Here is a 72,089-nt window from a genome sequence, read left to right as displayed (position 1 = left end):
GAGAGTCGTCTCGGTCATGTCTGCATGTCTTCCGAACCCGTAGGGTCTACAGACTTCAGGTTCGGTGACCCTAGGGTTGTAGAGATATTAGTATGCGGTAACCCGAAAGTTGTTCGGAGTCCCGGATGAGATCCTGGACGTCACGAGGAGTTCCGGAGTGGTCCCGAGGTGAAGAATTATATATAGGAAGTCCAGTTTCGGCCACCGGGAAAGTTTTGGGGGTCACCGGTATTGTACCGGGACCACCGGAAGGGTCCCGGGGGTCCACCGGGTGGGGCCACCTATCCCGGAGGGCCCCATGGGCTGAAGTGGGAGGGGAACCAGCCCCTGGTGGGCTGGTGCACCCCCCTTGGACCTCCCCTGCGCCTCGGGTTGGAAACCCTATGGGTGGGGGCGCCCCCCACTTGGCTTGGGGGGGAGGGAAGCCACCCCTTGGCCGCCGCCCCCCTTGGAGATTGCATCTCCCAGGGCCGGCGCCCCCCCCCCCAGGGTCCCTATATATAGTGGGGGGGAGGGAGGGCAGCCGCACCACAGCCCCTGGCGCCTCCCTCTCCCTCCCGTGACACCTCTCCCTCCCGCTTGCGCTTGGCGAAGCCCTGCCGAGATCCCGCTACTTCCACCACCACGCCGTCGTGCTGCTGGATCTCCATCAACCTCTCCTTTCCCCTTGCTGGATCAAGAAGGAGGAGACATCGCTGCTCCGTACGTGTGTTGAACGCGGAGGTGCCGTCCGTTCGGCACTCGGTCATCGGTGATTTGGATCACGACGAGTACAACTCCATCAACCCCGTTCACTTGAACGCTTCCGCTCGCGATCTACAAGGGTATGTAGATGCACTCCTCTCTCTCGTTGCTAGATAACTCCATAGATTGATCTTGGTGATGCGTAGAAAATTTTAAAATTCTGCTACGATCCCCAACACTCCTAAGTCGGGGATGGCTCTGATACCAACTTGTAACGCCCACGATGCGGCTATATCTCCCACGTGTCGAGGCCCGACTTAGAGGCATAATCGCATTGTGGTTTTGTCGCAAGAAGGGTCATATTCACACAATCCCATGTAATGAACAAGAATGGGATAAAGAGTTGGCTTACAATCGCCACTTCACACAATACATCAATAAGAGAACACACATAGGTCCGACTACGGAACCAAAAGAAAAGAAGACAACCCAACTGCTCGATCCCCGATCGTCCCAACTGGGCACCACTACTGATCAATAAGAAAAGAAACAACACAACGAACAAGATCTTCCTCGTGATCCCACTTGAGCTCAGTTGCGTCACCTACACTGGCCTCGTCGGCACCTGCAACTGTTTTGGTAGAATCTGTGAGTCACGAGGACTCAGCAATCTAACACCCGCGAGATCAAGACTATTTAAGCTTATAGGAAAGAATGGGGTAATGAGGTGGAGCTGCAGCAAGCACTAAGCATATATGGTGGCTAACTTACGCAAATAAGAGCGAGAAGAGAAGCAACGGAACGGTCGTGAACTAGCAATGATCAAGAAGTGATCCTGAACTCCTACTTACGTCAAACATAACCCAGAAACCGTGTTCACTTCCCGGACTCCGCCAAAAAGAGACCATCACGGCTACACACGCGGTTGATGCGTTTTAATTAAGTCGAGTGTCAAGTTCTCTACAACCGGACATTAACAAATTCCCATCTGCCACATAACCGCGGGCATGGCTTTCGAAAGATAAAACCCTGCAGGGGTGTCCCAAGTTAGCCCATTATAAGCTCTCACGGTCAACGAAGGATATTCCTTCTCCCGGGAAGACCCGACCAGTCTCGGAATCCCGTTACAAGACATTTCGACGATGGTAAAACAAAACCAGCAAAGCCGCCCGATGTGCCGACAAATCCCGATAGGAGCTGCACATATCTCGTTCTCAGGGCAACACCGAATGAGACTAGCTACGAGTAAAACCAGACCTCAAGTTTCCCCAAGGTGGCCCCGCAGGCAGCTCAGTTCGGACCAAAACGCCAGGGCAACCGCGTAAGGAACGCAAAATCAAGGAGATAGAGGTACTGGCAGTTTTGTGTAGTAGATCTTGTCGGTCTTGACGATCCAAAACGAAACAACACCAGGGCCTCGGGTGGCAACAACAAGGAGGCAATGGAACAGCGGGCTGAGGAAGATGCGGCGCTGGGCTGGGCCTTGGCGCAAGGCTTCGGTCGCCTGTCTCCCTTGCAGACGAGGGCGAGGCAGAGGTCGGGCAAGGAGGAGCTCGGGCGGCTCCGCGGCGCGGCTGACTTCGAGCGCAGGGAAGGAGCACCTGGCGCAGGCTGCGGGGACCAGCACGCACGGGCGCTCGTGCAGAGAAGGCAGGGGACTCCGGGCTCCTGGTGGAGCTCGTCGTCAGCGGCGAACGCAGGCCGGTGCGACAGGATCGAGAGGCACGGGAGGAGGCCTCCACACGTTGGGGACGAGGCAGGGAGACGGTGCGGCGCCGGGGGAGGAGCACGGCCGACGCGCTTGAGGGCCGGCACGGTGGCCTCCATGGCCGGCGGCCGTGCAGTTCGCGCAAGGTGAAGGGGCGCCATGAGATTGGGCCTGCAGAGGGGAGGAGGCACGGCGGAGCGGAGAGCTCGGGACGTCGGCGGTGGCCTCGGGAAGGAGAAGAGGGGCTTAGCGCGGTGGTGCGAGGAGGAGGCAGAGGGGATCATGGACGAGGAGCGGCGCTACTCTCTCCCTGTCTCTCTCTGACGGCGCACGCACAGGAGGGAGGAAGGGATCGATGGGGGAGATGGAGATCGATGCAGGGAGGCTAGGGTTAAGAGCAGGTGTGGGAGGCTGGGCCTAGCAGATGGGCCTTAGGGAAAAATAGGATGGGCCGGCCTGGAGCAGCTCCATCTCTCTCTCTACCTCTTTTAAACATTCTAGCAGGAAAGAAATAGAGAGAAGAAAAGAAAGAGAGGGTTAGGGAAAGATGTTGGACCCGCGGATAATTTCTTCGGACTCACAAAAATGTGCTTCTTCCGAGAAAGTAGAAAAGGCCATGATTGAAAGATTTGAATTCAAACTCATTTGATTTAAATACAAATAATTTGAATAGGAAGTGAGGGTTGGGAAGGTCAAAAAATGTTCGGATTTTTTGGTGGAGCTCCGGAAAGTGAAGAAAGAATTTAGGGCAGAGTTGGAGACCCAATTTGAAGCAGAAAAGGCACGGAATTATTATGCACGTGTGTTATGGTTAATTCCAAAGTTAATGGAATATTTTAATATAGCTCCCTAATAATATTGGGAGATTTTATATGTTGTGAAGAGAAATCACCATGTGCATTTCCCTCGATTTAAATGGATCGAAGATCCATGCAATTTACTTAGTTGAGTTTTAAAAATTAAATGACATGATGGCATGCTGACATGATGCAATGCAAAATAAATAGAACAAGCAAAAGAAACACACGGCGATGACGAAAATATATGGATCGGCGTCTGGAGCGTCGGTCTCAGGGCGTTACACAAGATGTGTCTATCGAACTCGATCGGATGTACTTAGCACACCTTCTTCAGAGACCGAATACAACGGTTACCATTTCACCATACAATAACTAAAATAGTTAGCCTATTTATGTGCGGAAAAAAGTAACTAAAATGGTTGTTATGACAAAAAAAGTAACTAAAATAGTTCACCTGACTTCCGGTTGTATGCGCGAGGGATCACTCTGCTGATACGTTGCTTCCTATCAGACCCATTGTTGGCCGTAGGATTAAAGCAATGCTATTCGGTGCGGACTGCGCGAGCGGTACCAATCGAGGCCCGATAAAATAGGAAGGATATGCCTGAATTGTTTATTTCCTTCTTAACTGTGTGCTGGGATATCGAGAAATCATGTCCCGGGAGCAGCGGCGGCTGTATGCCGCGATGAGGACGGCAACTTCATTGTAAGCCCGGCCTTGGTGATTGCAGGAATAGTGAACGTCGCGACACTCGAGGCCATAGCGTGTCGGGAAGGTTTAACGCTCGCCGAGGACTTCCTTCTGAACAACTTCATCATAGCCTCTGACTCAAAGCAAGTGATCAATGACATTGCCAAGCATACCCGGGGAGAGTATGGAGCGATTATCTCGGAGATTAACCAATGAGCTACATCTTTTAATTGTATCTCTAATAATCTCATACGTTTTAATTATATAATCATCAGAATATGTATTAAGAACTTATATATGCACATATTAATCAACTTTCTTAAATCAGTAGTGTGGGCATTGTTCTTAGAGATCTTTGTATAACTTAAGATGTGTTTCAGTGCTGCATCGGGACCACATAGAGATCTTGTTTTCAAGAGACTCATCGCCTCTTTTCTCCACACGGCAATCGATCGGTTCATATTCGCTCGCTGCAGGTACGTGTTTCAAGGAAAGGCGCTTCTGGCTTAGGACTCACATTACCTAGGTTGTATTACTACCTAGAAACTTTTTTTAAGAATACGCACAAGTATGTGTATCTTATATTTAATAAAAGAGGGATAGAACCTTGTTCACAAAAATATAACTTGTGCACAAGCGCACGTGACTCATAAACACCTCGACGAATAAACTCTTGAGATCCCCTCGGAGTAGCCCGGCCTCCATCCAGGATTGCCCCTCTCTACCTATCTTTCCGATTACCCGTGCATCGATGGAGTAGCTCCATCAAAAATCACTGCAATTTGGAGCTTCCATAATTGCCAGACGACGAGAAATAATAGCAAGGTCTGCAGGTCCTTCATACCGCGATCTTGTAGCATGAGGGATGCACTCCACGGCAGTAGCGAATCATTTCGGTGCTTCCACAATTTCTGGACAACGAGAAGTAACAAAGTGTGCAGGTCCTTCATACCGCAATCTTGTACTATCTAGAACTTAGCCGGCATAATTGGTAAAAGTTTAAACACAATTTGCCGAGCCAAATAGCAACAATTGCTATAGTATTACTTGATCTTATTGCACAACCGTATTTCCACACATATGTGGCATGCAGCCCACCCCTGATGACGTCTGCGTGGCGAACTCCGGCGAGATCGCGGACAGGGATACATCCTCCTCCTCATCATCTCCGCCCCCCTCTGCAAGAACCCAAAACGGCCACCAAACCGCCGGTGACCGTCGGGGTCCGGACAGTGTGCAGCCGCCCGAGTGGCCTCTCCCATCAATGTCGCAGCCCTTGGCGTCGTGGTGAGATCAACAACCTCAGCTGGAGAAATGGCTCACCGGTCCCGTTGCGGAGGCGAGATCGGGCTGCCAACCAATATCCGGAAAATGTCAATCGCCATCTGATCACCGTCCATCACCGAGCATCATGAGAGTGTCAACCATGATGTTTGGAGTGGTGGTGATGATGAAGGCTTTGGAGACGGTGGTGTAGAGCCACGATACGGTGCATTGATTGATCTGGATCCACTCAATGTCACCGAGCAGCATGAGAGTGTCAACCGAGCTGTCAACATGATCAAGAAGACCAAGATTACGGAAGGTGTGGCTGAAGAAAAAAATTTGCCAGATGGAGATGGTGGGCTCGACGAAGTCGAGGACAACAAGAGATGTTGATGAGTTGGACGGAGGTGGCGCTTGGAGCAGCCGTGCGAGGCGAGTCTTGAATGAACGGATTGGAGCTATGGGTTGCAGTGGATGAGCCAAGGGAGGAGTTGAAGTTGATGATGTCCATGGCGGCAGCTGGAGCGAGCGGCCGTAGGAACTTGAGCTATGGGCGTGAGCAACGGAAGGAAGTCACGGGAAAAAGAAACCTGCTACCATGTAAGATTAATGGATTTGGAAATATGCAACACATTTTATTCATTGTATCACAAGTACGTATATACATAGACCTATTACTCTCCTCCAAGACTATATCTCATAATAAAAGGAAGGGATCAATCTGAGGATTAGTTAGGAAGGTAACGAGATCGCATTTGATACTCTGCCTATATTCCTATAGCAAAATCAACAATTTATGACTGCATTTAAATAGACTTCTAAAAATGAGGCAATTTCCAATTTAAGACAATGGAAGCGAAGTATGAAAACAGTGAAAATAATGGATGATTGGCATCGAGTTTGATGTACAACAGGAAAACCCACTAGTTACACTAAACTTTAGTATAACCTATGAGACAAAAAACCTGATGCACTAATCGGCTGTTCTGCCCAAAGGTCACAAAGTTCAAACAGTAAATATTATTACAACCAAATGCTCAAGGTAAAACAAAACGACTACATAACAGTCCATTTGGTGAAGTTATTGAATTCGTCACATAGCCATAATCAATCCTTGATCATGACATAATCAGCCATCCACTTAGGTTCCAATCGACGTCGTTTGGGCCGTACATCTGTGTCCTCATTTGTGTCATCATTCGTATTGTCACTCATATCATCATCCATCTGTTCACTCATGTCGACAATTGCAATTCCTCTGGGACATGCGATTACAAGGCTACAAACATATGATAACGTAGTTAGAAGTTGGAAATTGCAGTAATAGAACATGATAACAGTAAAACTGTAACATAACAGAGCACAAGACCAAACATGTCATGAACAATATATTGCCCTATATTTGTTAAATTCCACCTCATCGTTGTTGTAAGGAATATTTGTTAAATGTAAATAACCACTCCCTTCAACCTCGTCACTTTCTATTTTTTTTTTGTTCTCCCCATTTTGTTTGTCTGTTATTCCTTCTTACATCTCTGAATCATTACAACCAACATTGTATTCGGTGTGCTGATAATAGACATACTAGCTCCCAGAACACGGAACGGTGACAAGAAAAGAGGTCGTGATTCTATGCAATAACACATCTATCTAATTAATCGTTTGATCTTCACCAAATATATCCTGGTATTTCACAAGATTATAGAGATTTGGGGGAAAATTTCCCGAACTTTTGGCCAAATACAAATTTAGCATTTAAAAGTTCAAGCAAAAATGGATCGGATTAATATACAAGAGTAGAGAGGAAATCAAATACCTTCGTGTGCTCTCAATGTACGCAAAATCTTGAGGTGGTCCACGAGAAAGATCATTAAGCTCTTCAAACCTGCAAAATTGTGTATGCTTATGTTATTGCCTGAAGAACACTCTTTAGCCTATCATTGAACTATCACAGAACAGGAGCAATGTCGTTGATGATGTCCACCATGCAGCCCCACGGCCTCCACCGACTAACAACGTGACTTTCAGAAACTATTCACGACCGTCATTTCAGTGTGGAGTTCTATCTTAGTTAGATGAAGAGACAACAGAATCCAGTATTGTGTAATACTTAGGCCTTCCACGACCGTCATTTTTCAGTCTAGGATTTGCAAACACCGGAAATACCGCATTCTTACCTCAAAGGTAACATAGTGGAAGGGCCTCTGCATCAATCCTACTCATTCAGGTGGCATGTTGGACCCATGCCGGACTTGTTTTTGCATTGTTGTGAACTTATGCATCCACTAATCTCATAGGCGGTATAAATTTTATCCGCTTGTATTTTTTCGCCGGTTCATGTAGCCGTTGTGGCCAATTTTAGACCGGCACGGTGCGTGCTAGCAGAGGGGGTGGAGCATGTATGAAAAGTATGAATTGGGTGCAAACAACTAAACGATGAGAATGAGGGGGAGAAATACCGAGGTAATTTTGCTTTATTATGTGAATCAATAATAATCCCAATGGTACAATATGCAGAAAGGATCGTAGTTACAAACTGCTTTAGAAGCAATAAGTGTAGTGTAGAAAAATAAAAAGGACACAACCCTAAACCCTCCACGACGCAAGTGAAGTGGTGCAGAAAGGAAGCCTTAACAAAAAATATATTAATAATAATAATAATAATTGTTACCTGGGAGCGTAGCTAGTCTGGTCGAGGAAAGATATAGACATGTCTTTGGAAACAGTAATCAGAACTGGATTAGTATTGTCTTGGTCCAAATTGATCACACCAATGTTACAACCGTGAACCTCATAATCGAGTCCTTCGAGATCTTTATTTTCTGGAGTGGTTCCTGGGAGAATTTTTGTCTTTTTATTTGTCTGCAAATTCCAGACCTGGAAACAAAAGGAAATATTATTACAGATTGACGGCGTGCAAGAATGGGCATATATCATATATCATTGTTAAATAGTAAGAATAACAAAGATGCCACATATACCCGTGCAGATCCTCTCAAAGATCCAGTAATTACATACTGACTATCACCCCTGGAAAAATAAGCAACATGCTGTTGTGCGTCCTGACCGCAGGCCAGTGTCGCAATAGCCTTGGGTTTACGAATGTTCCAGATCTGTGAATGTTGACCATTAATTAAGGAACAAACCATTAAGAAAGAACGAGTTACGTATAAAATAGCGAGCACAATGTTGAATCAACCTTCACTGTGCAGTCATCAGAAGCACTGGCGAAATGATTGCCATCCGGGCTAAACATTACATGTTTCACGAAGCTATCGTGTCCGCTGAAGGACCAGATGCAATCCCAGTTGGAATCATGATTCCAAAGCTTGATCAGGTTGTCCATAGACGCTGACAGCACATATGGCTGAGTTGGGTGAACCGCCAGCGATTCCACCCATTTTCCGCGGTCTTTCTCCCCCATGAAAAAACGAATACCTCCGTGGGCTTTGAATTTCTTGACCTGTTGCGTTGTCATATTTAGCTCCCTCATCTTATATGAAACCACATAGATGTACCCATCGCCACCACCAGCCACAATCCAATCCTTAGGCGCAATGAATTTTGCAGAACAAATCCAGTGGGTATTATGCCACGTATCGGTACCCTCCACGTCTGAGACTCTGAACTCTGACACTTTTGCCTGCATATGCCCGCAAATGAAAGTCGTTTGTCACTTCCGTATATATGCATATACTATTCCCTCTCTTTATTTTATTTTAATAACGTCACAGATATACATAGTTACGTTACCTCTGTCTGATAGTCCCAAATGGACACATTCCCATCCGCATGACTTGCCATTATCCTGTGTAACGCAAGATGACATACTTAGTAAGCGTAAGGGGAAAAAAAACTCATTTTCCCCAACTCTAATGATGTTTTTTTCTTTTGCATGGACAACTCCCACGATCTGTCATTTCCTATAGGAAATTAGAGTTAGGTCAGAGCTTGGCGTCAGTCGGCTGTAGGAGGAAAATATCAGTCGCCTCCCCCACCGTCTGATCCTCTCGAACTGAACGTGCCTAGGCAGGATAAGTCAACACATCAGGCACACTTCTCTTGTTCTTCCATCATAGCGTGCGGCCGCCTCCTCCTCCATAACTCCCTAACGCAGCCGACGCCTCCTCCTGGCTCCTCTCCAAAAAAAAAAATTAGGGTTCATCCGCATACAGCTGGTAGTGCCGCCAGTCCGCCTCGTCTCTGGTGGCCTTAGGTCCATGGGGGCGCGCTGAATACGGGCCCTTGCCAGCGAGAGGGCTCTGTTTTTAGATACTTTAATTTTTGTTAGGGTTTGTCCTGCTCGGGAAGGCTAGACGGCGGCGGCTTCCTGAGGATGAAATAAAGTTCTCCCTGCCTAACCCCCGTTCCGGTGGTGCATCTAGCATCATCGGTGGGCGTGTAGAGTTGTGTGTCTGGTGGATTTGCTCAGATCTGGTCATCGTTCGTCTACGTTCGTGTGCTCAGGTTAAATCCTTTCAATTTACACTACTCTTCATCGGCGGCGATTGCTGTTTTGATGCATTGGTCCTATGGGGCATTAGCACGACGAATTTCAGACTGTCTACTACAACAAGTTTTGCCCGGCTTCGGCAAGTGAGGGGCGATAACGGCGACGCGCCTTCGACGCGCTTCAGTGCTTGTAATCGTCGCTAGGTGGTCTACTGGTCTGGATGTATTTTTTTTTTATTTCTGGTGTTCGTTGTACTGCCATGATTGAGGATGAATAGATTGAAAAAGTTTCTCGTAAAAAATATAACATGTGGCGCAAGCAGCATGTGGTTAGCGCGCTACGCACGCACCAACAAGAAAAATCATCGGTGCCTCCTCGTAGTGGCCGGTAACCGATGTCGCAGCATCACCAACGAATGGCCGGCAACATCGCAACATCACCAGTTGTTGTGTTCACAGGGAAGTAGCAACACTGGTGGTGAGCTAGCAGCATCACTACCGCTCGCCGCATCGTCACCTCCGCCTCATAGCTCCATGTCCTAGCCACATCCCCATGTTGCGCGTACCATGTCAGGTGATGCAACACCGGCTTGCAGCATGGCGGTGAGCTGGCGCCCCTTCCAGCACACCCCATAGCATGACGACAACCCCGTGCGACGTCGGCTTGTAGCATGGCGACACCCTGGGGACATTGGCATGTAGTGGCACCACCGCTAGTCCACAACATCGATGGCCACCATCGGAGCACTGCTCGCAGCCAATTTCGGCTCCCCGGTAGTAGCGTTGCAGCCCTCGCAATAGTTGTCGTTGACCCTTCCTGTGACACTGGACCGCCTCGCTGCATAGTCAAGCAGCTCGCAACAACGCGCATGGCGAAGTCGCCGACCATCGCCGTCAAGCCAATCACAACGACCCTCTCGTATCGAAGGAGAGAGAGAGAGAGAGAGCTGATGAAAGGGTCGTGGTCGAAGGAACGATTGGACGATAGAAGTTGTGTTGGAGATAAGGTTGGGAAGGGAAGTGGTTGGCAGGCCACACACAACGCATGTCGCATGTACAACGCCGCTCCCTTAGGGCACCTCCAACGCTGACCTGCAAATTCCTCCGGTATATGTCCGTTTTTGTGTCCGGACGTGATCCGTGGACATAATACGGAAGAGAGCCATCCAACGCCTAATTACAAAGTATCCGACTGGGAGGAGAAAACGTAGGTGGGGATCATGCATGTGGTGGGATATTGTGGTCTTGTGTCCGGTTGGGAGGAGAGAGAGGAGAAGGGGACCATGCATGTGTGGAGAGAGAGAAGAGAGGAGGACCACGGGGAGGCTTTTGGTTGGTCAAGTGGGTGTGTGGACTCCGGTATAGATCCCCATGTTTGTCTCCACATTGCCAAAACGCGGACGTCCAGACCACTTCGCAGACCGATGTAGGACCGTATTGGATTGCAAAAGTGAACGAAATTGTCCGGTCAAACATATACCGAAGTTTTGTGGGTCTTCCTCCCTTGAAGATGCCCTTAAAGTTAGCCAAAAACTAGTCGGTTGCATTAAACTGTTTCCCTTAGAGTTATCCAGAAACTTCAGCGAAGGGCCAAATTCATTTCCTCCCTCAAAAAACAAACGACGTTGTCCTACTTATGTTAGGGTTGCATCTTAAATTGTGGCATCGACCTCCAAACGGCGTCCATGCAAGGATGGAACATGCTCGATGGGGTTTTCATGTTGCATGAAAACCGTACGTGAGCTTCACGGCAAAAAGATAAATGAAGTCATCCTTAAATTTTACTTTGAAAATGTCTATGATAAAGTCAAGTTGCCCCTTCTCCTTCAGACTCACCGTACAAAGGTTATTTCGCCTAAATGATATAGATGGGTTGAGAGTTTCATTTGTGGGGGAGTGTGGCCATCAAAGTTAATATGGATGTCGGAAGTTACTTCCAGACTCGATAGGGTCTTCACCAAACGGACCCTCTATTCCCGATCTTTTTTCAACATTGTGGCATACATGCCGAAAATTGCTTTTGGAGGCCGAACTCCATGGGGGCCTCCTTTTGCAAAATTCAAACTTCATCATAATTCATGTTTTTACATTTTAAAAAAATCTAAAAAAATACAGATATACATGGAGGCATAATATACACGTGTGTAAATTTTCAGAACAAAGTACTTTGAAATGAGGGCTATGCAAAACAAAAACAAAAAAGCCGGGGCTTTTTAACACGCGATACGATTCATTCTCAAAGTCCAAAATTTGGTCTTTTTTGTACTGATCGCATTCAAGTTATTTCATCCTGAATTTTTGCACGCGAATACATTTTATCCTTGTATACTTGCATTTTTTCAGATTTTTTGAAACGGGAAGTTTGAATATTGTTTTTTTAATGAAGGGCTCCATGGAGTTCAGTCACCATAAGGCCCTACTCCATACATGCTTGCTATTTTTGTTAGTGGGCTAATGTGGCTTGACAGATTAGTGCGGTGGTTTTGTTAGTGGGCTAATGTGGGCTAATCTGGTAGAAGATAGGACTTCCATTCTCTAGTATGCGAATAACACCATACTCTTGGTGGACCTTGAATTGGACAACGCAAGAAACATCAAGCTATTGCTATGTGCTTTTGAGGATCTTTTCGGTCTTAAGATTAATTTTCATAAGAGAGAAATTTCTAGTTCCGAGCGGCCACAGAGTTGACATTCGAATATACTAAGATCTTCGGCTACCAGCTCTGCTAGTTCCTGATTTGGTACCTTGGAATTCTAATCCACTACCTAGGACATACCATTGCGGAGTAGAAATGTGTGGAAGGAATACTGGAGAAACTTGTGACCAACTAGACGGAAAAACTCTTGTCGTATGGGGGACTCTTGTTTTTAATTAATTCTGTTCTCAACGCATGGTCTTGTCCAACCAACTTTTGCCGATTTTGGTATTTGTTCGATCTAGTTTTGCGCCTATTTCTTCATAACGGATTATAATACAATAGTTTTGCTAAAACACATCTAGATGTGCCCTAAATATTTCACATATAAGTCATATGTCATTAATTTTACGCGAAGATTCGTGCGGGTATTTTCTTTTCTTTTCTTTTCTTTTTTCCTTTCTAATTTGATTGAGTCACTTAGATGTACAATAACGAAGCACAGCTCATGAACGTCAAACGTAGTCGAATGAAAACTGACCAAGGGACGAACTTACCAGGGCTTCAGCGGGTCCGAGTGCACATCCATCGACAATATGACATGACCTTCCCGGCGCTTTGCTATGATCTGCACTAATCGTGGTGGGTAAAACCGCTCATCACAAATTAAGAAGTTAAGTAAAAATGTAAGCAAGAGCGAAGTGTATTACCTGTAGTTTCGGTCTCTGCCAAATAAACACCATACAACGAGCCGAAAACAAGGAGCAGAAAATCAGATGATTGGTTCAGGAAAAACCAGCCACGGGTAAAAGATTTTGTAACGCACCTGTGCCATCGATGATATTCGGACTTACACGTACGTACAGATCTGTGTGATGAACGATCAGAGCATGCATCTTAATTACACTTAACACAAGTACTACTAGCTAGCAGAAGTAGATTCAAAGGAGCTAGAGCAGTGGCCGGCGAAGTTACCTGGAAGGACGCTGTTCTTCAGCTAGCACCCGGGCATGCAGCAGTGAGAACGACCAGCTCGAGATGGAGCGCGGAGGCTCACTTATTGAGATGCAATTGTACTTGTTTACACAAAGTTGTGTACGTTTTTATTTTATTTTTAAAAAGGAGTACTGTACTACGGTTTTTTCAATGCATCTCTTGCTTGTTTAGCAGCAGCATTCTCGACACCAACCCCAGAACGAAGTAACGAACAACCACCTCGTGGTTCGTGCAAACCACGTGCCGGCGCCTTGCTTCGTGGGTAGGGGTGGCGGGCAGCGGGGGGTGTGCTTTCGGCCTGGTCTAACGTGCTCGACGGAATCTAATGCAGCCAAGGTCTTTGATTATCTCCTGATGCCGTGTAAAGTGCAGGGCTTTGTACTCTCCCCGTCCCACGTTAGATGGCCTACACAACTTTTTTGCAACGAAACTACTACACGTACGAACATGACTTGTCCGATTTGGTACGATGCAACATCCAGCCGTTGCTGGACTTAGAGTCCAACTGATATACGGGTTGATTTGCTCCATCGGATATAATTCGTACGTGAATTGTCGTACGTTTTTGCAAGGGCAAACGTGAATGGTGAATGGACAATTATCTTCTCACGTTGGACGCGCTGGCTGCTCGATCCTCTTGCGCCCATGTCTTGCATTGGTCCGTGTGTATGCATGCACGCGCTACAGCAATTGGTTTGATAAATGACACTTTTTTCAACTTAAAATGTACTAGAATCAGGGAAATGCAATGCATCAGGTCATAGTGGTGACAAACTTAGACTAGTAAAGTACATGTGTTACTATTCTATCTTACTTGGACTAGTAACGTGTTGTGCAAATGTTAGAGTTTTTAGCCTTTGGATGTAACCGTTGAGAGACTATAACACGGGCTACATACAATCGGTCTGAATAATGGTTTAATAATAGAATATGCGTTTAGGGATCGTGTCATATTTTTGCCGGTAATGACATTTTTTTATGATTTGCTTTTAATTACGATAACTGAGATGAGTCTCGTACTTTGTTGCTATGTTATTTAAAGAAAATGGTTGTGTACAACGATTAAGGCAGGCTGGGTTTCTTTTTGGAAAAAAAAGTAAAGGATTTTGTAACGCACCTCCATCGATGATATTAGGACTTGCGCGTACGTACATATCTGTGCTGAACGATCAGACCATCTTAATTACGCTTAACACAAGTAGCTAGCAGAAGTAGATTGAAAGGAGCTAGCAGTGGCCGGCGAAGTTACAAGGACGCTGCTCTTCAGCTAGCACCCGTGCATGCAGCAATGACAACCACCAGCTCGCGATGGAGCCCCCGAGACTCACTTACTGGGATGCAACTGTGTTTAATTACACAAAGCTGTAGTACATACTTGTCCAAGGTGCCGTACGTGCTAAAATACACAGAGCTCGATGGAGGGAGTATGAACTTTTGAAATCACGTGGGTCGTTATCATGGCACCAAAAATCTTAGATTCCTTAAGGAAGTGTTTGGTGAAGTTCAGAGGCATGGGCAGTCACTCAAGCTTCGGTGTAAGAATGACCTTGCATAAGTTGGTTGGTCCTGCCTCTCATCCGCTTACCACTGGGGACCTCCACCATGTGTGCCCTTTCTTCGGCCGATACCAGTTCTTTGCCTTTGTCTTTGGCCGGCACCACCTCCTTGCCCTTTGGAGTTCTCTGAGGTAGCCTTCTCGATCTGCATTATGAATGGCACAGAGTTCAAAGGATGATCATCATTCATTCATCCCACCCACCTAGTCCAAAGCCTCTATTTATCCACCAAGGCACTCCACTACCTCTCTCTGTCTTTCACTGTCACTCTATTTTATATCCTCTTCCACAGATTTGTTATTTGAAATACGCCCTAGAGGCAATAAATATTGTATTATTATCTTTCCATTTTCATAATTAAAATTTTATATTTCATGCTATAACTACTGTAATACTGGAATATGCGATTCAGTGAAAAACTCATATGCACGTGCGAAATGATAAACGTTAAAGTATAGGTTCCCAGTCTTGCCTCTAAGACTGGCTCAAGTGTTGTCGGTGATCATGTTTTTCGGATCTTAGGACATCGTTCAGTGTAACGACAGTCCTAAAACAACATTGATAATATGATGTTAGAAGAACGATCATATTGAATCAACCCAATCTTGTCTGTTATCCTTTGAGATAATATGGTCTGAAATCAATTGTTATAACACAGAATGTTAACATGTGTTTTAGTTCCTCGGACCATGAGAGTATGGTAGTCACTTCCTACCGTACGGTGGACTTTGGGGTTGCTCAAACGTCATACGTAACAAGGTCATCATAACGACAACTTACAGGTTCATCAGAAAGTTTCATAAGGGGCTAGATAGCTCGACAGTGAGATATGCTCCTTCGACGATGGAGAGATATTCTTGGGGACCTCTCGGTGTGACGACATCCATCATCATCTGGCCAGACACAGGTGACTACGTCATGGTGATGTGAAAGTGCAACTAATCCCTGGGTGGTTTTTGTAATTCTTAACAACATATAGCTCATTGAACTAATACTTTTCAAGATGATCATTTTAGAAAGTTCAATGATTGGCATGGCATGGACTAGAGACGTGGACCCCTCAAAATGCTAAGGACATATATTGGCAAAAACTCAAGACTCTACATTTTCCTTTTAGTGATCCAAGATCACACTAAATCCATAGGAAAAGACAATACTATTAAAAGGGGATGAGGTGTTGCTTAATGGCTTGCTTGCTCAAAATGCTTAGTGATATGCTCCAAAAGCCCTCAACCACTTTCTCAATTCCACATATGGCCTAAACCTAAAGTCAAACTCGGCCCCACCGATTTGATCTATCCGGCGCCATCGAGTTCATTTGACATAGCCATAGCCAGAAACCCTAATCAGTTCGGTCTCACCGATAGGGATCTCGGTCTCACCGAGATGGGATTGCAAACTCTCTGTTTCCCTTCATAACGTTTCGGTCTCACCGAAATGAGCGATCGGTCCCACCGAGTTCGCAATGCAAACTCTCTGTTTCCTTTTCGTAACGTTTCGGTCTCACCGAAATGAGAAATTGGTCCCACCGAGTTTGCCTGACCAACTCTCTGTTTGCCTATTACTGGAATTGGTCTCACCGAGTTCATGTGATCGGTCTCACCGAGATCAAGTTATGCCCTAACCCTAGCACATCGGTCCCACCGAGTTGCTCATGTCGGTCCCACCGAAAAGCCTAACATTTACATTTTGAACTGAATCGGTCTGACCGAGTTTCACTATTCGGTCCCACCGAGTTTGGTAAATTGTGTGTAATGGTTAGATTTTGTGTGGAGGCTATATATACCCCTCCACCCTTCCTCAATTCGTGGAGAGAGCTATCAGAACGTGCCTACACTTCCAGTACTCATTTTCTGAGAGAGAACCACCTACTCATGTGTTGAGACCAAGACATTCCAATCCAACCACAAGAATTTTGATCTCTAGCCCTCCCCAAGTTGCTTTTCACTCAAATCTTCTTTCCACCAAATCCAAATCTGTGAGAGAGAGTTGAGGGTTGGGGAGACTATCATTTGAAACACAAGAGCAAGGAGTTCATCATCAACACACCATCTATTAGAGCATCTCCAGCCGTTCGGCCCCCCAGGGCGCCAAAAAAGAGCCCCTTGGGGGCGAGCCGGCACTAGATTGGCGCGTGGGGGCGACCTAGCTCCCAGTCGTTGGCCCACCGGTCGCCCCGGGTTCGGCGATGTTGCGTACAAAATATATACAAACTCGGCGAAACTTCATTGAAATTTGTACATAAAACATGAAAACATGCAAACTATGCATGAACTACGCCTTAACTATGCCAAACTACTCCTAGCCGCGACCGCCGCCGCCGCCGCCATCGTCTACATGCCGAGAAGCCTGTAGAAGCGGGTGTAGTCGCCGCCATCGTCGTCATCGTCTTCATCGTCATCGTCGCGCGGCTGGCTTGGGCCGGCGACGTCCCTGCTGCAGCCCTGGCCAGGGTCGCCGAGGCGCGGTGGCGCGCTGGACGGCCCGACCTTGTCCGCCTCGTCGCTGTCGAGGACGATGACGCCGCCCTCCTCGCGCCCGCGGCGCCGGGCCTGGAGCTCCGCGTACGCTCGGCGCTGGCGGTGGACCTGCTCCTGGACGTAGTCCTCCTTCGCCCACTTGAGGGCGGACTCGTCGTCGGGGGCTGCCATCTCGACGTGCTCCGGCTTCACCGGGAGCAGCCCCGTCTCGGGCTTCGGCCGGACCAGGCGGAGGGAGCGTCTCCCCGGAGCCGGACCAGGTGGGAAGGGCCGAGCACCCTCTGAAAGAACATGCGGTGCCCCCATGTTTGGTTTTGGTAATTGATGACAATCTCTATGGACTAATGGTTGCCTTGAGTTATATTTGAAGGATTTGTCCATAGGCATTTCTTGAAGTTCAAGTGAAGCATCATGAAGAGATCAAGTGCTTGAAGCTTGCCGTCCATTGTGGTGACAATGGACTTGTGAAGATGTTGCGGTGTGCAAGTTCAAGTGAAGCATCATGAAGAGATCAAATGCTTGAAGCTTGCCGTCCATTGTGGTGACAATGGACTTGTGAAGATGTGCGGAAGAGTGGCTCACCCATAGTGGAGCATGGGGGAGCAATCAACTAGTCTTCATCGAGCCAACGCAACCAAGAAAGGTGGTCCAACTTGAGGGAGTCAAGATCGTCATCATCTAGCTCAAGTGGACCATGTGCAAGGCAAAGGTTTGCTCTTGATAGGTTTTCTATTTTACCGGTCTCATGATGGTAGGTGGGAGACCGGGTTATAGGATCGATTGCCGTACTATCAAGGGGGGCTCTCGATGAGTAGCTTGATCATATCGTTCATAGAGAGCTCAAACCATTGCATCCTTGCATCATCTTTATTGGTTGTTGTTTGGTTCTTCTCTTTGTGAGTTTTGGAGCTTATGGTCATCTTGATGACAAGCTCGAGTTCATCGAAAACGGAGTTCACTCGCATCTTCTATGATGTTTTCGATGTTGGAGGTTATGCCGGTTCTTCTCGGTTGGAGGTTTCGCTGTTTGATGCTACTCATCTTCCTCTATCCAACAAGCTTGAGTTTGCTCAATTCGGAGCTCATATGCAGAAGTTATGGCAGTTTTGGTTTCCTAGCGGTAGTACCGCGGGCCGGAGCGGTAGTACCGCTTGGGTGCTACAAGCGGTAGTACCGCGCTAGAGCGGTAGTATTGCTCCTGAGCGGTAGTACCGCTGGTAGCCCCCAGCCGTAGTACCGCTGCGGTCTCGTGCTAGTACCGCCTCGATTCGAGGGGTCTTTTTTCGTGTCGGATTTTACGGTACTGGCCACGGCAGTGGGGGCCGTTGTACCGCTCGTATGCGGTAGTACAGCCCTGCCACCGCGGTAGTACCGCTCTGGGCCCTGCGGTAGTACCGCGAGGGGGAGCGGTAGTACCGCTTATAGGGGCAAGCGGTAGTACCGCTGGCCAAGCGGTAGTACCGCTCTCTGCGGGGCTGAAGTGGAGGTAACGGTTGGATTGTTCCCCCCACTATATAAGGGGGTCTTCTTCCCCATTGTACTTCATCTCTTGAGCTCGTGTTCTTCCCCCATTTTTGACCTTCTTCGAGCTTGCTAACTCTCAATCCTTCCATGGATTCTTGCTAGTTTTTGAGGGAAAAGAGAGAGGAGATTTAGATCCATATTTCCACCAATCACTTTCTCCTCTATGTGAGGGGAACCCATTGGATCTAGATCTTGGAGTTCTTGGTGTTCTAGTTCTTGTTCTTCCTCTCAGTTTCCTCCCTAGCATTAGTTGCTTCGGTGGGATTTGAGAGAGAAGGACTTGGGCACTCCGTGTGCCCTTGCCATTGCATTTGGTGCATCGGTTTGAGTTCTCCACGGTGATACGTGGAAGTTACAAGTTGAGAAGCTTATTACTCTTGGGTGCTTGGTGTCCTTGAGCTTGTTCCTCTTGGGTGCTTGGGCGTGTAGGAGATATGCCCTAGAGGCAATAATAAATGATATTATTTATCTCCGAGTTCATAATTATGTTTATGTTCCATGCTATAACTGCAATGATTCTTGAGTCTGCAATATCCACGAGGCTCGGAGGAAGACTCATATGCACGTGTGGAATAATAAACGGTAAGAAGTATTCCTAGTCTGGCCTCTAAGACTAGCTCAAGTGTTGCATGATGATTCTGTTTTCCTGGTCATGGGCATGTCTATGCCAGCAACTTTGAGGGCACAATTTTAAGAGAACATTTGTGTTGAATCGACCCGGATTGATGTTATGCTATGAGATTCATTCGTCACAAGTTTATTGGTACATAACACAGAGATGGTTAACGTTTGCATGATTCCTTAGACCATGAGAGTATCGAGTTTCTTCATGCTTGCTTCATGAACTTTGGGGTTTGTTAAACGTCATCCGTAAATGGGTGGCTATTACGACGGCTTACGGGTTCATGGAAAAGTGTGTCAAGTAACTTGATAGCTCAAGATTGGGATTTGCTCCTCCGACGATGGAGAGATATCTCTGGGCCCTCTCGGTGTTACGGTATCCATCATCATCTGGCCAGACGCTTTGTGATTTGATCACGGGGATGCCGGAACACGATAACGAGAAAAGAGAACAATACCGGTAACGAGGTAACTAGCATAGTGGACAAGTTGTTGATCCACGGGAATGCCAACATGTCTCACCTCGGGTATTTGTAACATATTGTGAAGCAACAGGAATAGCACACGACAACTGGAGGTTCACTCGAATATTTATTCGTGTGGGTATAGGGGTCAATATGGGTGTCCACGGCTCCGATGTTGATCATTGATCGGAAGGGGTTCCGGGTCATGTCTATACTTCACCGAACCTATAGGGTCACACGCTTAAGGGTCATCTATCTGCTGAATACTAGACAGGGAGTCTGAGAGAAAATCACCGAAAAAGTTTCGGACAGCAGAATCGTACCGCAGAGAGAGGTCATCGGATAAGTTTTGATGATACCGAAAAGTTGTTTCGGGATACACCATTAAGTCAAATTGGTTTCGGCACATGCCTGATAATTCTTGGAGGATGCCAGAATCATTCTGGAAGCTTTTTGGAATTTTCTGAGATAAAAACCGGAAATGTTCCGGAGCTGCCGGAGCCACTTCAGATGCGTTTCGCAGATGAAAATCACTAAAACCGGAATTGTTTCGGAACGCGTTGAAAATCATTTTAGTGGGTATTGGAAATGTTCTTAGCCCACATAAATATTTTCAGTTCGATCAGACGCTGAAAAATGTCGTCGTGAATAGTGAAAATCAGCTTTATGGTTACTTTATGGAAAGCCACCTTTTGGGGCTTTGCTCCAAAAGATCTTGGGGATGACATGGATGGATAGGAGCCATTTTTTGGGCCCCTCATGGGGGTGTGGCCGGCCACATGGGGTATCCCCCCTTGGGGACCCTCTTGTTCCTTGGTTTCACTCCTAGGTCCTTGTGGAAGGACTTCATTCATGTGCATTTTGGGTTTTTTGTGAAACTACCCTACCCCCTTGGGATTTCCTATAAATAGAGGTGGAGGGGCAGCCCTCCACACTCATCCCTTGCTCTCATACACATGCCATGCATTATCTGGCTTCTTCTCTCCCTCCCACGAAAAGAGTTTCGTAGAGCCGTAAGGCTGTCTGGGTTCCGGCAGGAACTAGTTCTGGACGGCCAAGCCCTGCCGGATAGATGACACCGTATGTGTGCAACTCTGTAGAGAGACCGTAGTTTCGGTCTTAGTTCGTGAGTGCCTCCCGAAGGGCTGTCCATGTGACCGTCCGAGTTTCGAAGGTCCTCCCGAAGGGCTATCCGAGTGACCGTTCGAGTTTTGGAGGTCCTCCCGAAGGGCTGTCCGCGACACCGTCCGGGGGGGCTGTTCGACCGCCTCCCGGAGGGCTGTCTGAGGAGCAGATGAGGGTATACATCCTCGCGGTTGGGAGGTTGTAAATCCTAGCTGCGGGGATCTGCACCGCTTATCGTCATCGACTCTACTTCCCGCTGCGCTACGAGTCGGTAACGAAAAAGATCAAACCATGTATGCAGTCTCCATAGTGGTCCTGGGCTGGTGCGTAGGTCGGAAATTTTTTGTTTTCTGCTGCGTTCCCCTATAGTGGCATCAAGAGCCGTGCTATGCATAGATGCAGGTTTCGATCTAGAATACATGGAGATGTATGTGTATTGCATAATATAATTAGGTAGTAGATGAGATCTATTGCTGAAAATTATTTATGCGGGTGACAGATGAAATCTGTTACCCGAGGTTCTTGTTGCTTCCCTAGAATTTGCGTTTGCTCAATCTCGAGACAGCATGGTGGAATTTGACAAAGTTCTGGCAATCCGTGATCCTGATTGATCATGGAAGTGCTATCAGTTCTTTGGGTTCTGCCGTAGTCAAAAGAAAGATGAAATTCGCAGATGAAAGGGCATTGCAGATATGATCTGCACGGGGGTCATGCGTATGACGAAGTTTAGTATGGGGCTCGAGATTTAATTATCCCGTGTTTCATACACCCCGAGATGTTAATCTAGCAACCTGAATAATCATACTTGATGATAAAATGTTGGTAGCTGCGGTTTAAGTCAAAACCTTAGAAGCCACGTAAAATAAATTTTGCATAAACCGATTAGAGGCGTCTAACTTGGTTTTGCAGGATGTGCATGTGATGTGGTATAGCAGTGCTCATACTAATTCGATTATGTATGAGATGACTATATGATGTAATTTGATTAACATGACCTGCGTGTCATGATTCGGCATGATGGCTGGAGCCATATGATTGCACTTTAATGACCTGTGTGTCAACCTTATTGTAATGCATTATTTTGTTAGCTATAGAGATAGCAATATTATCTGGTGCATCGACAAGGTGGTGGCAATCTTCGCGAAGGTGAACACCGACGCGAATGCCGAAGACGAAGAAATGAAATACTTCTCCGTCAGAAAGGGCTATACCATATCATGCTATTATGAATTGCCTGAGATGTTTATCCCTTATGATGCACCCTTCTTGATTGCGCGGTAGTTGCTTTTTATTAGGGTGATCTCTCACTTAAAATATCAAAATAGTTAGTGTTCACCCAAGTGTAGCACCGTCTGAAATTCGTATCTTTTCAGGGTGCGCCATGTACACATGAGCACGAACGAATCGAGAGGAATGAGGCGGGTGAGGTCAGACCTCGCAGCAAGATCACTTGGTTGTCTTTGACGTTCAGGCAGGAGAGTCCTGAGCTCGGAACATGCCCATCGAAAGATGAACAAGAATCACATAGAGATGTGATCGGCAAGTTGGCCTACCGATTGAAATTCGTGTCATCAGTGATAAACCCGTCAATGGCATCGAATAGAAATATGGATCTTGAATCACTCTACATCAATTATGAGAGATATTGATTTGAGTGGGAGCGCACTGTTGAATTAACATGTTTAATTCTCAGTGCAATTAATTATGAACACTGTCTAAGTGTTTCTTGCATAATAGTTGTAGAATAATGGCTCGCGATTCCACTTTCCCTGTTAAAATTGAATAGCTGTTAAATATCTGGTTAAAACTTTACGATTGGTAACGTAATATGAGGATTGTCCTCAAAAGTGCCGAGAAGGACTTTGTCCTATCGCATGCTTTCCGTATCCTCCCGCTAATGCTATGGATCATGTGACTCTCGTCCTTTGATCCAAAAGCTAGAATTCTGTTACGGTCAAGTGGAATATGTTTGCTTCCATGAAACCCAAACTTCGAAAGTTGGGATAGTTATATGATATTCATGGAACTGAAAATTATTTTCAGATACAAACAAAGCAATGTTTATTTGCAAGTATTAGTAAAAGTGTTTACTATGCATTTGACTGTTGGGAAAGGGATCCAGAAGAACGCCTGTCATATAATGAAAGGTGAATAAAACAACAACTTAAAGAGAAAGGAAGTGTCCAAAGGGTGTTAGTATGACTTACACGCCTAGGAAGTCCGGGTCTAATGCCACTCTTAAGTTGGGTGCTTCTTCTGAGAGTAGGAGAAATACTAAAAGTTAAACTGCTAGAAGTATAAACGCAAAAGGAAAGAAGACTGGAATATCCAGCTCATGTATGAATGTCATACAAGTTTTTGATGTATAGAAGGCTGGTCAAAGATATAGTTCTTGCGAATTATGGTTAAACATGTTAATCACTAATTCTTGGGTATTGTGAGTTCATCACAAAAATGCCCGCTCGATTGCATTCTGTTGCAACTCGATGTAAGAACTACTATGGCCTGAAAGACTAGCTAGAAATGAGGTTAAGGTATACACAGGGAACATAATAAATGTTACTATACCTTCCATCGGTGTATTGCCGTCTGTATTTATTTTCATAATTCATTTAGAGTTTTACAAACTCTATCCCATTGCGTAAGGCATCTTGCAAGAAGGTTGTTCATAAGAGAACTTTTTATGTTCGATGTTATGAATAACATAAGGGCCATACTTTCATTATGAATGAAATGTATGTTATGAATATTTATAATAATACAATACCTCTGGGTTTACTTTTCATAATTCATTTTAGAGTTTCATACACTCTAGCCCATTGCACAATGTTTGTTGCAAAAGAGTTGTTCATAAAAACAACAATTGTTGTTAAGTATTATGAATAACATAAGGGCCATACTTCCATCATCGATGGGACGTATGTTATGAATATTGAGGGTAATATGATACATCCATAACACTGACGCTAAATGTCGCAAGACTAAAAGAATACCACACAAGTGTGGCACTACATTTGGTCACATTGGAGAAACCCGCATGGAAAATTCCATTATGATGGATTTTGAAGTCTTTTTGATTTTGAATCATCTGACACTTGCAACTTTCCTCCGAAAAGTGAAGTGACTAAAATACCGTTCACAGGCCATAAGGAACGAACAACAAACTTATTAGTGATCATACATTTGATGTGTGTAGTCCGATAAGTGTTGTTAGTGGTGGATTTATTTATCTTCAGAAATGACTCAAGTAGATATAACTACTAGAAATCTAGATTTTACCTAGAGCCATATACCCTAGGTGAAATAGGAAAAACCATAGGGAAAGACTTTACCTTGGGCTTGCCCTAGGTAAAGAACTCTAGGTATAGTATAGTCGGGAAAGAGCTCTTTCCCTAGGGTGCACCCAACAAGCTGTAGGGAAATTTTCTTTACCTAGGGGCACAAGCCCTAGGGAAAGATTTACATATGGATTTTGCATCCCACATGGGTAGGTTGTTTACCTACAGCCAAGCTCTAGGGAAAGATTGTGGGGCCCTTTTGCATCACATCACCACACTTCCCCTAGAGGTACATACTGTAGGGAAACACCAGCCCCATATATGGCATAATCCAAACGTGTAATTTGAATTTGAATTCATAACAGCAATAATTAAAGTACTTCAAAATGGATCAATAATTATGAAATGAAAATAACGTCAAATAATTAATATATACATCTAGATATCACTTGTCACATGCATACAGTAGATGCCAAGACATCCACCAGCCATCATGAGCCATCACAGTTTGATAAAAAATAGGCTTGCTAGCTAGAGTTTGCTACATCTAATTGATTAAGCATCTCAATTAGCACGTACAGACTGATGTAGGTCAACTACAGTTTCCTACATCACAGAACATGTACCAGCATGTTAACTATACATGCACCAAAATGCACTCCACGCACTATACATCCAAGAACATCAAGGAACCAACTGGCTGCTCAATAGTGATAAGCTGAGTGCACCAGCTCCAGATTGACTGAAAAATCCCCCAAACATCCCTTCATCGTCTACATCAGGAACACTTGCAGCAGGAACACTTGAGGCAACACCATGTTCCTAAAAAGTAAGATTCACAAATCTTTAAAGGTAGGAACATGACAATAAGAACTTACTACAGGAAATTAAATAGGAATTATAAGTTAAGGATCAAGTTGCCATAGTCACTCATTTCTAATGCAGTAATTTGAATAGTGTGAAACTATTCTAGGGTATGTGCACAAAGAACGGGAGCATTTTGAAACTTTTCCAGGAAATAAAAAGGGTAATGTTAAGTACTTCTCACACCTCTAGTAACCCAGAATATAACTTAGGTTGTGAGATATTACTTTTACTCTACACATAATCACAAAAGAAGTCATGATTTTCGTTTCCAAATAAAGTATGAACTACACTCAAGTCTGTTGCAATGAAAATTAGTGAATTACATCAAGTCACCAAAGTTCTAAACAAAATTTCCTATTTACAGTATTGAGAACCAAGACATGCAAAGGCTGATATAAATTTTGGCAGCATACCAACTGTAAATTGGACAACTGGACATAAGAAAATATACTATGATCCCTCCAACATCCTCACACAGCCCCATTAATCAACACTAATCTCAAATGATCCAGCACCACACAGGCTACCATCATACATCACAGAAGCACGCATATTGTCACAAGTATGTGAACATCACAGCGAACAGACCATCACTAATTGTATCATTTGAGATCAGTTGGAGAAATACATACATGAAAAGAGCTGGGATTTGTTTCTTGTTGGGCACACAAAGCTGGCGGTTCTTCGCTATTTTCTAGAATCTGCAAAAGAAGAGCCAGGTTTTAGAAGCAATCCTTATCATGCTTTAAATGTATTGTGTGTTTTTGCTTGAGATGATTGATTACATACTTGGATAGTAGATTGTTATGGAGATCCAGGAGGAGAAAGTGAATGAGAAGGAGGTGGAACCGGCGGCGGTGGTATTTCTCCAATAGGCACACCTTGGTTAGTTGCCAAAGTCTGCAAAACAAGAAAATTCAAATAGTGGTTACTTTCAAATGCTAGCAAATTAATTGATAAACCTCAAGTGTATAACCAGCACCTGAAGAAACTTATGTATCCCGCAGTGCTCGTACATGCCAACACCCCATGACAAGATATTGTTGGCATAAGCCTCTGCTTTTTTAGTCTTCTCAGACTCCTTTCTACGCACATCTTCAATTTCTTCAGCTCAACGACACTTCAAGGCTGCTGAAGATGCACCAGTAGCTCTCACCTCAGAAATGACCTCGATGTCATTGACAATGCCATTAAAGAGAGACCATGTACCATGTGGCTTCCCATTAGAGCAATCATATAGTGCTTTAGAACTAACATCATTTTTCAGAATATCATAGTCCTGTCCATTTAACTCTTTAGCCTTTTCTGTGTAAAGCGCCTACTCAAAAAGAAAACAAAGGTAGACAAATGTTCAGGTATTGCTGAAAAACTACGAACATTGACTAAGTTACAAAATAATTTTGGATGTTTCTAGCTAGAACTAGACTTAGATGCAAGTAGGAAGAATCATCGCAATTGTATAGTGAATGAGTATTACATGTATGAAAACTAACATAAATCTCTCCCAACACATGCCATCCGCATAGTAATAGTTATCTATGTTTTTTGTCTAGGAATGGGAACAAACACATACCAAACATTTAGTTGCTTCTGCTGTGTTGAGAATTAAAGGTGTGCTCTTGTCCACTCCTCTGTGTGTATGCACCCAAGCCTGAATCTGGTTAACTTCTTCCCGGTTTCCTCGGCCTACATTGCACAAGATTCAGGACTTGTAAGATATTTATAATTGTGCATATGCTAAGTGATGATAAAGAAAACTATTAAGTTTAGTTGATAACCATTTTTTGACTTATAGTAGTCATGGAGTTGGAACCACCTTTGTGAGGCTTGAACTTTGAGCTGAAACGATTGGCACGGTATTTCTTGGATTTTGCAATCCACTCTTCACTGCACCACTCATCAACTACAACAATCCAAGCTTCTTTATACCCAAAAAGTGACTTGCATAGTAAAATATACTTGGCAAAAGTGACTTGCAACATCTTCGAACATGTTGTTTTGCCTTCTCCGAGTATGCATCTTCATACTTGTACCTTAGCTGCAATGAGAATTGACAGATGGTTTAATAAAAAGGAGAGCAAATTACCTTGGTCAACCAAAAAAAGCAATTTAAATAATTTATACCCAAAAAGCATCTTCAATTTTTCTGCAACAGAATGACCATTTGTGTCCTTCACCGCATTTTAATGCTCCCACTCCGTTGCAATCACCTTCACACCATCATAATCCAGAATACCTGGATGGTTACTTTTCAAAAGGCATGTTAATACACTTGCTGGTCGCCTGCCCTTTCGAACAACGAGAATGTCCTTCCAATGCCTACAAAGAAGGTAGTAAATGCAAAAAACAATTATTAGAAAAGGAAAACATATTACTGAGCAAGAAACTACTTATACTAATTAATAAGACATACGTCTTGCCAAAGGGTCGAATGATTGGACGGTCTTCATTATTTGGAATAGCAGGAGGAAGATCTGAAACTCCTCTTACATACCCATCGTAAGTGCCATCAGCAGCAGTAGTGTTCCGAGCAACAGGCGCTAGTTTGATGGCTACAGCAAGTCGAGATGCTTTTCTTCCAATTGTCATCTTGTAACGTGTGATTCTTGAAAAAAATAAGATAAAGATAGCAAAGAACAGTTTATAATCAACTAGACAATCATGATAAAACATAACAATAGCATATACATAAGTGTTTGTATCCTTCCACCCACTATACATCCAGCTACGCTGAGCATCCAAAGACATGGTCTGGTTTTCTACTGAAATCTGAAATAAAAATAAATTGCTACAATCACCAGCCGCATCCCCACACAAAATGCATCATACACACTAAAATAGAAAACCACTCATCAGCCAACAAAAAATAACCCCAGTTTATCATAGAGATGAACAATGCATTAATCGACATTTATTCCTGGAAAGAACAGATCATAATACCTACTTGATTCCAGTTGAGCAATGTCTTTGTTCTCTGTTGCTTTGACACAACTGTTGTTTCGACACCACGAACAGGGAAATTTTCTTCAAGCAAACAACACCCGACACTAGTCAGTTTCTGAAAAAATGTAGAAAACCAATGAACGATGTTGGGGGACTTCCATTTATTCATAACATAAAACAGAGGCTACTAGCTTTGGCCAGAGAAAACAAACTCACACGAAGAACAAACATGTACAAATAATATAAAGCATGTAAATGGATTTATAACACATACACAGAGACACATGCACGCACGCAGAACGTATGAGCTTGCCAACAATGGGACATAACAGATAATTGATTACTATTATACAAGAAAAAAGAAATAAATCAATAACAGCAATGGAAGTAGTACTTCTATTGATATTATACGAAGGTCACATGGAAAGTGGACAAGAAAATCATACGATGCTCAACATGGATAACTATATAATAATCATGTGGATAACTATACATCAATGGTAAACACACAGACAATTTCATGTACATAACTACAGCAATTGTAAAATGCAGTAGCCCTGCCACTTTTACCTAAATTCAATGATGGCATCATTCAAGATGGATCACTGAAGCTACTATTTCTGCCATTCATGCACTTGCAGTAGCTGTGAACAAACTCAACAGATAGACTATATGAAATATTTCCTACTCGTTGTGTTGAAATATCTTGTCTACATTCTGACCACAATTTACATAGTTGAATGGCTCATTCATGTGTTCACTTCATGCATCTTCATATCAATCAGTTCTTCTATTTCCTTTTTTGCTATAAATTTCTTTTATTCCTTTGACCTTCCATACACCTTTTATACGCAAGATATTGAAACTGACAACCCCAAGTGCTGACGATGCTATTGAACAACGTCAAGATGTACTGCATAGTGGACAACATACTGCTTGCTTTCAATGCTAAAACCAAATCAAAATTTCAGAATTTTGCTAGTCATATACAAGTACAACTATCTAAACCAGCAATTGAAAAACTATCTAAACCAGAAAGTGAGAGAGATGGAGAGAGAACCTTTTCGACAGGAGCAGCGGCGTACAACAGCAGGCAGATCCGGTCGTCGTCCAATCAGCGAGGACGGCACCGCCACCACGGTCAAGGGCGGCGCAGTTAGCATGAGTTGAGGGCGTCGCAGATGGAGTCACCAGCAGCGGCACCAAGCCGTCACCCAGCCGGCGTGGCCAGGGTCACCGCGCCCGTCGCGACCATGGTGTGACTAGGTCACGGATGCAGTACAGAAGGAGAAACAGAAGGGGAGTGGCGGAGCGGGGCGGGCAGGGGAGCGGCGGAGCGAGGCGGGCAGGGGAGCGGCGGAGCGAGGCGAGCAGGGGAGCGGCGGAGCGAGGCAAGCAGGGAGCGGTGGAGCGAGCGATCCAGGGCGAGGCGCGGCAGATCGGGACGGGAGGAAGGGTTTGAGAGAGGGGAATTTTGGTTTGGCGGCGGCATCGTTTGGGACAGGGGCGTGCTTGGAGGAGACACATACGATTTTTTTCCTCTACGCGCCCTTTCTTCCTTTCCTCTTCTCACTGTGCAATGGGCCCAACCTTCGCGGGAGGAAAAAATGGCGCGAGCGTAGCGCGGGAGCCAATCTACATGACCACACCGGCGCATCTCTTTGTGTTTTTTGGGTTTTGATGTTTGTACGTGGCACCACCCTAGGGAAATCTTAAGTTACAATTTTTTTTGATAGATATTCACCTTTCCCTAGAGGGCACTGTTCATTGCTTTTCTATCCCTTGAGTAGGCTAATGAGCTCTAGGTAAAGACATTGGCTCTAGGTAAAATGTAGATTTCTAGTAGTGTATATATGGATATTTACTTGATGAGACGTAAGTCTGGATCTTTTAAAATCATTCGAAAGGTTCTCAAAAATGAAGTAGAAGTTATTGTAACAAGAAAATTATGTTTCTGCAATTTGATTGCACAAAGGAATATTTGAGTTACATGTTTAGCGAATGTCTGATGAGTTGTGAAAGGGGTTTCGTAAACTTGCACCTCCCGGAACACCACTGCAAGTGGAAAGTCCGTGGAGATGTAATCAAACCATTTATGACATGGTAAGGTCAAAGATGACATAAATAAATTTGACATGATCCCTTTTAAAGTGATGCTTTAGAGACTGCGGCTTTTACACTGAAAAGAGCTACATCGGGTCTGTTGAAATGAAGCCATGGTATGGTACGCCCAACCATGTTATATCTTTTCTTAACATTTGGAATATGGGGCTTGTGTAAAAGGTTACAAACCTATTCCAAATCAGACAAGTGCTACTTTGTAGGTTATACCAAAATGTTGGGTATTCCTCCCTCACTATACCGAGGCAAATAGTTTTGCCGCGAAATGGTGTGCTTTTAAAGAGAATGGTTCTTTCTAAAAGGTGAGTGGGAGAATAGTGCAACTCGATGAGATAAATAGTATCTTCATCAGATCAAAGGAAAGAGACCTTGGAAGAAATTCCAGAGTTTCCTACTGCGACTGATACAGAAGTCTCTACAATAAAATGTATGAACTTCGGTCGAACTTGCAGCTGAACCACGTAGGCAAGGCTCATGCAAACCTCTCAGGTGCGCAAACGAGATATTGTTGTTAGACAACATTATACCTACGATACACAAGGAAGCGTTGATGGGCCCTGACTCCGGAATTGGCTAAATGCCAATACAACCCGAGTTAGTTTCCATATAAGTGATTCAAGATTAAAACCTTGATACACCTTTCGGAAGACTTAGAGTCTAACGAATATTTATGGAACTTAAAACTGATACGGATAAAATGTTTTATCCATAAAGCTCGACTTGTTGAAATAACAAGTTCAAGAGTTGACTACGATGAGGTTGTTTTCATCGTAGCGATGCTTAAAGTCGGTTCGGGTTGAACTAGCAATTAATACATATTTCAATCATGAGATATGAAACATGGATGATAAAAGGATTTGCATCTGATGGAAAGGAAAGCTAGGACTTGTATATGATACAGTCCAAAGTAATTTGTTGATCCAGAGGATGCTAGTAGGTATGCAAACTTCAGAGTTCCAGCAATGGACAGAAGAGAGCAAAATGGAGTTGGAATCTTCGTGTTTTGATGAAATGGTCAAAGGGGTTTTGACTTCATCAATGGGTAACGAAGATGCTTGTAATTCAAGAAAGTAAGTGGGAGCGTAATAATATTTCTAAAAACCTTATGTGCTTGGCACATTGGTAATTGGAAATAAATTTCTTGACACAAATTAGGACTTCATTTGAAAATAGTTTTTCGATGAAGTGCTTAGGCTAAATAGCCTCAATATTAGGCATGATGATCTATGGAGATAGATTTACCTAATGGGGCTAAGCAATGAATACATATTGACAAGATGCTAAAACCTTTTAGCATTTAAAACGCCAAGGAGTGATTCTTGCCAAAGTCACATGGAAAGAGTTTTTGCAAGACTCGGTGTCCCAAAACACTGATGAGTAAAATACATGATTCCACACACTTTTGTGTTTGGATTAATCATGTATTCCATGGTATGTAAAACAACCAGATATGTCCGATACTCCCAAGGTGTTGCGAGTATGGATACCAAAGTGATCAAATTACTAATCATGGGACAACAGTGAAAGATGTCACAGAGTACTAGAGTAAGTACTGATGACATGGTTTTCTCGCAAGCAGAGATCATGAAGAGTCCGTTGTAAAATGTTACATCGATAGAGTCTTCATCTTTTCTCCATGCGATTTTCGATTTAAATTAAGGGTTTTGTGTAACGCACAATGTGGTGGCACAGTTAGTTGGAATTTGTTCAAACTAGTTACTGTGGCGAATTCTATAACAAGGGCTAAGTATATTGACGCTTTAGAAGCGACAAAGAAGATGTTGAATCATATAGTTCATTCATGAACTTAGTATAGTTCCAAGAAGGCTTTTGACAATGGGACACTACTGCAGGTAGTTGCTCCATAACTCAGTCTGAGGAATCCAGGTTCGACCTGTGATTCACATACATACAAAGCCAAGTCCACACAAAATATGAATTTTGTGAAAACGTGAAAACGCGAGGACATGCAAAGATACACACGGAACTAAAGTCGTCAGATCCGTTGGACATCAGGCTATACCACAAGCGAAGCATATTTACACCGGTGTGCCACAGGTGTGAAGTGCATTAGCATAAGCTATATTATTGACTCTAGTGCAAGTGGGAGTCTGTAGGAGATATGCCCTAGAGGCAATAATAAATGATATTATTTATCTCCGAGTTCATAATTATGTTTATGTTCCATGCTATAACTGCAATGATTCTCGAGTCTGCAATATCCACGAGGCTCGGAGGAAGACTCATATGCACGTGTGGAATAATAAACGGTAAGAAGTATTCCTAGTCTGGCCTCTAAGACTAGCTCAAGTGTTGCATGATGATTCTGTTTTCCTGGTCATGGGCATGTCTATGCCAGCAACTTTGAGGGCACAATGTTAAGAGAACATTTGTGTTGAATCGACCCGGATTGATGTTATGCTATGAGATTCATTCGTCACAAGTTTATTGGTACATAACACAGAGATGGTTAACGTTTGCATGATTCCTTAGACCATGAGAGTATCGAGTTTCTTCATGCTTGCTTCATGAACTTTGGGGTTTGTTAAACGTCATCCGTAAATGGGTGGCTATTACGACGGCTTACGGGTTCATGGAAAAGTGTGTTAAGTAACTTGATAGCTCAAGATTGGGATTTGCTCCTCCGATGATGGAGAGATATCTCTGGGCCCTCTCGGTGTTACGGTATCCATCATCGTCTGGCCAGACACTTTGTGATTTGATCACGGGGATGCCGGAACACAATAACGAGAAAAGAGAACAATACCGGTAACGAGGTAACTAGCATAGTGGACAAGTTGTTGATCCACGGGAATGCCAACATGTCTCACCTCGGGTATTTGTAACATATCGCGAAGCAACAGGAATAGCACACGGCAACTGGAGGTTCACTCGAATATTTATTCGTGTGGGTATAGGGGTCAATATGGGTGTCCACGGCTCCGATGTTGATCATTGATCGGAAGGGGTTCCGGGTCATGTCTATACTTCACCGAACCTATAGGGTCACACGCTTAAGGGTCATCTATCTGCTGAATACTAGACAGGGAGTCTGAGAGAAAATCACCGAAAAAGTTTCGGACAGCAGAATCGTACCGCAGAGAGAGGTCATCGGATAAGTTTCGATGATACCGAAAAGTTGTTTCGGGATACACCATTAAGTCAAATTGGTTTCGGCACATGCCTGATAATTCTTGGAGGATGCCAGAATCATTCTGGAAGCTTTTTGGAATTTTCTGAGATAAAAACCGGAAATGTTCCGGAGCTGCCGGAGCCACTTCAGATGCGTTTCGCAGATGAAAATCACTAAAACCGGAATTGTTTCGGAACGCATTGAAAATCATTTTAGTGGGTACTGGAAATGTTCTTAGCCCACATAAATATTTTCAGTTCGATCAGATGCTGAAAAATGTCGTCGTGAATAGTGAAAATCAGCTTTATGGTTACTTTATGGAAAGCCACCTTTTGGGGCTTTGCTCCAAAAGATCTTGGGGATGACATGGACGGATAGGAGCCATTTTTTGGGCCCGCATGGGGGTGTGGCCGGCCACATGGGGTATCCCCCCATGGGGACCCTCTTGTTCCTTGGTTTCACTCCTAGGTCCTTGTGGAAGGACTTCATTCATGTGCATTTTGGGTTTTTTGTGAAACTAGCCTACCCCCTTGGGATTTCCTATAAATAGAGGTGGAGGGGCAGCCCTCCACACTCATCCCTTTCTCTCATACACATGCCATGCATTATCTGGCTTCTTCTCTCCCTCCCACGAAAAGAGTTTCGTAGAGCCGTAAGGCTGTCTGGGTTCCGGCAGGAACTAGTTCTGGACGGCGAAGCCCTGCCGGATAGATGACACCGTATGTGTGCAACTCTGTAGAGAGATCGTAATTTCGGTCTTAGTTCGTGAGTGCCTCCCGAAGGGCTGTCCGTGTGACCGTCCGAGTTTCGAAGGTCCTGCCGAAGGGCTGTCCGAGTGACCGTTCGAGTTTCGAAGGTCCTCCCGAAGGGCTGTCCGCGACACCATCCGGGGGGCTGTTCGACCGCCTCCCGGAGGGCTGTCTGAGGAGCAGATGAGGGTATACATCCTCGTGGTTGGGAGGTTGTAAATCCTAGCTGCGGGGATCTGCACCGCCGATCGTCATCGACTCTACTTCCCGCTGCGCTACGAGTCGGTAACGAAAAAGATCAAACCATGTATGCAGTCTCCATAGTGGTCCTGGGCTGGTGCGTAGGTCAGAAATTTTTTGTTTTCTGCTGCGTTCCCTTACAGGGCGCCCTAGACGGTTGGTGGTGTTCGGAGCTCAATCATTATGGTGTAAAGCTCCGGGCAAGCGTCGGGGTCTCCAATTAGGTTGTGGAGATCGCCCCGAGCAATTTGACGGGTTCCGGTGACCGCCCCCAAGGGTTGCCAAAGTGTACGGGTTCGGTGACCGCCTCCAAGGGTTGCCATTTGTACGGGTTCGGTGACCGCCCTCAACGGTCCCTTAGTGGAATCACGGCATCTTGCATTGTGCGAGGGCGTGAGGAGATTACGGTGGCCCTAGTGGCTTCTTGGGGAGCACTGTGCCTCCACACCGCTCCAAACGGAGATTAGCATCCGCAAGGGTGTGAACTTCGGGATACATCGTCGTCTCTGCGTGTCTCGGTTATCTCTTACCCGAACCCTTTACTTATGCACTTTACTTTGTGATAGCCATATTGTTTCTTGTCATATATCTTGCTATCACTTAGTTGTTTATCTTGCTTAGCATAAGTTGTTGGTGCACATAGGTGAGCTTAGTTGTTGTAGGTTTTGTGCTTGTCAAATTAACCGCTAGGTTTATTCCGCATTTGTTCAAGCCTAAACCGTAATTATTTTAAAGCGCCTATTCACTCCCCCTCTAGGCGACATCCACGATCTTTCACCCTCGTTGATGACGAGGGCACCGCTGCTGGTGCAGCGCCCGAGCGGCGTCTCCTCCGGCTCGGGCTTGACGGGGCGGAGCGCGGCCGGCAGGCCGGAACCCGACGACGAGGACGACCCCGGCTCCATCCGCCACGGCGTCCAAGAGCTACCACGGCGGCGAGAGAAGGACGACCGTTGCGGGTACTCGAGGCACGGCACGTTGCCGGTCTCGATGTGGTCGAGGACAGCCTCGAGGGTGTGGCCTGGCACGCCCCACCACTCGTGCTGCCCGTCGGCGTTGAAGCAGCTGCGGGGGATGACGTCGTTGGTGGCGGCGATCTGCTCCTCGCGGCGGCGCTGGAAGTACATGGTCCAGATGGTGTGGTTGTCGGTGCCGTAGCACGGCTCGTCCCTCTGCTCCTGCGTCAGGGACGAGCGGATGCGGGCGATCTCGGTCCGCCGCGCCGCCTCCTTCGGGCACCGGTGGCACCGGGACGCCGCCGGCGCTCAGCATCCACGTCCCCAGCACCTGCATGTCCGGGGGCGCCGGGTACTCGGCCACGTAGAGCAGGCGCGCCTCCTACTCTAGGAGGTGGCGGCGGTCGAAACCGTTCGCCGCAGCGCCGTCGCCTGGGTACCTCTCGGCCATCTCTCTCGTCGACGAGAAGTGGGGAGTGTTGCTATCTACGCCGGAGAGGGGGGAATGAGAGTTGTGGCGTCCACCGGCGAGGAGGTCGCCTTTATAGCCATCGCGTGGCGGCGACGAGCTGCATGCCGGACGACGCGTGGCTGGACGCGCGTCGCGGCGCGTTCACTGCGCCGCCCGTGAGGCATCAATGGAGGCTAACCGACGCGGCAGCGCGGCAGCCTTCGCATTGATTCCCGCAGGAACGAAAGCCATGAGCGCGACGAAGCGGCGTCTCGCTGACTCGGCGGGCCCATCCGCTTTCACGCCAAAACCCCTCGCCCCGAACCCAGCGCGCCGGGTTCGGCCTGGGTCCGCCGGTGCCAGTTTCGGCCCAAACCGGCGAATATCGGGCTCCTGGGGGCGCGACTGAGCCGATTTTTGGGCGCCGGTGCGAAAAAAACGCGTGGGGAGGGCCTGTTGGGGGCGCGGCTGGAGATGCTCTTACCTTTTGGAGAGTGGTGTCTCCTAGATTGGTTAGGTGTCACTTGGGAGCCTCCGTCAAGATTGTGGAATTGAACCAAGGAGTTTGTACGGGCAAGGAGATCGCCTACTTCGTGAAGATCTACCCTATTGAGGCAAGTCCTTCGCGGGCGATGGCCATGGTGGGATAGACAAGGTTGCTTCTTCGTGGACCCTTCGTGGATGGAGCCCTCCGTGGACTCGCGTAGCCGCTACCTTTCGTGGGTTGAAGTCTCCATCAACGTGGATATACGATAGCACCACCTATCAGAACCACGCCAAAAATCTCCGTGTCTACATTGCGTTTGCTCCCTCCAAACTCCTCCCCTTTACCTTCATATACAATGATTTACATTCCGCTGCTATACTCTTAGAATTACATGTGTAGGTTGATTGCTTGACTTGTGCTAAGTTGCTAAAATCTGCCAAGACTTAAAATTGGGAAAATGCTAGATTTTTTTGGTCAAGTAGTCTAATCACCCCCCTCTCTAGACATACTTTTGATCCTACAGAATGTCTGAACACTTCAGCGAGAAACAAGAACAAAACCGTCAACGAGATCAACGGTATAGTGAGCATGGTGATGACTCAGAAGGATACCGATGCACCCTGGGTTTTGTAAAGTATCACGAAGCAAAGGGAACATGACATGATTACCAAAGATTCACTCGAATGTCATTCGAGTAATCATAGGGATCAATATGGACGTCCATGGTCCCGCTATCGGCCATTGAACGAAGGGGTTTCGTTCATGTCTATGATTGACCGAACCTGTAGGGTCACAAGCTTAAGGTAATCATAAATCTGTTGAGTATTAGTAGGACGAGAGTATCGAGGATTTATTTTTGAAATAGTTTCATTAATATTCAGAATAGTTTCAAAAGAAACCGAATGCGTTTCGGGATCACCGGAAGGGTTCCGGAGAGTATTGGGTAATACCGGGTATTACCGACAATTAATCTCTACTATTAAAGTGATGGTTCAACCTCGTTCGCTACCCCCACCCTCGTACGATAGCAGACCGAAAAAATCTCCCAAAAAGCCCACGCGCCAAACCAACGCAAAAACTGGGAATGAACCCACGTCCTCCACCTTCTCCCACGACCCAATCTCCATCTACATATCTCCCCCTTCCACTGGCGTCCCCCCCAACGGCGGCCCCTCTCTCCCGCATCAAGCACCGCACCGGCCGCGGCACCTGTGGAACACCCACCATCTCCTCCTCCTCTCATTGCCCTACCTCGCAGCCAGTGTCACCCGTCCGCACCCCCAGCAGCCGCCAGATTGGTTCGCCATCCCGCCGCACCAGCCATACGCGTTGCTGCGGCCAGCCACCACCCCAATCCGCTGCATATTGGTAGGCACAGCCGTCTCCCTTTGGTTGAGTCCTTCAGTGGTCCGTCTACCTTGACACAGCCACCCGCTGGCCGAGCGAGAACGCTTTGGATCGGAGGCATGCGGTATTGGATGGAGGATATATAACTACATCTACAGTTGGTCCGTGAGCAAGGGTGAGGTATGTGTATCTCGTTCTCTTCTCTGCACCCACACCCTTTAAATATCTGAATGTCTGATTGAATGTTAGCTTAATAGCCTCCTGTGACAACCGACAGCAACCAAAAAAATGATGGCATTAGCCCATTGCCTGATGAAGAAGATGAGAGTAGGGAAGAAGATGGTGATGAGGTGGAGGAGAGTGGTGGTGGGCACATCCTCGCTTGTACGCATGTTCACTCATTGGGCGACCTTGTTGCTACATCATTGCGTGGATCCCGGCCACGTCCTACTCAATCTGTGTCTTCACTGACCTTTCTGCCTACAAGATTTCTGATCACACGCCCTACTCAATCTGTGTCTTCACTGACCTTTCTGCCTACAAGGTTTCTGATCACATGAGAGCTGTTTTTGTCTTGGATTATGCAAATATGAATATGTTGTAAAGCAATCATGCTGCCTCTGTATAGTTATTTGAAATTCCAGTTTAACCGAATCCATTTTATTTTATTAGCATCCATGTAGTTCACTGCTGGAGTTTGCACATTTAATCTTTATTACTACAGTTTCTTGATTTTGAATCTTATAAAGTGGTTCATACCAGTACCTAGGCGAAAAGTTTTTATGATCTAATATGGATCTCTATTATGATTATTTGTGAAAAGTATTCTTGCTCCAATAAAGATCAATATTATGATTTTAGGTGAAAAGATTTCTTCCGTAAAAAAATTCATTAGTACTGAAACTAAAATTTTGCTCTTTTTTGATGTCCTCTAGCAGGGCCGAACAGGAAAACCTCCCCGCCACCATTAGGGAGCTCTTGGTTGCACCGCAAGATGCAAGGCCTTTTCAAATCACTCATGTCGCTTAACTGCTATGGACTCTCGCTGGTCAAGATGAATCATTTTGTGCAGGTTAGCCTCACCCACTTCTTCTTGTCCTACTGCGACATTTGGACAATGACGGAAACTCTCAAGGAACACGCCGGTCTCTGGCATGATTTCCTTTCCTCGTGCAATGCGTGAACCCCTGTAACTCTCTGTCACGTTTTGAAATATATTCAGGTGGGGAGCCTTTCCCCCCGTGACCATTAAAAAAAATTTGGACAATGACATTCAGTTCTAGCAAAACTATTGTGGAGGCGCAGGCTAGACCAGTGAAAGAAAGAGCTTGTCATTGGATGATGTTCATGGTCCAAGATTTTGAGTTGCGTTGCCTCCTCCTTTACGAACATCTACAACATATCTGGTGATATGCCTCTACGGGTAGTAGTTAATCGTTGATGAGTTTTTATTTTCCATGCCATTCTTTGTCCGTTGTGCTGGTCATGGAGCGGAGGGACAGTGAGAGAAGACGAGAGAGGGACAGGGAGGGAGACACATCAGGGAGGAGTGTGGTGGCCACATAGGAATAAACGGCTGTGTTCATAGCTGGTAGAGATGTGGTAAATGTGCAAGGCAATGCGGACCTACCGGTGTGATGGTCGGTGAGCCAAGGGAGCAGCTAGCCGTCCCATCCCTTAATGGCCCGTGGAGTCTGGTGGACAGAGCCCACGGACATGCCTTTTCCTTGGTGCGGGCAAGGCACACATAACTCCGGGTATGTACTTTTAATTAGTGAATTGAAAGAAAGAAAAGGAAAACATGATATTTGTTTGTCCACATTGCTTCGTGATCATGTTTGTTTGTGAAGAAAAATAGCATACCACGTTACTGACTGTTTTGAGTATTTTATGTTTTAGTTATTTATTTTAGAACAAATTGTATTTCAGCAGGGTGTTTAAAGGCGAGACATCATCTTTGATGTTCGTCATTTTCTTTAGATCGTTATCATCCTATTTTGAATGAATACACCAGAGTTGTGTTTAACTGTACTTTAATTTTTTCTTCATGCAATCTCTGTTCTGTTCTGCTTGAATTTGTATCAAGGGTCAGAGTTTGGTTTCATGCATCTTGCGACAACTTAATCTATTTCTTGAGCAAAGCTTCCCGAATCCCGATGGACATCCTGCTTCACATTTTGCAAAGGTGCTCCCATGGTTGCTCCAGTTACTCAAGCGCAGAGCCGCCTGCTTGCATGAGATTTTCTCCGTAGTCGCGCTGCCTCTCTGTACCTGAACCACAATGTGACCGCAGTACAACAATGAGGCTTGATTAAGTCGAGAAGGCTTTGAGTGAGCTCCACACAGCTATTGACCGGGTCTTTGGTAAGTGGACAAGCCAAGTTAGTGCATGTTCGATTTATCTATTTACATTATTAAATGGGTGTCAGTTCAGGGTTTCAATTTTGATCACTCTCTAGGACACTTCTTTCGGGAAAATAAACTTGATAAACTCCTTTTTCACTCTAAGGTTTCAGTTGTGAGTAATTGTTAGACTTGACCATTTTATTCTTTAGATATTCTTTCAAGCCGTAAGCACTGAACAGTTACTGCAATGACAGTTTGTGTTACTGAAGTCCATTTAGTCTTCCTGTTAAAATAATACTCCAGGATGATTTAGCTCAATCCAGGATGTATTTCTTGTATAATTAACTTTTGTATATTCTAAGAACACAATTGCTGTCCTTTAATTAGAATAGTTGTCTTTTCTATTACATCATTTCACATGTTTCACCTTTTCTTGGCTGGGTCATGTTGTGTGAAATAGTTATACTATATCATTTCTTCTTCATTCTTGTACCTATAGTATTAGTTCTGATTCGTTTTGCTTTTGTCTGCAGGTCACTGTCAGGCCTGAGGAAGTGCATACTGAAGAAGACAAGGAGCACATGGGGTAGAGCAATGTGTTTTCGATGTCAGAATCAGAATGCCATGAGAGTTCTAAATGTGCTTGCGTGGGCCATGGGTGTGTGTGTTTCTGGAGCGTGTGGGTTATTTAATGCGCTACTATCATCAAGGCGAGGCATTGATGATGAAATAGAATTTTGAATCCCATCCGCCCCATATCTGAACTCAACAAAAGAAGAAAGATAAGGTTGCTAATCCTCTTTGGGGTTGATTTGGTGTAAGATCCTGATCCGCCTTCGGTTGAGTTGGAGGAAGGCTGAGAGAACTCCATTCAAACTCAGTACACGTAATAGGCTTCTTGTAGTACACATAGAAAGCATCTGGGAGTGGCTGATGGACATCATCATGGTGCTCACCGAAGGTGGCAATCATTGAGCAAGTATGCAGATCGACATGCAGACCTAGCGTTGTAACTCATTTCATCAATTGGCTTAAACAGGAACTCAGGGCGGGCAGCAGTTGAATCACATCTTATTGATACAATTATTGATCAAATCAGTGCCAACTCTGTGCCAAACTTTACCGACAATGAAATTATTCCTCTCTATTCATTCAATTGATTGTTTGAGGAAAAATAGATTAGAAGAACTTTTGAGTTGACAAAAATATACACGGTTGAAAAATAAGAATTTGAAAGGAGTGATTAAACACGGTGATGAGAATAAAGGTTAAGGGGAAGGAGGTCTGATTAGGATAGGTGTGAGAGAGGGAACCACTTGCATATGAATGCAAACTAAATGTTATCATGTTTGACACATATTTTTTTAACCAAAACGGTTGTTTGATCGCTACATTCTATTATTATTCCGTGGCAACGCACGGACACTCAGCTAGTATATATAGGTGGAAAATGATTCCGGTAATGCTAAATTATATATAATATCCTGAGTAAATTTTAAATAACTTTTATATTTAATTTAATATCAACGGCCTAAAAAGGCCGAGTTGTTAAGGAATAATTGGACCACCAAGGCTCAATAGGGGAGGCGCCCCCTTTCCCCCTTGAGGGTGCCTGAATCCTAATGGAGAAGTAGCTCAAAAAGAAAAGAATCCTAGTGGAGAAGGACTCCTCCCACCTTGGCCCGGCCAAGAGGAGGTGTTAGAATAAATCGGAGCTCTCATATGATGCCCAAGCACACAAGCAAAACCTAACATGGTACACTCTCATGTACTGATAGCAAATTCAACCAAGAAAAGACTTCTGGTCTTTCACGTGTAGTGGCTCCGGTCTTGGCTCAACTTTCCAATGCTAGCTATTTGCTTTGCCAAGCCTGTGCTTTGCGATGTACGCGTATCAATGGATATTTTCTCCGCTCAAATTGATCTGTTGCCTTGCCTTGGATACGAGAGGCCGCTACCTCCAGGGACTCGGTCCCCTTTTTTTTCTCCAAAACAGAATCTCGCACGCAACCTTGCTGTCACGGTCGAGCGCCCGTGCTGGCCTCCTGAACGCTGCCATCATCACACGCGTGGTAACTGGGCCTGCTGGACAACCCAACCTACATGGGCCGCCGTGCTGCCGCACGTGGGCTTCCAACGCCGGGACACGTCACGCGTCTGGCCGCTCCACGACCAGGCGTAGCTGCACGATCGCTGCCGCCTTCGAGTGTGCTTTCGCTGCCGCCGCTTCTGCGTTTCTGACCGCTGTACGCTCGCCCAATCGATCCTCCTGATCCATCGCCGCACGTCAAGTTTGTTGCGCGTACATGTGCCTTCCACTAATATGCTTTCTTCAATCTTACAAGAACTACACTGCAACCGGCGCATCTCCAACTCAATACTTCCTCTCGATCAACAATCCACTGCCTTTGAACAACCTAACTCATAATACCACTTTTTAGAATAAATCCGAAACACTTTGTCGATCATTCAAGAACCAAGCAATCACCGACACCGAGATTTGTTAACGAGGTTCACCGATATGGCTACATCCCCGGGGCCTCACTATGGGCGCTCCTCCCCATGACACCGCTACAATACCTCATCGGGTCGCCCTGGACGCCGGCACATGCCGCCGGCTTCCCCTGCGTTCCTGTGCTATTATGTTGGCATAAGTTATATCATGTGTCTACTCTCGCTCTATATGAGAGGTCTAGGATACAAGTTCCTACTAAGACACGACTCTATATCCTATCTAAACACAATACTACTCACAGTTCAACTGTAACCTAGCTTGTACACAATATTCGACACAACTCAAATAAACTCCACCATGGCGAATATTCTCTACCACCTTGAATTCGCCAATACGTCAAACTTTAATGTACATTGGACTTGAACTTATCCCATGAGTACCACTGCTACTCCAAAGACTCCATGTAACTCCACCTGCAACTTATAGTCCCTTCTTTTCTTGACCACAGTCAACATTCGAGCAAAATTAAGTTCCTTGTTACTCTAGTTTGTGCTCCCAACTTTCAGAGTATCCGTCCAACGCCATCACACACTGATCACTGACCCACGTGAAAGTGAACAACTCGCATATTGGGTGTCACACATAAGAGTTACCTGAACTCAACATCACCACTCTTCCTTGACCGCCCGTCTGAAACTTGAAGGAATTTCACCATTACTTGTAGTCATCTTGAGTCAAATTCACAGTTGTCTCACCACATGTATGACCACGAGAGCCCTGGCCCGTCTCCATGTTCCGTGCGCGCCGCACGCCTCGCCGCTATCACCGCGTCGAGCCTCCGCTGTCCCGGTCGAGTCTCAAGGGTCGCGAACCCACACCACTCAACCCCCACTGCAGAGTACCACCGATCATCGCCGATCGATGACGAGTTTCACGCTTCCATCAGACCATTAGGCTCCAGTCCGAACTGCATGTCCCTCGCTTTTCCCCGCTGAATAGGCTTCGACTCTCTATCGACTTACGCCGTAGCCCCTCAATCATCACCGAGTGAAGATTTCTAGACTCCAACTCCACCTTCAACATGACTCCATGGTAGATGATCACTCCACCCCTTGCGCCCCGTCGACTTCAAGCTCTCATGTGCACCGTCTTGAATCAACCCCGCGTCATAGTCTTGTCGAAGCTACACAAGCACTCAGCCTCATCCTGCGTGTTTCCACGCCGAGAAGTCAGTCACCATCAGCATCACGCTCATATGTCGTCGTCGCCAATCCCACCATAGTCTTCTGTACCAACCGACTCATGTGTATCCGTCAGACTGTCTAGTCCAACCCAGGCTCCCAAATCTTCTTTGGTGAATTCCATCCATCACATGATAATTCCATCTTAGTTGACATGACTTCCTGCAACGCCTTCAATCATCCATGTTACGCCAACAAATCTTTCACCTTGTCTTGCAAAAAATTATCCGAGCTCATATATAGCGAGGGTAGACACACGATGTAATCTATGCCAACATAATAGCACAGGAACACAGGGGAAGTCGGCGGCATGTGCCGGCGTCCAGGGCGACCGGGTGCAGTATTTTAGCGGTGTCACAGGGAGGAGTGCCCATAGTCAAGCCCCGGGGATGTAGCCATACCGGTGAACCTCGTTAACAAATCTCGGTGTCGTCCACGTGCGATTGCTTGGTCCTCGGATGATCGACGGTATGCCTCGGATTTATTCTAACAGGATGGGAGTCCCCCCCCTTGTGGTTCCCCGTTCTCTCCTCCAACCTATATATACTTGAGGTCTTGAGCTCTTTTGAGCACACATGTTTTGGATCCTCCTTTAGTTCTTCTAGTTCTAGTTCTAGTTCTAGTTCTAGTTCTAGTTCTAGTTGGTCCCACTTGACTAATTAGAGCTAGGTCTAGTTCCTCTAATACTCATAATTAAAATCCTAGTGTGGTTCTAATCTCCTTCCTCAAATTGTTCGGCGATGATTGGCTCTGGACGGCGAAGCGCTGCCGGATCGAGAAGACCATATGCTTGCAATGAAGTAGAGAGGCCATGTTTTTTGTCTTTCATTCGAGGGATCATTCAAGGGCGGTTCGCGGGATCGTCATCAACGTTCGAGGGACTCCAAGTACGATCTACACTGACTCATCTACTTCTGGAGAACTTCGGAGTCAGTAATGATTGTTGATCCAAACCCTATATGCATCTTCATATTGTTCCTCGGTGATCGTAAGGCAATTTTTTTTGTTTTCTACTATGTTTCCCTACAGTGTTATCAAAGCAATTGTATGAGTAGATGCATGTTTCGATCTAGATCACATGTGGATGTGAGGGTTTGATGTTCTTTCTATGCTTCCCTCGAGTGTTGCTTCGGTTCAGCTCATTGATGGCATGATGTCGCTTTTACAAGGTTCTGACCATGTCGTTGTAGTTGTTCGGGGAAGGAGCGGCGTGGAGGACGGCGAGGAGCGCCGGGGCGTAGGGGGAACTGATACGTCCATTTTGCATCATGACTTCTTACTATTATTTATAATGTTTTTATGAATAATAATGCTTTATGGAGTAATCCTAATGCCCTTTCTCTCGTAATATGCTAGGTTTACACAAAGAGGGAGAATGCCGGCAACTGGAATTCTGGACCTGAATAAGCTACGTTAGAGTTACCTATTATGCACAACTCCAAATGAACTGAAAATTTACGGAGAATTATTTTGGAATATATAAAAAATACTGGAGCAAATAACTACCGGAGTGGGCCACCTCGTGAGCACAAGACACTAGGGCGCGCCAGGCACCCCAGGCACGCCCTGGTGGGTTGTGCTCAGCACGGCCCACCTCCGGTGCCTATCTTCTGGTATATAGGTCATTTTGACCTAGAAACAATCTGCAGAAGACTTTCGGGACAGAGCGCCGCCGTCTCTAGGCGAAAGTTGGGAAGGAGCACTTTTGCCCTTCGGCGGGGGAACTTCCCTCCCGGAGGGGGAAATCAAAGCCATCGTCATCACCAACAACCCTCTCATCTCTGGGAGGCCAATCTCCATCAACATTTTCAACAACACCATCTCCTCTCAAACCCTAGTTCATCTCTTGTGCTCAATCTTTGTACTAGAACCTCAGATTGGTATCTGTGGGTGACTAGTAGTGTTGGTTACATCTTGTAGTTGATTACTATATGGTTTATTTGGTGGAAGATTACGTGTTCAGATCCATTATGCTATTTAATACCCCTATGATCATGAGCATGATTATCATTTGTGAGTAGTTACTTTTGTTCTTGAGGTCACAGGAGAAGTCATGTTGCAAGTAATCATGTGAACTTGATATGTGTTCGATATTTTGATGATATGTATGTTGTGATTCCCTTAGTGGTGTCATGTGAACATCGACTACATGGCACTTCACCATATTTGGGCCTAAGGGAATGCATTGTGGAGTAGCTATCAGATGATGGGTTGCTAGAGTGACAGAAGCTTAAATCCTACTTTGCGCTACTTCGTAAGGGACCGATTTGGATCCAAAAGTTTAATGTTATGGTTAGATTTTATCATAATACTTTTCTCGTAGTTGTGGATGCTTGTGAGGGGGTTAATCATAAGTAGGAGGTTTGTTCAAGTAAGAACAACACCTAAGCACCGATCCACCCACATATCAAATTATCAAAGTAGCGAACACGAATCAAACCCACATGATGAAAGTGACACGGTGAAATTCTTGTGTACCCTCAAGAACGCTTTGCTTATTATAAGAGACCATTTTGGCCTGTCCTTTGCCACAAAAGGATTGAGCTACCTTGCTGCACTTTATTTACCATTACCGTTAGTTGTCCGTTTCAAATTATCTTGCTATCAAACTACCTGTTACCGACTATTTTAGTGCTTGCAGAAAATACCTTGCTGAAAACCACTTGTCATTTCCTTCTGCTCCTCGTTGGTTCGACACTCTTACTTATCGGAAGGACTATGATTGATCTTCTATACTTGTGGGTCATCAAGACTATTTTCTGGTGCCGTTTCCGGGGAGTGAAGCAGTCTTGGTAAGTGGAAATTGGTAAGGAAAAAATGTTACTACGTGCTGAAATTTATTGTCACTTGTTACTATGGAAAATCATGCTTTGAGGGGTTTGTTTGGGGTATCTTCACCTCGACCGAAGGCACAATTAGTTGCTCCTCAACCTACTGCACCAACTGAAAATATTGGTTATGAAATTTCTTCGGGTATAATAGAGCAACTGCTAGCTAAACCCTATGCAGGAGATGGAACTGAACATCCTGATATGCACTTGATCTATGTGGATGAAATTGATGGATTATTTAAGCTTGCAGGTTTTCCCGGATATGAAGCTAAGAAGAAGGTTTTTTTCCTTTATCTTTGAAGGGAAAAAACATTGACATGGTATAGGCTATGCGATTATATTGGATCTTGGAACTAGAATCGATTGAAATTGGAATTTCACCAAAAAAATTATCCTATGCATCTAGTTCATCGTGATCAGAATTATATATATAATTTTTGGCCTCGTGAAGGAGAAAGTATCGCTCTAGCTTGGGGGAGGCTTAAGTAATGTTATCTTCATGCCCCAATCAGGAGCTCTCTAGAGAAATTATCATTCAGAATTTTTATGCTCGGCTTTCTCATGTTGATCGATCCATGCTTGATACTTCTTGTACTGGTTCTTTTATGAAGTAGACTATTGAATTCAGGTGGGATCTTTCAGCAAGAATTAAACACAACTCTCAAGATTGGGAACTCGACGAAGGTAAAGAGTCAGGTATTAAGATTGAGTTTGATTGTGTTAAATACTTTAGAATACCAATGATTTTCACAAGTTTAACACTAAATATGGACTTGACTCTGAGATAGTAGCCTCCTTTTGTGAATCGTTTGCTACTCATCTTGATCTCCCCAAGGAGAAGTGGTTTAAATATCACCCCCTATTAAAGAAGAAATTAAAGAACCGGTCATAGTTAAAGATGAAACTATTATTTACAATGTTGACCCAGTTGTGCCTACTGCTTATATTGAAAAAACACCTTTCCCTGTGTTGGATAAAATAGCATGTTAAGGTTTCAACTATAGTTCACAAAAGTAATATTAAAGGACCTAAACCTTCTGAGCAAATTAAAGTAGAACCTACTGTTCCTATGGTTAAAGATCTCCTGGTAGAAAATATTGATGGGCATGTTATTTACTTTTGTGATGAAGCTGCTAGAATTGCCAAACCCGATGATAAAGATAAACATAGACATGATGTTGGCATGCCTGTTATCTCAGTTAAAATAGGGGATCATTGTTACCATGGTTTATGTGATTTGGGTGCTAGCGTTAGTGCTCTTCCTTTTACCTTATACCAAGAAATTATGAATGACATATCACCAGCTGAAATAAAAGACATAGATGTTACTTTTAAACTTGCTAACAGAGACACCATGCCACCACTTGGGATTTTTAGAGATGTTGAAGTCTTGTGTGGGACAACAAAATACCCTACTGATTTTCTATTCCTTGGTTCCCCACAAGACGATTTTTGTCCCATTATCTTTGGTAGACCTTCCTCGAACACCGTTAATGCTAAAATAGATCTTGAGAAACAAATTGTCGGTGTTAGCTTTGGTGATGAGTCTCATGAGTTTAATTTCTCCAAGGTTAGTAGACAACCTCATAATAAAGAATTATCTAGTAAGGATGAAATAATTGGTCTTGCTTCTATTGTTGTGCCTCCTACTGATCCATTAGAACAATATTTGCTAGACCATGAAAATAATATGCATATGCATGAAAGAAATGAAATAGATAAAAATCTCTTCAAACAACGACCTCTGCTCAAACACAATTTGCCTATTGAAACTCTAGGAGGTCCTGCTCCACCTAAAGGTGACCCGGTGTTTGAATTAAAACAATTGCCTGACACTTTGAAATATGCTTATATTGATGAGAAAAAGATATATCCTGTTATTATTAGTGCTAACCTTTTAGAACATGAAGAAGAAAGATTATTGAAAATTCTGAAGAAGCACCATGCTGCTATTGGATATACTCTTGATGATCTTAAGGGCATTAGTTCCACTCTGTGTCAGCATAAGATTTATATGGAACCTGATGCTAAACCCGTTGTTGATCATCAACGACCTTTGAATCCTAAGATGAAAGAAGTGGTAAGAACTGAAATACTAAACCTTCTGGAAGTAGGTATAATCTATCCCATAGCTGATAGTAGATGGGTAAGTCCCGTTCATTGTGTCTCTAAGAAGGGAGGTATTACTGTTGTTCCTAATGATAAAAATGAACTTATTCCACAAAGAAATGTTATTGGATATAGAATGGTAATTGATTTTAGAAAATTGAATAAAGAAAATAGAACAGATCATTACCCTCGGCCTTTTATTGATCAAATGCTAGAAAGACTATCTAAGAACACACACTTTTGCTTTCTTGATGGATATTCTGGGTTTTTTCAAATACCTGTTTCACAACCTGATCAAGAGAAAACCACCTTTACTTGCCCTTTTGGAACTTGTGCTTATAGATGTATGCCCTTTGGTTCATGCAATGCACCTTCTAGCTTCCAAAGATGTATGACTGCTATATTCTCTGATTTTTGTGAAAATATTGTTGAGGTTTTCATGGATGAATTTGATGATTGCTTAAGCAACCTTGATCGAGTTCTGCAGAGATGTGAGCAAACTAATCTTGTCTTGGATTGGCAGAAGTGCCACTTTATGGTTAATAAAGGTATTGTCTTGGAGCATAAAATTTCTGAACGAAGTATTGAGGTGGATAAAGCTAAAGTTGATGCAATTGAGAAAATGCCATGTCCTAAAGATATTAAATGTATTCGTAGTTTCCTTGTTCATCCTGGTTTCTATATATAGGAGGTTTATTAAACACTTCTCTAAACTTTCTAGGCCTCTTACAAATCTTTTACAAGGATGTTCCATTTGTTTTTGATGACGATGGTGTAGAAGCCTTTGAAACACTTAAGAACGCCTTAACTTTTGCACCTACTATTCAACCACCTGATTGGAACTTGCCTTTTGAAATTATGTGTGATGCTAGTGATTATTCTGCTGGTGCTGTTATAGGACAAAGAGTAGATAAGAAAATAAATGTTATTCATTATGCTAGCAAAACCCTAGACGGTTCCCAAAAAATTATGCTACCTACTGAAAAAGAATTTTTAGCAGTCGTGTTTGCTTGTGACAAATTCAGATCTTATATTGTTGATTCCAAAGTAATTGTTCACACTGATCATGATGCTATAAAATATCTTATGAAAAAGAAAGATGCTAAACCTAGACTCATTAGGTGGGTTCTTCTACTACAAGAATTTGATTTACATATTACTGATAGAAAAGGAGCTGAGAACCCCGTAGCTGATAACTTGTCTAGGTTAGAAAATATTCTTGATGACCCTCTACCTATTGATGACAGCTTTCCTGATGAACAACTAGCTGCAATAAATGTTTCTCATAATACTGCTTGGTATGCTGACTATGCTATATTACGTTGTAGCTAAATATATACCACCTAATTTTACATACCGACCAAAGAAAAACTCTTCTATGATTTAAGACATTACTTTTGGGATGAACCGCATTAGACGTTGTGTATCTGAGCATGAACAGGAACGAATCCTATGGAAATGTCATTCCGAAGCTTATGGAGGGCATCATGCGGGAGATAGAATTGCTCACAAGGTACTGAATCTGGTTTTTACACTACTAGGGAAAACCTTATACACAGAGGTATAGCAGTAGCGCTGGTTAAAAAAGGGCGCTACTGCTAGTTGGTAGTAGCGCGTTTCCACAAAGAGCGCTACAGCTATAGTTATAGTAGTAGCACGCCTGCAGAAAAACGCGCTACCACTATAATTCCCATCGTGTTGGCGGTAGGCTAGGAATAGTAGTAGCGATGCCGCAGAAAGCGCGCTACCACTAAGTGCATTGTAGCAGCGCGTTTCCCGCGTAGGGCGCTACTGCTAAGAAAGAAAATAAAATGGAAAAGAAATAGAAAAGTAAATGAAAATGAAAGAAGTAGAAAAAAGAGAAATGAAAAAAAGAAAATGTAAAGATAAAAAAGAAATGGAAAAATAACTACTTGCCATAGCAGTAGCGCGTTTTGCTAGAGACCGCAATAGCTAACTTAGCTATAGCGCCTTTTTCAACCAGCGCTACTGCTAGGTCGACTTAACCACCACGCGGGCTCAAAATTTTGCTAAGTCCTTTCCCCCCTCTCCACCCTGTTCCGCCAACTCCTCTGTCGCCGTCGTCGATCGCGCACGCCCTTGACCTCATAGCCGCCGCTCGACGCCGCCCTCAACCTCACCGCCGCCGCCCGAGGCTGCCCTTGATAACCCACAAGTATAGGTGTCGTGGAATTGTCACGGCAGATGTCCTCAAGCTAGGACTTAGTCGTGGAGCCATCGCCGCTAGGAAGCTTGAAAGGGTTAAACGGGACAAGGAACACGAGGGTTTATACTTGTTCGGCCCCTTACGGTGAAGGTAAAAGCCTACGTCCAGTTGAGGTGGTATTGATTAGGGTTTCGATGACCAGGGAGCTTAACTGCTATGCCTGGCTCTCGACGAGATCTTTCTTACCCCTAAACTGCTACCGGGTCGTCCCCTTATATAGAGAGGTTGACGCCCAGCAGCTCTCAGAGTCCCGGCCGGCTCATAAGAGTGTCCGGCTCGGACTCTCAACTATTCTTGCCTTACACTACAAGTTCTACCATAATGACGGTTGTAACTACGGGCCCTAAGCCATCTCCGGGTCTTAAGCCCATCTTTGGCCCACCGTCTTCAAGCTTGGCGCCGGGCTTTAGGTGATGACCCTTATGAGTAACCCGGCCCCACCGGGCGGGTGACTCTAAGGTTTATATCCTCAACATTAGGCCCCAGATTGATTTGAGCCGGCTCATGTCAATCTTCAATCCTTTCGACAGAAAAATCTCCGGCTTACAATTGTGTGAAGGCCATAACCCGGCGTGACGTCATCCTCTGGATTCCGGGTAATCCGCCGTGACGTCATCTTCCATTAAGTCCATTTTTTACTCCACCATATCCGCAACGGATCTCATCTTTACTGCCATCCCGAAAATCGAGGCATTTTTATGGTGAGATAACCGCGCCGTGGCCTCCTCATTTCTCGCGCCCACTTATGAGCCTTGCCTTATAAATAGCCCGGCCCGTTGAACCTCCAGCCACTCGTCTTCCTCCTCTCGCCACTGTTCTCCCGCTCGAGCTTCATCGCCGCCGCCGCCGCGGGTCTCCTCCTCCTCACCAACTCCGGCCGCTGCATCAACCTGTTGTGTCCAGAGAAAACGGCGGCGACCTCCGCGACTCACCAGCACCTGTAAGTCTTTGCTGCCCCGTAGAACAGATCTGCAGTAGGGTTTCTTCCTGTTCTTCCCGTGTTCTTCACCGTTCTTCGCGGGTTCTCGGTAGATTTTATTTTTACCACCCTTCTTGATCTTAGACTTGTATAGAACTGCTGCGGTAGCTGTTTCACTTCCATTCCCAATGTACATAGATCCCTTTTTACTGCATAGAGGCTCCGTTCGAATCCGCGAACTTCTCCTGTGTCTGTTTTAGGTCTAGAAACTCTCCTTTTTAGCCGACCGTTTCGATCCAAATTAGTTACTGCGATGTGTGAAACCTGTTTTCACCACACTTGGTAAAAAACTGCACCTGCTGAGTCATGGCGGATTATATTTCCGGCTTAAAGAAACCACGCACCGTAAAACCTTCTGGCTCAAAAGAAGCCACGCGCTGTAAAATTTTCCGGCTCATTTGCGACAAGGCTGTAGACAATTGAATTGCTCTCAGTACCTCCAGCGGCTTAAATAACCCGATGCACTTAGATATATGTCATTAGGCCCCTCCATAAGCCGCCACTTTAAACATTGAACTGTAAATTTCCTCCGGCTTATAATTAAACCGGACATTTCCTTTTATCATAGGCTTCCGACTTTCACCATGCCTCCCAAAGCTCCCAAAGCACCCATCACATGCAATTGGATGAGGTCCAACGTCACCGACGAGACCTTAGCAGATTTCGTGAAGTCGGGTTACCTGCCCAAGAAGGACGTCATGTCCTACCGTGCCCCCGACCCATCAGAGGAGAGACCACAGCCAAGGGACGGGGAGGTGGTAATTTTTGCTGATCACATGAGCCGGGGCTTTGCACCGCCCGGCTCAAAGTTCTTTAGAGATGTGCTGAATTTCTTTGATCTGCGGCCACAAGACATAGGACCCAATTCGGTGTCGAATATATGCAATTTCCAAGTATTCTGCGAGGTCTACCTTGGAGAAGAGCCCAGCCTGCTGCTCTTCAGAGAACTCTTTTATCTGAACCGCCAGAACGAGTGCGCCAACGGGCCGAGCTTGGAACTTGGTGGAATCTCCATTCAGCGACGAAGAGACTGCCTTTTTCCTTACGCCGAGCCGCCAAGCCACCCAAAGGACTGGAACCAGACGTGGTTCTACTGCCAAGATACGTCACCGGCTGACGAGAGCCCGCTGCCCGGCTTTCGTCCTTCGCGTCTGGAACCAACTCTCCCTCTATCAAACAAGTTATCTCAGGCGGAGCGCCAACCTCTGATCCCCACCATCAACAAAATCAAGGCTCTCCTGGGAAATGGCCTTAATGGCATTGACCTGGTCCGAGTCTGGATCTCGTGGCGGGTGATCCCCTTAAGCCGCCGCCCCGGCTTAATGTGTGAGTACACAGGCCGGAAAGATGACCCCCTGCGACACAGCCGCAACGATCTTCCTGAAGACGTTGCTGAAGACATGACCAATGCCCTCTTGAACGAGAGCTTGGCAGACTGCGGGAGGACCGGCTTAAGCCCCTTCTGCAAGACCAACCCGGCGCCAGCGGTAAGCCGCTGATCTGAACATCTTATTTTCTTCTGTAGATAGCTTTCATCTGAACCTTAAGAAATCGTCATTGTATTTTTTAGGCTGATGACAAATTCTGGAAGGTCAAATATGACCATGAGGCGGCCAAGAAGGCCAGGAAGGCTAAGAAAGCCGCCAAGAGAGCCGCTCCCCGCAAGAAGGGAAGCAGGCCCACTGCCTCAGAGCTGCTTCAACTGAGTGACAGCTCCGAGTCAGAGGTAACCCCTGAACCTGTGAGCCCTTGTTGTATTTCTTGTTTATTTCTGTCCACCTTATCAATACTATTCATCAACAGGATGACACCGGAGCAATTAACCCGGTGGTTGAAGAGGTAATGACACTTTCCTCCGACTCGGAGCCCTTGCCAAGGCTGAAAGTCCGAAGGGTAACCCGGAAAGTAAGATTTTCACATCCTTTAGCTTATCAAGATCCTCAATTTCTTTTGAAGCAACAGATTCATGAGAGCCGGCGGCACACCCGAACGAACAAGGATGCTGACCTCTCCTCCGGCTTACCTGAGGCATCAAGGAAACGCCGGTCCGAGGTTATCTCCAACTTATATCCTTTTCATCCTCTGGCGGGTGTTATACATCAACCTCTCAATTCTTCTGATTCAAATTATCAGGAAACGTCTCCTTCCTCTGGTGACTCAATGCAGTCGAATCTACCGGCTTTCAAGACCGTACCCGGGTAACGATGATCATCTCTTGCTGTGCTTTATCTTTACTCATACTTTTGTACTAACCTCTTGTCCTTTCAGTGCTCAAGCAAAGCTCAGTAAAAGAGCAAAGAAAAATAAGCGGGCGGAGGAGTCGGTCGTGACGGAACCGGAAGTTTCCGCTCAAGAGCCGCCAGCCGCCTCTGCTCCTGAAGCCACCGCTCCCACCGACAAGCCAGCCATGGAAACTTCCACCAACCCGGATATCTCCAGCCCGGCTCAGCCGGCCGATGACCCGGACGTGGTAATCACCCGGACGGAGTTTGTTGAGCCGGGGAGACCCACTGTGCTGGACAAGTGCTCCGCCAAGGAAGAGATGCTAGAGCGCAGCCGGGCCAATCTGGACCTCACCAACTATACGAACTTGAGCATCGGAGAGATCGTCTCTGGCTATGTGAGTCAGGTGCACAAGAGCCGGGATTTGGAGATCAACATGGTGAATCAGATACATCAGAAGTCTGAGGTACCACTCTACTGCTTACTGCATAGTTACCTTTACCATACTAGCCCCCAAGTCGACGACTTATGATTGAATAGGTTGTAGACTTAAGTTCCGGCTTACTTCCATGAACCGGTAATTTGTAGATAGAGACTTTCAACATGCATTAGCCCCCAAGTGCCAAGTGTCTTTGCTTGGAAAGCGCTTGGGACTTTAAACTTGCATAGTAACTGTTTATATTATAACCCGAAAATTGTGCAGGCTGCTTGCAAGAAGCTTGAGGCTGACATCTCTGATCCGAAGACCCGCCTGAAGACGCAGGAAACTAAGACCCGGAAGGCCAACGCCAAATTTGTGTCCAGTATTGCTGCTCAAGAGAAGCTGAAGAAGAACTTTGAAGCTGAATGGAAAACTTGGGCCGAAGAGAAGGCTACTCTGGTGAGCCGGGCCGAATAGGCGGAGAAGGCTCTGACGGAGAGAACCGCCGAACTCTCCGGCTTAAAGCGCCACGTGTCACAGATGGTCGCCGCAATCTTCGGTAAGTTATTCCACCGGCTTTCATCAAGTTTCCAATCTTTATGTCTCGTAACTCCCATCATTGCCAGCGGCTTATCTTACTCTGTTAAACAGGTCCAAGAAGCGCCAACCTCAACCAAAGTGTGCTGACCAAGTTGAAGGCCGTGTACACTCTGGTGGAACAACTCTACACCGGGTCACAGCGCGCCTTGGCCGTGGTGGCCCTATCCAATGAGGTGCCGACTCACCTGGCAGAAGTACTTCGCCGGCTGGCCGTTCTCCCTCAGCGTGTCCAAGAGCTGCGACGGGCGTCTGCAAGAGCCGGAGCCATCGCTGCTCTGAGCCGGGCCAAGGCTTTCCTTCCAGAGCTAGACCCGGCGGACATTGCACTTGGTTATCCCAGCTTGAAGGAAGACGGCACCCCTTTCGACCAAAAGGACTTTGCTGCCTGTGTGAAGATCGTGCGCCCGGTGGCCACCCTGATTGGGAATGACACTGATCTGACCAAGTACCAGCCGGGCTACGATGCAGAGAATCAGAGGATCCCCACTCCGCGTTATGAAGCCATCAGCCTAGTCCCGCCGACTCGTAAGCACACCTTTGCCCCGGAAATTGACCCGGCCGGGTTAATTGACGAGGAAGCTCAATTTGAAGCTCTGAGCGGCATTGACTGGAAATCGTCAACCTTCCAGGTCTTGGGAACAGCCGGAGGAGCGGAGAGGGATGAGCCGGAAGCTTCGACCCAGCAAGCGTCTTAACTCTGTAGGCGGCTTATTTCAAACAATGCTTCACCCTTTTGGACTCGGGGAGTCTTGTAATAGAATAGGACCAACACTTTAACTTTGCCGTGCCATCGTGCACGTGTTGAATGCTGAATTCCATTGAAGTTGCTTCCTTATATTTCTCCGGGTCATAATTGATCATTCATTTTCCTTAAGCTCAAATAGTTGCCTTTAACTATCCTGCATAGAAAAAAAAATCACAAGTCTCTAGGCGGCTTACCGCACTGAGAATCGTAGTCTCGTACATATAACCCGGAATAAAGATCTAAGTCACGAAAGACTGATCCTCAATCATATCCTTGATATAACCGTAATAACACACTTACCGGCCTTAGAGTACACTTCCGGTTTATATAACCCGGAATAGCAAGGTTGGTACCTCAATTCTGGTTTACCAGTCTTGATAACGCCGATTGTGTTTGATGAGCACTATGAATCAAAGTTAATCCGGCGGAATAAGAACCGCCATGTGCACTGTTGATACAGAAGAACTCGTTGTAAATCATAAAATCAAAACTCCGGGGCTTCCGGTTCGAATACGACCAGAAACCCGTCCCAAAGGGGTTAAGCTCAGATTCGAATGCGATCACATAGCCCCCAGTGGGTTTGGCGATGCCAATCAAGAGGGTACCGACAGCTATGTTCTCTTTGGTTCGAATACGACCCATGTTTGAACAGGAAGCCCCCAAATGACCTTAAGAGTTGTTTAACGACGCTGATTCGAATACGATCCACGTCGGTTCCCGAAGGGGGTTGAACTATGATTCAAATATGATCAAAGAAAACTCCCCAATGAGCTCGGCACTTTGCCAATCAAATGGGTATCGACAGCTATGTTCTCTTTGGTTCGAATACGACCTATGTTTGAACAGGAAGCCCCCAAGTGATCATATCGCGTGCAGCTAGATTCGAATACGATCATAAGCCGGATCCTCCTTCAAGTTATCATGTGATCTTGCAATGGAAACAATAGGTTCACCTTTGGAGGAGAAAAAAGGACAGAGGTCCTGCTTTATTGCTTATCATAACATATACATGGCTATAGAAATATATACATTATGAGAGCCGGTGGCTCAAGTGTAATAGGGTCGAAGCTGAGCTATGTTCCACGGCCGACGGGTCTTCTCCTCCGACTTGCGTGAATCTTTGTGCTCCCGAATTTCAATGAGGTAATATGACCCGTTATGCAAGTTCTTGCTGACCACAAAGGGTCCTTCCCAAGGCGGGGATAACTTGTGCGCATCTGTTTGATCTTGGATGAGCCGGAGCACCAGATCACCTTCCTGGAAGACCCGGGACTTAACCCAGCGACTGTGATAACGGCGCAGGTCTTGTTGGTAAATCGCGGATCGAGCCGCTGCCACATCACGCTACTCGTCCAACAAGTCAAGAGCATCTTGGCGCGCCTGTTCATTATCCGCCTCAACATAAGCCGCCACTCGAGGCGAGTCATGACGGATGTCACTGGGGAGGACTGCTTCCGCTCCATAAACCATGAAGAAAGGCGTGTAACCCGTAGACCTGTTAGGAGTAGTATTGATGCTCCATAACACGGAGGGCAACTCCTCCACCCAACAAACCGGCGTCCGTTGCAAAGGGACCAAAAGCCGGGGCTTGATGCCCTTCAGAATCTCCTGATTAGCTCTCTCAGCTTGTCCATTGGATTGAGGATGAGCCACGAATGAAACATCAAGTCGAATATGCTCTCGTTGACAAAACTCCTCCATGGCGCCTTTGGATAGATTGGTACGATTGTCAGTTATAATGCTGTGTGGAAAGCCAAAGCGAAAGATCACCTTTTTCATAAATTGAACCGCCGTGGCTGCGTCACACTTGCTAACTGGCTCTGCTTCAACCCACTTCGTAAATTTGTCAACTGCCACCAAGAGGTGGGTCTTCTTATCCTTGGACCTTTTAAAAGGCCCAACCATATCAAGCCCCCAGACCGCAAAGGGCCAAGTAATTGGGATCATCCTTAGCTCCTGAGCCGGCACATGAGCCCGTCGCGAGAACCTTTGGCAACCATCACATTTACTGACCAAGTCCTCCGCATCAGCATGAGCCGTCAGCCAATAAAAACCATGACGAAAAGCCTTGGCCACAAGGGATTTTGAGCCGACATGATGGCCACAATCCCCTTCATGAATCTCACGCAAGATCTCTTGACCTTCCTCACGGGAGACACAACGCTGGAATGCCCCCGTAACACTGCGGCGATGCAGCTCACCATTGATAACAACCATTGACTTAGACCGCCAGGTTATTTGTCTGGCCAAAGTTTCATCCTCAGGCAAATCTCCCCGGGTCATGTAAGCCAGATAGGGCACTGTCCAGTCCGGGATGATGTGGAGAGCCGCCACCAACTGTGCTTCCAGGTCAGGGACAACCAAGCCTTCCTCTGTAGGCAACTTAACAGAAGGGTTATGCAAGACGTCCAGGAAAGTATTAGGCGGCACCGGTTTTCGCTGAGAGCCCAGCCGGCTTAAAGCATCAGCCGCCTCGTTCTTCCTGCGATCGATGTGCTCTACTTGATAACCCTGAAAGTGTCCAGCAATGGCATCAACCTCACGGCGATAAGCCACCATGAGAGGGTCCTTGGAATCCCACTTGCCCGATACTTGTTGAGCCACCAAGTCTGAGTCGCCGAAGCACCTTACCCGGCTCAAACTCATCTCCTTAGCCATCCGAAGACCATGGAGCAAGGCCTCATACTCAGCCGCATTGTTAGTGCAAGGAAACATCAAATGTAGCACATAATGGAACTTGTCACCTTTAGGGGAAGCCAACACGACTCCAGCCCCCGAGCCCTCCAATTGCCTGGACCCGTCGAAGTAAATAGTCCAATATGTGTTATCCGGCTTTTGTTCGGGCACTTGTAACTCTGTCCAATCGTTGATGAAATCCACCAAGGCTTGAGATTTAACAGCACTGCGTGGTACGTATTTCAGACCATGAGGTCCGAGCTCTATAGCCCACTTAGCCACTCTCCCTGTGGCCTCCCTGTTTTGAATGATATCTCCAAGGGGGGCAGAACTGACCACAGTGATGGGGTGACCCTGGAAATAATGCTTAAGCTTCCGGCTTGCCATGAACACACCATAAACAAGCTTCTTCCAATGTGGATACCGCTGTTTGGACTCGATGAGCACTTCGCTGACATAATAAACCGGCCGCTGAACCGGATGCTCCTTACCCTCTTCCTTGCGCTCCACCACCACAGCCACACTGACGGCTTGTGTGTTAGCAGCCACATACAGCAATAAAGGCTCCTTGTCAACCGGAGCAGCAAGGACTGGGGGCTCTGCCAGCTGCCTCTTCAAATCCTCAAAAGCAGTATTAGCTGCATCATTCCAGACAAAGTCATCAGTTTTCTTCATCAACTGATATAATGGCATGGCCTTCTCACCCAAACGGCTTATAAACCGGCTTAAAGCAGCGACACGACCCGCCAAGCGCTGGACGTCGTTTATACACGCCGGCTTAGCCAGGGAGGTGATGGCCTTGATCTTCTCCGGGTTAGCTTCAATGCCTCTGTTAGAAACCAAAAAACCCAGGAGCTTGCCTGCAGGAACACCAAAAACACACTTGGCTGGGTTAAGCATCATCTTGTAGACCCGGAGATTATCAAAGGTTTCCCTCAGATCATCTATCAAGGTTTCCTCCTTCCTGGATTTAACCACAATATCATCCACATAAGCATGAACATTGCGCCCAATCTGGTTATGAAGACAGTTCTGCACGCAACGCTGATAAGTCGCCTGCGCACTCTTGAGTCCAAAGGGCATAGACACATAGAAGAAGGCTCCAAAGGGAATGATGAACGCCGTCTTCTCCTGGTCCTTAACTGCCATTTTAATCTGATGATATCCAGAATAAGCATCCAAGAAACTTAAGTGCTCACAACCCGCCGTAGCATCAATGATTTGATCAATACGGGGAAGGGAAAAAGGATCAGCCGGACACGCCTTGTTTAAGTCCGTGTAGTCCACACACATCCGCCAGGTGCCGTTCTTCTTGAGCACGAGCACCGGGTTAGCTAACCACTCTGGGTGAAAGACTTCAACAATAAACCCGGCCGCCAAGAGCCGGGCCACCTCTTCACCAATAACTTTCCGCCTCTCTTCATTAAACTGCCGAAGGAATTGCCTGACCGGCTTAAATTTCGGATCGACATTGAGAGTGTGCTCAGCGAGTTCTCTAGGCACACCTGGCATGTCAGAAGGTTTCCATGCAAAAATGTCCCTATTCTCACGGATGAACTCGATGAGCGCGCTTTCCTATTTTGGATCCAGATTGGCACTGATGCTAAACTGCTGAGATGAATCACCTGGAACAAAATCAACAAGTTTAGTCTCATTAGCCGACTTAAATTTCATTGCCGGCTCATGCTCCGTAGTCGGCTTTTTCAGAGAGGTCATATCTGTTGGGTCAACATTGTCCTTGTAAAATTTTAACTCCTCTGTTGCACAAACAGATTCTGCATAAGCTGCATCGCCTTCCTCACACTCCAAGGCCACCTTCCGGCTGCCATGAACCGTAATGGTCCCATTGAGACCCGGCATCTTGAGCTGTAAATACACGTAACACGGCCGTGCCATGAACTTGGCGTAAGCCGGCCGCCAAAATATGGCATGATACGGGCTTCTTATCTTGACCACCTCAAAGGTCAATTTTTCCACCCTGTAGTTATGCTCGTCTCCAATGGCCACTTCCAACTCGATCTTGCCGACTGGATAAGCCGACTTACCAGGTACCACACCATGGAAAATAGTGTTTGACTGGCTGAGGTTCTTATCAATCAACCCCATGCGACGGAAAGTCTCATAATAGAGGATGTTGATGCTGCTGCCTCCATCCATGAGCACCTTAGTGAACTTATATCCTTCCACTTGAGGAGCCACCACCAAGGCCAAGTGACCCGGATTATCCACCCGGGGAGGGTGATCCTCCCTACTCCACACGATAGGCTGCTCAGACCATCTTAAATAGCGTGGAACCGCCGGCTCAACAGCATTCACAACCCTCTTATGAAGCTTCTGATCTCGCTTACACAGACTGGTGGTAAATACATGATACTGTCCACCGCTAAGCTGCTTTGGATTGGTCTGATAACCCCCCTGCTGCTGTTGATGACCCTGGCCAGACTGCTGATTAAAGCCCCCTTGACCGTTCTGAGGATTAGAATTTGAGCCGCCGCCCGGGCCATGAAGGCGTTGGAATTCTTAAAGGCCTTCATGATTGCACAATCCTTCCATAGATGAGTAGCTGGCTTCTCTCTAGAGCCATGCCTTGGACAGGGCTCATTCAACAGCTGCTCCAGCGTCGGGCCTGACCCGCCGGCTCGGGGAGGGGGCCTCCCCTTGCGTCTCTGGCTACTACCCTGTGAGCTGGCGTTGTCCACGAACTCTAGGCTGCCGTCGGCCTTACGCTTGCCACCTCCTTGGTTCCCCGGGTTATGCTGAGGACCCTTGCCATTGTCGTTCTTCTTTCCCTTCCCTGTCCTTTCATCATCTGAAGCGGGGTCCTTGGTACTATCAGAATCGGCGTACTTGACGAGAGCCGCCATCAGCGTACCCATATCATTGCAGTCGCGCTTAAGCCGCCCGAGTTTCATCTTCAGGGGCAGGAAACGACAATTTTGCTCCAACATTAAGACTGCAGAGACGGCATCCATCTTATCTGATGAATGTATGATCTCTTTGACCCGGCGAACCCAATGTCTCGTAGACTCACCCTCCTGCTGTTTACAGTTAGTCAAATGCACTATTGACATAGACTGCCTACAGGTGTCTTTGAAGTTTTGTATGAACCGGGCCTTCAGCTCAGCCCAAGATCCGATGGAATTCGGCGGTAGCCCTTTCAACCAAGTGCGGGCAGTCCCATCTAGCATCATGGTGAAGTACTTGGCCATCGCCGCTTCACTGACCTCCAGCAGTTCCATGGCCATCTCGTAACTTTCGATCCAGGCTCCGGGTTGTAAGTCAGCCGTGTAATTAGGCACCTTCCTAGGGCCTTTGAAGTCCTTGGGTAGACGTTCATTGCGGAGAGCTAGCACTAAACAAGGGACACCTCCAGTCCTCGTAGGGATACCCACGTCGACGGAAGTCGTCGGATAAGCCGGGGGAGTCTGGTAAGCCGTCAACTGAGGCACCTGCTCCGCCTCTTGCCGCGCTCTGTCTTGGTCTGCTGCGTGAAAGGCACCGTTATGAGCCGGGCCATGGCCAGGGGGCGGGTCATGGCGTGGGACATTACTTGAGCCGGTCGCTGAGACCATGTGTCTGCTATAACTCGGGCTCCGGCCTGGACGAGGGGTCGAGTGGATCCTGTCCCGGCTGTAAGAGTACGCCTCTTGCTGCGCCAGCGCTGTCTGAAGGAGTTCCCTGACCCGGCGGGTTTCAATAGCCGTTGGAGAGTCGACGTCAATTGGGAGGGCCGCCAGCCGTGCTGCTGCGGCGACCATGTTCTCTAGCGGGTTAGCATAATGACCCGGTGGTATTGGCACATACTGAGGCGGGGCAGGGTTCACCCGGGGAGGCCCCATCACTTGTGGCTGAACAGGGGTCCCAGACCCGGGCACTATGACCCCTGGCGGGTTACTAGACCCTGCACCTGGCGTGTTGAAGAGGTTTCGAGGATCGTAGACCGGAGGGAGTCGAGATTGGGCCTTTTGATGCCTCCTTCTCATGACCTCATTGGATGCGTTCTGATCCATTGTGAGCCGGAAGGACTGCGCCTGAATCAACTGAGTTTGGGCGTCGAGAGCCGCCCTCTCCGCAGCCATCCTGATCCCTTCCGCTGCCAGATCCTCTTTGGCTTTCACTAGATCTAACTTTAACTGCGCCACCTCCGCATCATGCTGAGCTTGATCCGCCGGGTCAACCGCGGCGGTCAACAGGGCCGTCATCTTGTCCGTGAGATCCATCAGCACCTGAGCCGGCAAGGGCACCGGGTTTCCCGCCCCAGCAGCAGGGTTCTGAACAGGCTGCGCACTGGCCATGAAGATTCCAACCCGGCTCGGCGGCTCAAACGGGTCCGGAATACTGTCACCATCGGAACAACCCATGAGCCTGCCATCTTGAAGTTGATACAACGAGTTTGACTTATCTGTGGATGACTCGCCGTCAGAGCCGGCGGCCGTCTCATCACCAGATCCAGATCCATCAGAGAGCCCTCCATGGATACATCCCACAAAAGCATGCTTCAAGGCAGGCAGGGCCCGGGCGGGTCGTGCGCGCAGAGCCATCTTGATGAGATCGGCGCAGAGATCCGGCTCAGGGCCCGGCTCACCAATCTTGCCAATGAAAACATGAATTCCGCCGAAGGGGACCCAGTATCCGTACTCAATTGAGCCGGCGTCGGGGCCCCAGTTTGCATTGTCGATGTAGGGCTTGCCACGACGACTCTTGGTCATCCGGCCCACAGCGTATCCCTTGAGCCCTTCATGGCTGCCCTTCAAGAACTCAAATCCACCGTGCGCTGGCCCCACGGTGGGCGCCAACTGTCGTGGAATTGTCACGGCAGATGTCCTCAAGCTAGGACTTAGTCATGGAGCCATCGCCGCTAGGAAGCTTGAAAGGGTTAAACGGGACAAGGAACACGAGGGTTTATACTGGTTCGGCCCCTTACGGTGAAGGTAAAAGCCTACGTCCAGTTGAGGTGGTATTGATTAGGGTTTCGATGACCAGGGAGCTTAACTGCTATGCCTGGCTCTCGACGAGATCTTTCTTACCCCTAAACCGCTGCCGGGTCGTCCCCTTATATAGAGAGGTTGACGCCTAGCAGCTCTCAGAGTCCCGGCCGGCTCATAAGAGTGTCCGGCTCGGACTCTCAACTATTCTTGCCTTACACTACAAGTTCTACCATAATGACGGTTGTAACTACGGGCCCTAAGCCATCTCCGGATCTTAAGCCCATCTTTGGCCCACCGTCTTCAAGCTTGGCGCCGGGCTTCAGGTGATGACCCTTATGAGTAACCCGGCCCCACCGGGCGGGTGACTCTAAGGTTTATATCCTCAACAATAGGGGATCGCAACAGTTTTCGAGGGTAGAGTATTCCACCCAAATTTATTGATTTGACACAAGGGAAGCCAAAGAATATTCTCAAGTATTAGCAGTTGATTTGTCAATTCAACCACACCTGAAAGACTTAATATCTGCAGCAAAATATTTAGTAGCAAAGTAGTATGGAAGTAACGGTAATGGTGGCAAAGGTAACAATAGTAGTTTTTATAGCAATCGTAACAGTGGCAACCGAAAAGTAACTAAGCAAACATCAATATTTGAAAAGCTTGTAGGCAATGGATCAATGATGGATAATTATGTCGGATGCGATTCCTCATGTAACAGTTATAACATAGGGTGACACAGAACTAGCTCCAGTTCATCAATGTAATGTAGGCATGTATTCCGAATATAGTCATACGTGCTTATGGAAAAGAACTTGCATGACATCTTTTGTCCTACCCTCCCGTGGCAGCGGGGTCCTATTGGAAACTAAGGGTAAGGCCTCCTTTTAATAGAGTACCAGACCAAAGCATTAACACTTAGTGAATACATGAACTCCTCAAACTACGGTCATCACCGGGAGTGGTCCCGATTATTGTCACTTCGGGGTTGCCGGATCATAACACATAGTAGGTGACTATTGACTTGCAAGATAGGATCAAGAACTCACATATATTCATGAAAACATAGTAGGTTCAGATCTAAAATCATGGCACTCGGGCCCTAGTGACAAGCATTAAGCATAACAAAGTCATAGCAACATCAATCTTAGAACATAATGGATACTAGGGATCAAACCCTAACAAAACTAACTCGATTACATGGTAAATCTCATCCAAGCCATCACCGTCCAGCAAGCCTACGATGAGATTACTCACGCACGACGGTGAGCATCATGAAATTGGTGATGGAGGATGGTTGATGATGACGATGGCGACGGATTCCCCTCTCCGGAGCCCCGAATGGACTCCAGATCAGCCCTCCCAAGGAAGATTAGGGCTTGGCGGTGGCTCCGTATCGTAAAACGCGATGAATCCTTCTCTATGATTTTTCCTCCCCGAAAGTGAATATATGGAGTTGGGGTTGAGGTCGGTGGAGTCCCAGGGGGCCCACAAGGCAGTGGGGGCGCCCTGCACCCTCGTGGACAGGGTGTGGGCCCCCTGATGCTGATTCTTTCGCCAATATTTTTATTAATTCCAAAACATGTCTCCGTGGATTTTCAGGTCATTCTGAGAACTTTTATTTCTGCACAAAAATAACACCATGGCAGTTCTGCTAAAAACAACGTCAGTCCGGGTTAGTTCCATTCAAATCATGAAAGTTAGAGTCCAAAACAAGGGCAAAAGTGTTTGGAAAAGTAGATACATTGGAGACGTATCAACTCCCCCAATCTTAAACCTTTGCTTGTCCTCAAGCAATTCCATTGACAAACTGAAAGTGATAAAGAAAAACTTTTACAAACTCTGTTTGATCTTGTTGTTGCAAATATGTAAAGCCAGCATTCAAGTTTTCAGCAAAGATTATGAACTAACCATATTCACAATAACATTTAGGTCTCATGTTTACTCATATCAATGGCATAATCAACTAGCAAGCAATAATAATAAATCTCTGATGACAACACTTTCTCAAAACAATCATGATATGACATAACAAGATGGTATCTCGCTAGCCCTTTCTGAGACCACAAAACATAAATGCAGAGCACCCCTGAAGATCAAGGACTGACTAGACATTGTAATTCATGGTAAAAGAGATCCAGTCACAGTCATACTCAATGTAAATTAATAGCAATTCATGCGAATGACAGCGGTGCTATCTAACTGGTGCTTTTTTAATAAGAGGATGATGACTCAACATAAAAGTGAATAGATAGGCCCTTCGCAGAGGGAAGCAGGGATTTGCAGAGGTACCAGAGCTCGAGTTTTGAAACAGAGATAAATAATATTTTGAGTGGCATACTTTCATTGTCAACATAACAACCAAGAGATCTCGATATCTTCCATGCTACACACATTATAGGCGGTTCCCAAACAGAATGGTAAAGTATATACTCCCCCACCACCAACAAACATCAATCCATGGCTTGTCCGAAACAACGGGTGCCGTCCAACTAACAACAATCCTGGGGGAGTTTTGTTTGCAATTATTTTGATTTGATTTGAGCATGGGACCAGGCATCCCAGTTACCGACCATTTTCTCATTAGTGATGAGCGGAGTCCACTCATCGTGAGAATAACCCACCTAGCATGGAAGATATAGACAGCCCTAGTTGATACATGAGCTATTCAAGCATACAAAACAAAATTTCATTTGAAGTCTTAGAGTTTGGCACATACAAATTTACTTGGAACCAGCATATAGGAAGGTATGGTGGACTCATATGGCATAACTTTGGGGTTTATGGAAGTGGATGCACAAGCAGTATTCCCGCTTAGTACAAGTGAAGGCTAGAAAGAGACTGGGAAGCGACCAACTAGAGAGCGACAACAGTCATGAACATGCATTAAGATTAATCAACAATGAGTGCAAGCATGAGTAGGATATACACCGTGAACATAAATATCGTGGAGGCTATGTTGATTTTGTTTCAACTACATGCATGAACATGTGCCAAGTCAAGCCGCTCGAATCGTTCAAAGGAGGATACCACCCTATCATACCACATCACAACCATTTTAATAGCATGTTGGCACGCAAGGTAAACCATTATAAACTCCTAGCTAATTAAGCATGGCATGAGCAACTATAATCTCTAATTGTCTTGCAAACATGTTTCATTCATAATAGGTTGAATCAGGAACTATGAACTAATCATATTTACAAAAGCAAGATAGGTCGAGTTCATACCAGCTTCTCTCATCTCACTCAGTCCATCATATATCGTCATTATTGCCTTTCACTCGCACGACCGAACGGTGTGGATAATAATAATAGTGCATGTGCATTGGACTAAGCTGGAATCTGCAAGCATTTAATACAAGGGAGAAGACAAGGTAATATGGGCTCTGGGTTAAATCAACAATAATGCATATGAGAGCCACTCAACATTTTCATCATGGTCTTCTCCTCTCGACCCCCAAAGAATAAGAAAAGAAATAAAACTATTTACACGGGAAAGCTCCTAACAAGCAAAAGAAGAATGAGAAATCTTTTTGGGTTTTCTTTTAATTACTACTACTACACGCATGGAAAGTAAACTAGCTAAAAGCTACAGCTAATTTTTTGTTTTTTCTTAAGGTTTTTCAAACACACAAGAAGAAGGCTTAGAAAATAAAATAAACTAGCATGGATAGTACAATTAAAAAGTATGAGCACCGACAACTAGAATGAGTGTGTGGACATGAATGTAATGTCGGTGAGAAATACGTACTCCCCCAAGCTTAGGCTTTTGGCCTAAGTTGGTCTATGGCCACTGCTGGCCTGGCGGATATCCAAAGTCATAGTTGGGGTTGTACTGAAATGCAGCAGCTACTGCCTGAAGAGTTGCAGCTTGGAGGCAGGCTACCTCCGTCCTCCTCTCATACTCGTTCGCCTCCTCCTTGGTTATAACATATCTCCTTTTTGCCTGAAAGTTAAAGAAAGTAGGAGCAGGGAGGGCAACATCGACATTGTGCTGTCTGCCAAAGATTAGTCCGTACTGGAGGAACTGTTCATTCCTCTCAAGAAACTGATGGCGAACCATAGCACTATAATCTAGATAAGCAGGAGGCAACTCCATATCATTTCCATGTATGGGTACACCAAGATAATTAGCTACACGAATTGCATAAATTCCACCAAACAAATCTCCACTTGTACCGTTAAGATGCAACCTTCATGCAACAATGGCCCCCTATGGTAGCTTGTGTGATTTCCCTAGATCCCCCCACAGTGATACTAGCAAGAAATTCTTTATATTCAGATTTGCGAGGTTCACTAACATTGCCCCACTGCGGGAATTTCCAAGCAGTATTAAAATCTTCTAGGTCCATGGTATATGATTTATCATAAACATCAAATAAAACAGTGTGACAATTGCGCGAGGATGTAAATTTAAACCTCCGCACAAAGGAATCAGCTAGGTAGTGGTAATGTAGGCACTTATCAGACACGAAGTCCTCAAGATCAGCATTACGCACATACGCGTCAAATTCATCCTTGATGCCTGCCTGGACCATAAACTCCTCTGACGGCCATTCACAAGGCCGCACTTGAGCTTCCCTCGGTGGTTCATCGTCCGGCTCATGTATCGCGAGCCTTGGTCCTTGCTTCCTTGAGGAACCACCTTGGTACATTTTCCTATGCATTTTTCTTTCTCTGAAAAATTCTGAAATTTTAGTGACTCAAAATAAAAGTGAACCAAACACAACAAGATTGATAGCAACTACTCCCACAAGTGCCTAGAGGCTATATCATGCATTAAAACTAATTTTGACCATATAAACTTGGCATGCAAGCTCAAGAACAGGGTCACCTTGGCAGCAAAAATTTGCAATAAATAAATCACTAGAACAAAAACTAATTGGACCATTGGGGGAGTCACATACAGAAGAATAATCCCCCAAAACAGTTTTGTGAATGGAGCTTTGAGCAAAGAGATTGAAAATGGCAGGAAGATGAGCTAGAACACGGGTTTGAGCTATGGGATGATTTTTTGGAGGAAGACGAAGTGAGTGGGTGCTGGAATAAGTGGAGGGGGTCCACATGGGGCCCATGAGGCAGGGGGCTCGCCCCAGGGGGGTGGGCGCGCACTGTGCCCTTGTGGCCAAATGGTGGGCCCCCCTGGTGTGTTCTCAGTGCCAGAAAGTATTAAATATTCTACAAAAAAATCATATTTCATTTTCAGGACATTTGGAGAACTTTTATTTTCGGGGTATTTTTTATTGCAAGGATAATTCAGAAAACAGACAGAAAATGCTATTTTTGCTTTATTTAATCTAAATAACAGAAAGTAAAAGGAGGGTACAAAGAGTTGTGCTTTCTAACTTCATCCATCTCGTGCTCATCAAAAGGAATCCACTAACAAGGTTGATCAAGTCTTGTTAACGAACTCTTTCCGAATAACATGAAGTCGGAGAATTTTCGAATAACACTAGGTTACCTCAACGGGGATATGCATGTCCCCAACAATAAGAATATCATATTTCTTCTTGACAGTAGGAAGAGGGAATTCAAAACCTCCAATAGTAATCGTTGAGATTTTTCCAATAGAATTGATACAGTGGACTTGAGGTTATTTCCACAGAAAGTGTACCGTATGCTCATTACCATTAACATGAAAAGTGACATTGCCTTTGTTGCAATCAATAACAGCCCCTGCAGTATTCAAAAAGGGTCTACAAAAGATAAGCGACATACTATCGTCCTCGGGAATATCAAGAATAACAAAGTCCGTTAAAATAGTAACGTTTGCAACCATGCTACCTCTTGAGCATGCGTTGGTTTTCCCTTGAAGAGGAGAGGGTGATGCAGCAAAGTAGCGTAAGTATTTCCCTCAGTTTTTGAGAACCAAGGTATCAATCTAGTAGGAGACTACACACAAGTCCCTCGTACCTGCACAAAAAATCAAGAACCTTTCAACCAACAAGATAAAGGGGTTGTCAATCCCTTCACGGCCACTTGCAAAAGTGAGATATGATAAAGATAATAAGATAAATATTTTGGTATTTTTATGATATAGATTATAAATTAAAGATTGCAAAATAAACGGCGATAGAAATAGCTAGTTGACGGGAAATTAATATGATGGAAGATAGACCCGGGGGCCATAGGTTTCACAAGTGGCTTCTCTAAAGATAACATAATTTACGGTGGGTGAACAAATTACTGTCGAGCAATTGATAGAAAAGCGCATAGTTATGAGAATATCTAGGCATGATCATGTATATAGGCATCACGTCCGCGACAAGTAGACCGAAATGATTCTGCATCTACTACTATTACTCCACACATCGACCGCTATCCAGCATGCATCTAGAGTATTAAGTTCATAAGAACAAAGTAACGCATTAGGCAAGATGACATGATGTAGAGGGATAAACTCAAGCAATATGATATAAACCCCATCTTTTTATCCTCGATGGCAACAATACAATACGTGCCTTGCTGCCCCAACTGTCACTGGGAAAGGACACCGCAAGATTGAACCCAAAGCTAAGCACTTCTCCCATTGCAAGAAAGATCAATCTAGTAGGCCAAACCAAACTAATAATTCGAAGAGACTTGCAAAGATATTAAATCATGCATAAAAGAATTCAGAGAAGAATCAAATATTGTTCATAGATAATCTTGATCATAAACCCACAATTCATCGGATCTCGACAAACACACCGCAAAAAGAATTACATCGAATAGATCTCCAAGAGAATCGAGGAGAACTTTGTATTGAGATCCAAAGAGAGAGAAGAAGCAATCTAGCTAATAACTATGGACCCGAAGGTCTGTGGTAAACTACTCACACATCATCAGAGAGGCTATGGTGTTGATGTAGAAGCCCTCCATGATCAATTCCCCCTCTGGCAGAGCGCCGGAAAAGGCCCCAAGATGGGATCTCACGGGTACAGAAGGTTGCGACAGTTGAAATAGGGTTTCGTGGTGCTCTCAGATGTTTTCGGGGTATATGTGTATATATAGGCGAAAGAAGTAGGTCGGTGGAGCCATGAGGGGCCCACGAGGGTGTGGGCGCGCCTACCCCCCTGGGCGCGCCCTCCTACCTCATGGCTGCCTCGTTGCTTCCTTGACGTCCACTCCAAGTCTCCTCGATTGCGTTTGTTCCAAAAACGACTCTCCCGAAGGTTTCATTCCGTTTGGAGTCCGTTTGATATTCCTTTTCTGCGAAACACTGAAATAGGCCAAAAAGCAGCAATTTGCACTGGGCCTTTGGTTAGTAGGTTAGTCCCAAAACTAATATAAAAGTGTATAATAAAGCCCATTGAACATCCAAAACAGATAATATAATAGCATGGAACAATCAAAAGTTACAGATAAGTTGGCGACGTATCAAGCATCCCCAAGCTTAATTCCTGCTCGTCCTCAAGTAGGTAAATGATAAAAACAGAATTTTTGATGTAGAATGCTACCTAACATAATCTTTAATGTAATTTTCTTTATTGTGGCATGAATGTTCAGATCCGAAAGATTCAAGATAAAAGTTTAAGATTGACATAAAAATAATAATACTTCAAGCATACTAACAAAGTAATCATGTCTTCTCAAAATAACATGGCCAAAGAAAGCTATCCTTACAAAATCATATAGTCTGGCTATGCTCTATCTTCATCACACAAAATATTTAAATCATGCACAACCCCGATGACAAGCCAAGCAATTGTTTCATACTTTTGATGTTCTCAAACTTTTTCAACTTTCACGCAATACATGAGCGTGAGCCATGGACATAACACTATATGTGGAATAGAATGGTGGTTGTGGAGAAGACAAAAAGGAGAAGATAGTCTCACATCAACTAGGCGTATCAACGGGCTATGGAGATGCCCATCAATAGATATCAATGTGATTGAGTAGGGATTTCCATGCAACGGATGCACTAGAGCTATAAGTGTATGAAAGCTCAACAAAAGAAACTAAGTGGGTGTGCATCCAACTTGCTTGCTCACGAAGACCTAGGGCATTTTGAGGTAGCCCATCATTGGAATATACAAGCCAAGTTCTATAATGAAAGATTCCCACTAGTATATGAAAGAGACAACATAGGAAACTCTCTATCATGAAGATCACGGTGCTACTTTGAAGCACAAGTGTGGTAAAAGGATAGTAACATTGTCCCTTCCCTCTTTTTCTCTCATTTTTTCTTTGGGCCTTTTTCTCTTTCTTTTTTTTGCCTCTTTTTTTAAATTTTTTAATTTTCGTCCGGAGTCTCATCCCGACTTGTGGGTGAATCATAGTCTCCATCATCCTTTCCTCAGTTGGGACAATGCTCTAATAATGATGATCATCACACTTTTATTTACTTACAACTCAAAAATTACAATTCAATACTTAGAATAAAATATGACTCTATGTGAATGCCTCCGACGGTGTACCGGGATATGCAATGAATCAAGAGTGACATGTATGAAAGAATTATAATGGTGGCTTTTCCACAAATACGATGTCAACTACATGATCATGCAAAGCAATATGACAATGATGAAACGTGTCATAACAAACGGAACGGTGGTAAGTTGCATGGAAATATATCTCGGAATGGCTATGGAAATGCCATAATAGGTAGGTATGGTGGCTATTTTGAGGAAGATATATGGTGGGTGTATGATACCGGTGAAGGGTGCGCTGTATTAGAGAGGCTAGCAATGGTGGAAGGGTGAGAGTGCGTATAATCCATGGACTCAACATTAGTCATAAAGAACTCACATA

At 45.6% G+C, this 72,089-nt stretch overlaps 1 protein-coding gene and 2 long non-coding RNA genes across 13 annotated transcripts; 1 reads left to right on the top strand and 2 right to left on the bottom strand.

The window, feature by feature from the left end:
• Positions 1 to 6,010: 6,010 nt before the first annotated feature.
• LOC123178203 (coatomer subunit beta'-2-like) lies at positions 6,011 to 13,258 on the bottom strand. The gene is made up of 10 exons (XM_044591413.1): positions 13,213 to 13,258; positions 13,064 to 13,105; positions 12,948 to 12,962; positions 12,795 to 12,865; positions 8,903 to 8,957; positions 8,349 to 8,792; positions 8,131 to 8,262; positions 7,821 to 8,026; positions 6,966 to 7,034; positions 6,011 to 6,428 (listed from the first exon to the last, which is right to left on the bottom strand). Exons 2-10 carry the CDS (start codon positions 13,070 to 13,072, stop codon positions 6,257 to 6,259), a joined length of 1,173 nt encoding a protein of 390 aa, XP_044447348.1. The 5' UTR covers positions 13,073 to 13,105; positions 13,213 to 13,258; the 3' UTR covers positions 6,011 to 6,256.
• Positions 13,259 to 24,652: 11,394 nt separating this feature from the next.
• On the bottom strand, positions 24,653 to 29,606 carry LOC123183305 (uncharacterized). Of its 10 annotated transcripts, none has more exons than XR_006492488.1 (11): positions 29,152 to 29,606; positions 28,089 to 28,206; positions 27,863 to 27,917; positions 27,562 to 27,753; positions 27,273 to 27,467; positions 26,927 to 27,186; positions 26,722 to 26,834; positions 26,131 to 26,466; positions 25,938 to 26,048; positions 25,781 to 25,849; positions 24,653 to 25,103 (listed from the first exon to the last, which is right to left on the bottom strand). It is a non-coding gene; the product is annotated as an uncharacterized lncRNA (long non-coding RNA). The 10 variants fall into 10 exon arrangements; XR_006492486.1 differs by having other exon boundaries at positions 28,093 to 28,206; XR_006492484.1 differs by having other exon boundaries at positions 27,562 to 27,917.
• Positions 29,607 to 37,383: 7,777 nt separating this feature from the next.
• On the top strand, positions 37,384 to 41,037 carry LOC123178188 (uncharacterized). Of its 2 annotated transcripts, none has more exons than XR_006489393.1 (4): positions 37,384 to 37,755; positions 37,853 to 38,119; positions 38,514 to 39,939; positions 40,455 to 41,037. It is a non-coding gene; the product is annotated as an uncharacterized lncRNA (long non-coding RNA). The 2 variants fall into 2 exon arrangements; XR_006489388.1 differs by having other exon boundaries at positions 38,511 to 39,939.
• The last annotated feature ends 31,052 nt before the right edge of the window (positions 41,038 to 72,089 follow it).

The sequence above is a fragment of the Triticum aestivum genome, chromosome 1D (genome assembly GCF_018294505.1).
Source record: "Triticum aestivum cultivar Chinese Spring chromosome 1D, IWGSC CS RefSeq v2.1, whole genome shotgun sequence".
Lineage (NCBI taxonomy): Eukaryota > Viridiplantae > Streptophyta > Magnoliopsida > Poales > Poaceae > Triticum > Triticum aestivum.
This window is presented reverse-complemented; position numbering and strand designations above follow the sequence as displayed.

Bases quoted from the DNA above. Each gene is read 5' to 3' on its own strand.
- LOC123178203 (XM_044591413.1), bottom strand. The intron at 8,793-8,902 runs GTAACGTAACTA...GGGCATATGCAG, and splicing joins TTTGGGACTATCAGACAGAG to GCAAAAGTGTCAGAGTTCAG. The intron at 8,027-8,130 runs GTATATGTGGCA...TTTTGTTTCCAG, and splicing joins CTTTGAGAGGATCTGCACGG to GTCTGGAATTTGCAGACAAA.